Here is a 72,089-nt window from a genome sequence, read left to right as displayed (position 1 = left end):
TTCAAGACCTCCGCCCTGACATGCTGTCAATGAACTTCTGGGCCACATCCTGACTGATGACAGCCCATTCCTGCATATTTAATGCTTGGATTTTGTCTGAATTTGTGGGTTTTTGTTTGTCCACTTGCCTCTTGAGGATTGACCACAAGTTCTCAATGGGATTAAGGTCTGGGGAGTTTCCTGGCCATGGACCCAAAATATAGATGTTTTGTTCCCCGAGCCACTTAGTTATCACTTTTGCCTTATGGCAAGATGCTCCATCATGCTGGAAAAGGCATTGTTCGTCACCAAACTGTTCCTTGATGGTTGGGAGAAGTTGCTCTCGGAGAATGTGTTGGTACCATTCTTTATTCATAGCTGTGTTCTTAGGCAAAATTGTGAGTGAGCCCACTCAATTGGCTGAGAAGCAACCCCACACATGAATGGTCTCAGGATGCTTTACTGTTGGCATGAAACAGGACTGATGGTAGCGCTCACCTTGTCTTCTCCGGGTAAGCTTTTTTCTGGATGCCCCAAACAATCGGAAAGGGGATTCATCAGAGAAAATTACTTTACCCCAGTCCTCAGCAGTCTAATCCCTGTACCCTTTGCAGAATATCAGTCTGTCCCTGATGTTTTTCCTGGAGAGAAGTGGCTTCTTTGCTGCACTTCTTGACACCAGGCCATCCTCCAAATCAAAAGTCTTCGCCTCACTGTGCGTGCAGATGCACTCACACCTGCCTGCTGCCATCCCTGAGCAAGCTCTGTACTGGTGGTGTCCCGATCCCGCAGCTGAATCAACTTTAGGAGACAGTCCTGGCGCTTGCTGGACTTTCTTAGGTGCCATGAAACCTTCGACACAAAAATTGAACCGCTCTCCTTGAAGTTCTTGATGATCCGATAAATGGTTGATTTAGGTGCAATCTTACTGGCAGCAATATCATTGTCTGTGAAGCCCTTTTTGTGCAAAGCAATGATGATGGCACATGTTTCCTTGCAGGTAACCATAGTTGACAGAGGAAGAACAATGATTCCAAGAACCACCTTCCTTTTGAAGCTTCCAGTCTGTTATTCGAACTCAATCAGCTTGACAGAGTGATCTCCAGCTTTGTCCTCGTCAACACACCACCTGTGTTAACGAGATAATTTTATGGCACGGCTGAAATGCAGTGGAAATGTTTTTTGGGGGATTCAGTTCATTTGCATGGCAAAGAGGGACTTTGCAATTAATTGCAATTCATCTGATCACTCTTCATAACATTCTGGAGTATATGCAAATTGCCATCATACAAACTGAGGCAGCAGACTTTGTGAAAATGTATATTTGTGTTATTCTCAAAACTTTTGGCCACGACTGTATGTAGATCTGCTGATAGCTAGCTATCGTTCTACTCAATTAATGAAATGTTTAGGCTACCAGTGATCACCATTTCAAAAAACCTTTCACCATACATGGATAAAACATTGGCCGTGTTCGAGAATATCAAAACCGAGATGTATACGTGGGTAAATTGTGACTGACTAATCTAAAAATAATAATGAATTGTTATTTTTGATGCAAGGTGATTTTTAGGTCAGTCAGTCGGCAGTCACCTGCACTGTCGGTGTCATGTTCTGACCTTAGTTCCTTTGTTTTGTCTTTGTTTTAGTATGGTCAGGGTGTGAGTTGGGGTGGGCAGTCTATGTTCTTTTTTCTATAATTTGGGATTTCTGTGTTTGGCCTGGTATGGTTCTCAATCAGAGGCAGCTGTCAATCGTTGTCCCTGATTGAGAACCATACTTAGGTAGCCTGGTTTTCACCTTTGAGTTGTGGGTGATTATTTTCTGTTTTGTGTCTGCACCAGACAGAACTGGTCCGGTTTCATTTCGTTCCCTTTGTTGTTTTATTCTTTAGTGTTCTAAGTTATAATAAATATCATGAACACTTACCACGCTGTGCATTGGTCCTCCGATCCTTCCTACTACTCCTCCTCGTCAGTCGGCTGCAATGTTGAACAAGCCTAGTGTCACGAAAACCTAACCGAAACTACATGCCCCACATTCTGGTCATGACAAGAGAAAAAAAAACTGTTGGGGGAGGGTCTCTAATGCACTGTTCAACCAATCCAGTAAATGTGGAGTTAAGAGGAAATGTTGCCCATAGAATGGAAAGAGGACTCATAATTGTATCTGTGCCATTAAGGCTTCTGTGACAGCCTCAATGGCGATGTCCATTCTATCACATTTTGAAGTAGTCACTTTTTCATGAAGTAGTCCCTTTTTCATGATTGGCCAATATACCATGGCAAGGGCTGTGTCCAGGCGCTCCACGTTGCGTTGTGCATAAGAACAGCCTTTACCCGTGGTATATTGGCCATATACCATACCTCCTTGGGCCTTATTGCTTAAGTATACCACTCAGCCAGTGGAGGCTCCTCGGAGAAGGAAGGGGGGGGACCATCCTCAGTGAATTTCATAAAAATATAAATTGTAAACCAGTTAAAAAGTTACACTTTTTAGATGAAACTATACTAAATATATTCATATCACTAAATAATTTAATAAAACAATGTTTTGCAAGGTCTACAGTAGCCTCAACAGCACTCTCTAGGGTAACACTATGGCGTAGCCAGAAGACACCAATGTAATGTTGAAGTAGCTGGCTCTTAGGCTCTAAGCCCATTATGGAGTGGTCACTTGCTGATGTGTTTGATACAGTGCAGGCAGTTGAGGGGAGTGTGGCTCATAATAATGTCTGGAATGGAGTCAATGGAATGGTATCAAACGAATGGTATCAAACACATGAACGTGTGTGATACCATTCTATTGACTCCATTCTGGACATTATTATGAGCCGTCCTCCCCTCACCTCCTACACTGGTTTGATACTCATGTCTTGCCACTGATCGTGGACTTCAGGAGACAGCAGAAGGAGCCTTCCCCCCCCCGTCCACATCGACGGGGCCACAGTGGAGAAGGTGAAAAGATTCAAGTTCATCGGCGTACCCATCACTGACAATCAAATGGTCCACCCAAACAGACAGGCTGAAGAAATGTAGCTTTGCACCTAAGACCCTCACAAACCTTTAGAGATGCACCAGAGAGCAACCTTTCGGCTGTATCACAGCCTGGTACTGCAACTGCTCCTTCCGCAACCGCATGGCTCTCCAAAGGGTGGTGCGGTCTGCCCAACGCAGAAGGCAAGGAAGATCGTCAATAACCTTAACCACCCGAGCCACGGCCCGTTCACGCCATTACCATCCAGAGGGCGAGGTCAGTACAGGTGCATCAAAGCTGGGACCTACAGACTGAAAAACAGCATCTATCTCAAGGCCATCAGACTGTTAAATAGTCACCACTAGCTGGCCCCCGCTCAGTACCCTGCTCTGAACTTTAGTCACTGTCACTAGCCGGCTACCACCCGGTTACTGTACCATGAACCTTAGAGGCTGGTCTATGTACATAGTCATTATGTTTACATACTGTTTTACCCACTTCATATGTGAGAGAGAGGGTGGAGAAGGGGGACGCGAGAAAGGAATGAAGAAAGGGAGAATGAGGGAGAAGATGAAGAGAAGGGAAGGGAGAAACGAGAGCAGAGACAGGGAAAGATTGCGAGAGAGGGGTCGAGAGAGAGGGGATAGGATGAGGGGGAAGAGAGAGAGAGCTGTAGGGAAATAGAGGAGGGAGGGAGAGGGAAAAGAGACTGGTGTACCTGGTTGAAAGAAGCGTAATTTGTCAGTCATCAAATTAGGTTATGAAAAGAGGAGTGAGAGGAGGATAAAAAAGGAAAGAATAGGAAGAGATGTATGAGGTAGTGTAATTATGAAAGCCCTTCTCTCTCCATCCCTCTCTCTCCATTACCCTTTCCCTCTCCCTCCTCACTCTCTCTCCCTTACCCTTTCCCTCTCTCTCGCCCTCCATATTTCTTTCTCTCCCTCCCTCATTCTCTCGTCCTCCCTCCCTCCCTCTTTCTCTCTCTCCTTTCACTGTTCTCCAGACATTTATGACACCATGCCAAGGTCTCAGACACATCTTATCTGAGTGCACGCACAAACACACAATTAAACGACTGCTACTACACAACACATTACAGTAAACAGCACTAACTTGTGTCGTGGTTCCACACCTCCATCTAGTGGTCACTCAGTGCTTTTACAGCACTGATAATGTAAATTGTGCAATAGTTCTGAATGCAGAAGCAGGTCAAGACCAATTTTATTAAAAGGAGCAAATTGTTTTTGGTACATATATATAATTTTTTAACTTTTAAATTAATTATATAATTATATACCCAATGAAAAATCAAACTTATAAATGCCTCATGAGCTTAGTTCAACTGTCGTACCCTAACCTAACATAGAAGGCCTAAAAGAAACAGGTCCTGACAAGAAGATTGGAGTGTTGCAATTCCAGAGTGAAACCAATTCAGAGAGCCAGCTCCCAGACTGCTATATCTTTCACCAGGGACTGGCCTCGCTCCAAAAGCAGAAGTCCTGTCACAGACTCTCTTCCTTTCCCCTGAAAACCGGATGCATCCGATTTTAGCCGACCTGCTGAGGGTGGTGCTACATACAAACACAAAACATTTAAACCTAAAATGCTAAGCTTGTTTTACTACATTGTTTGTAAAAAAAATATATATTATAAATCAGGATCAATGAATTAGCCAGATAACGTTGATAAGCAACTAGAAATAAGTATAGATTTTCTGGTTCATTAAGAAACCTACATTTTTGGTTGTTTAGTCAATAAGACCACGCAATGTCATGCTTATCTTTCTAAAAATATATATTTTGCCAAGTGACGAATTTGCCAAATCCTGAATTCTAGTATAAACGCCTGATTGCCCCTTTAACGAACAAAGTACCAACAGGCAAATTACTGAACAAAAATATAAACGCAACATGTAAAGTGTTGGTCCCATGTTTCATGAGCTGAAATAAAATATTCCAGAAATTGTCCATACGCAAAAAAAAGCTTATTTCTCTCAAATGTTGTGCACAGGGCTCTACCGACTCTAGGAGAATGTTTGTCGAAGTTATGTGATTCAAAGCAAAACATATTTCATTTGAATTGTAATGGAAAACCAGATAAAGTTAATCAGGTATATTGATATAACTAATATGAGTTTGGAGGGCTAAGACTATTAATTGTGACTGGGGTGCAGTATTGAGTAGCTTGGATGAATAAGGTGCCCAGAGTAAACTGCCTGCAACTCAGGCCCAGTTGCTAATATATGCATATTATTAGTATATTTGGATGGAAACCACTCTGAAGTTTCTAAAACTGTTTGAATGATGTCTGTGAGTATAACAAAACTCATATGGCAGGCAAAAACCAGAGAAAAAATCCAACCAGGAAGTGGGAAATCTGAGGTTTGTAGTTTTTCAAGTCATTGCCTATCGAATATACAGTGTCTATGGGGTCATATTGCACTTCCCAAGGCTTCCACTAGATGTCAACAGTCGTTAGAACCTTGTTTGATGCTTCTACTGTGAAGCAGTGGGGAATAAGAGCTGAATGAGTCAGGGCTCTGGCAGTGTGCCATGAGCTGATCACACTCACTCACGTGAGAGCGACCTGCATTCCATTGCATGTCTACAGACAAAGGAATTCTCCAGTTGAAATATTATTGAAGATTTATGATAAAAACATCCTAAAGATTGATTCTATACTTTGTTTGACATGTTTCTTCAAACTGTAATATGACTTTTCGTCTGAAATTTCACCTGGACTTGCCCGCGCCTCGTGAGTTTGGATTGTGTACTAAACATGCAAACAAAAAGGAGGTATTTGGACATAAATTATTCACTTTATCGAACAAATCAAACATTTATTGTGGAACTGGGATTCCTGGGACTGCATTCTGATGAAGATCATCAAAGGTAAGGGAATATTTATAATGCTATTTCTGACTTCTGTTGACTCCACAACAGAAGCGGATATCTGTATGGCTTGTTTTGTTGTCAGAGCGCTGTACTCAGATTATTGCATGGTGTGCTTTTTCGGTAAAGCTTTTTTGAAATCTGACACAGCGGTTGCATTAAGGAGAAGTTTATCTAAAGATCCATGCATAACACTTGTATTTTCATCAACATTTATGATGAGTATTTCTGTAAATTTATGTGGCGCTCTGCAAAATCACCGGATGTTTTGGAAGCAAAACATTACTGAACGTAACGTGCCAATGTAAACTGAGATTTGTGGATATAAATATGAACCTTATCGAACAAAACATACATGTATTGTGTAACATGAAGTCCTATGAGTGTCATCTGATGGAGATCATCAAAGGTTGGTGATTAATTGTATCTGTATTTCTGCTTTTTGTGACTCCTCTCTTTGGCTGGAAAAATGGCTGTTTTTCTGTGACTAGGTACTGACCTAACAATCGTTTGGTGTGCTTTCTTCGTAAAGCCTTTTTGAAATCAGACACTGTGGCTGGATTTACAACAAGTTTATCTTTATGGTGTAAATACTTGTGTGTTTAAGGAATTTTAATTATGGGATTTCTGTTGTTTAGAATTTGGAGCCCTGCAATTTCACTGGCTGTTGGCGAGGTGGGACGCTATCGTCCCACATATCACAGAGAGGTTAAATAAAAAGGCATTAAACCCCTCTCTTAAAGCTTCTTTATACTGAAACTATCTAAATCCGAACTAGTTTCCAAGTAGGCTCCTAAGAGAGTCTGTGTGCATGTCCAAATTTGACTTCTGGAATCCCTTTTGAAAAATGCACATGGGATTCAATGGGAGTTCATAGGACCCTCATGAACTGTCATAGAACACCCTATCTGAAGGAGATAGAGCTGCAATATTGGTTGGAGGAAGAGGCACCAAAAGGCAGGGGACTAAGGGAGAAAAAAAAAGTGTCGCAAAACTCAATATTTCTCCTCAGACGATGAAGAAGAGGTGAAGAAGCTGTCAATGAAAAAGGTGAAGCATGCAAGACTTCAACTCCCTCTATTTAAAGACAATACCACAGTTTTGTCACATGTTCCACTGGGCACACACTGGTTGAATCAACATTGTTTCAAAGAAATTACGTTGAACCAATGTGGAATAGATGTTGAATTGATGTCGGTGCCTAGTGGAATGGGTGCTTAATCACTTTTACCTTAAAATCAGTTAATTACTCAATGCTTTTTAAATAAGAAAATCATTATTCATGTTTTGCTGATTTTGAATAATAAACTACCATCAAAGTAAGAGCGATAAAGAACCCAAGATGGTATTATCCTTTGTATTATATTGTACATGTAAGATTGTATTAACATGTGACATTAGAAAGACACGCATTACAAGATTCAGCTTTTTCTTTCAGATATTGTCTGAAGCCAGGACAAAGGACAATAGGGAGATGCTGTCATCTCTGCCAAAGCATAACACAAGCAGTCTCTAAAATGATATCTCAAGATGCTGTGCAGTTTTGTTTGATTTTCAAAATTGTTTGTTTTTTTGTGTTTGATGCAAAGACACAAATGATCATTGATAATCCGACTGAAAATGTTGTTCTGTCTTCTTTTTCTCTCTCATCAAAGCAAGCACATCAGTTGGAAATGAAAAACCTGAGTAGCTGGTGTGTGCGGTCACCAAAATGCCAAAGGATTTAAAGAGAGAGGACTTTGTGAGTATAATCATTTAATTTGTTTGATCACATTTATTCAGAGAGTATGGCTCGTTTGTAAATTGGCAATATGTAACCTAAATGAAACCAATGGGAAAAAAATGCAACAATGCAACATTTCTTCCAGCGCTACATCATAGACGTCCTATTTCTAATATGATAGATCACTATAGATGTCATTAGTTTATGAAAAACAACAACAAGCTGTGATCTGTGTCTCTGGTTGATTTCTAAGTTGATCTAAGCTTTGGCGTTCAGGTGGCCAAGGAGAAGTTCCTGATCAACAACAAAAAACAAGACCTGATTGAGGTGCTCTTCACCAGGGAGGAGATGGTGTTGTTCTCTGTGTCGGGCAGGAAATCAAACATTGTTCAAGATTCTGTGACAAAGCCAGCTTTGTTACGCAACAAAGTGCTCGCTCTTGTTGGTATGACTCTAATGAGCTATGCTTAAAATTGTTACATCATTTTTTTTCCAATTTTGATGTAGATCTTCCTTATGATGTTGCTTTCGCAACACTCTCATTAACATCTCCTAACCATGTGTATGTGACAACTAACATTTGATTTGTTTTGATTTATGAATGTAAGCGCGTGCAGGTATATTAGTCAAATGATGTACAGTACGTCATGATTCATATTTGTGTTTTATACTTTTTAGCTCATGTCCAGAGATGTTTTGAAGGGGTGGACAAGACCTCAATGAGGACTGCCAGTCATGGTCTACAAGCTACAGGACATCGTCACCCAACTGAAGCCAAAAGCAGAATAAAATAAATGAAAACAACCTATTAATAAATCATGTTTTTTTTGTGCTAGATGAAAGCTAGGTATTCAAATCAAATCAAATCAAATTTTATTTGTCACATACACATGGTTAGCAGATGTTAATGCGAGTGTAGCGAAATGCTTGTGCTTCTAGTTCCGACAATGCAGTAATAACCAACAAGTAATCTAACTAACAATTCCAAAACTAATTTCTTATACACAGTGTAAGGGGATAAATAATATGTACATAAAGATATGAATGAGTGATGGTGCAGAGCAGCATAGGCAAGATACAGTAGATGGTATCGAGTACAGTATATACATATGAGATGAGTATGTAAACAAAGTGGTATAGTTAAAGTGGCTAGTGATACATGTATTACATAAGGATGCAGTAGATTATATAGAGTACAGTATATACGTATACATATGAGATGAATAATGTAGGGTATTCATTTCTAATCCTTTGGCCATGTTGAATAAATCCCATGAAATACACACACAAAAATCCAATAAATAACCAATGGTAATAGTATAGCAACCCCATCCAATGAATAACCCATTAACATCCAATGGGAATATGAGATAATCCTATGAAACCCCAATGACAATCTTGTTAATTGAGAGTCCCATTACAATCTAAAGTTTTAAGTTTTCTGGGGGGGGGGGGGGTCCAATCCAATCCAATGGGATAGTTCCAATGAGAATCCTATGGCATTTTCCCTTTGGGAATCCAATGATAATTTTTATAGGGGATCCAGCACGTCCAGTCTGCAACTAGCCATGGAGGTTTAGAAGACAGCAGTGCGCTTGCAAGTCAGGAATTGAGGAAGTACCGCCAAAGGTTTACAGCTAGTAATGTCGCACTAGCCATTGATTTATGAGCTAGTAGCTACTAAAACAGTGGTTGTCAAACCTCTCCTTGGGGTCCAGAACTAGCACACCTGATTCAACTTGTCAACTAATCATCAAGCCCTCGATTAGGTGAATCAGGTGTGCTAGTTCAGGGCTTAAACAAAATGGTGAGATGTCTGGGGGTCCCCTACTGTAGGTGAAGCTATATATAGTACAGTTCGATTGTATATAATAGAATTTACGTCCTAATTGTTGAATATTTCAACTGAGTCTGTGTGTACCAAAAAATTAACCTATTTATTCTGATACTGGGAAAGATGGGGAGGTCTCCCTTTATTATCCGTGGATATTTCAATTGCCATACTTGGCTGATGGTCATTGTGAAAAATCTGAATTTAATGATAGGAGACATGCAATGAAGTGGATTCATCATTGGCCGAATTATCAGTGATTTACATAGCACTAAAAATACTTGGATAAGAGTAGTTTCAGACGAGAGCCATTTCCTTCCCCAAAGCGTACCCCTTTTGAGTCAATTATATCAATCAAGAAAAGCATTAGTTTTATATTTTATGGTGCAGTCATTTAAGAGGGATCTATATAAATGTTACCCTTTAAACATGGTCATGATGTATTTGATAGACTAGACATTCTGTCATCACGGCATATTACACTGAACAGAAATATAAATACAACATGTAAAATGTCGGTCCCAGGGCCGCATTAATGCAGGAGCTTACTGGGCCTGAAGCCCCTGGGCCCAGGCCCATGGGGGGCCCAAAAGGAAGGGAAAAAAGAGAAAAATAACATACTGAATAAAAATGTTGGACGTTACTGCCAAATGATCTAAAACCACTTCGGAGGCAGCTTATGGTAGAGAAATTAACATTCAATTCTCTGCCAACAACTCTGGTGGATATTCCTGCAGTCAGCATGCCAATTGCACACTCTTGACATGTTTGGCATGGTGTTATGTGACAAAACTGCACATTTTAGAGTGGCTTTTTACTGTCCCCAGCACATGGAGCACCTGTGCAATGATCGTGCTCTTTCGTCAGCTTCTTGATATGCCGCACCTGTCAGGTGGATGGATTATCTTGCCAAAGGAGAAATGTTCACTAACAGGGATGTAAACAAATTTGTGCACACAATTAGAGAAAAATAAGCTTTTTGTGCATATGGAACATTTCGGGGATCTTTTATCTCAGCTCATGAAACACTTTTACATGTTGCCTTTATATTTTTGTTCAGTGTAATAAAATAAAATAAATGTAAAAAAAAAATGCTAAATTAATTAAATATATAGGGTATATATTATATATACAGTATATCCGTATATGTAGTATATATTTTGTCTTTTTTTTTTTACTCAGGAGCTTACTCAGGAGCTGCTCTCAGTCTGCTGTTGCCGGCTGCCACTTTGCTAATCATCAGATGGGGGGAGGAGGTAGGGGGCCCATGTGGGTAACTGGGGGGCCCTGTCTTGATTGGGGAACTGATTCATAAAAATAAAAACTGCATAATAAATCAATTCTGTTAGTCAGGGGCTAGGCCCAAGCCTGTAGGTGAGCTCTTGAGGCAAAATGTTAAATAAATAACATGTTTTATTCATTATAATTATTTATCCAACAATAGGAGCCCGCTTCCAATGTTCAAAATACACCAGAGAACATAATTTAGCCCAAGAAGATCAATAGTTTATAAAAACATAACTGTGGATTCAGTTTTATCGCAAGAGCATACAGGTATCTGCCAAAATAAAGGAAACACCAACATAACATGTATTAAAAGAGTGTTTGGCCACCATGAGCTGCCAGAACAGCTTCAGTATGCCTACCAGTATGCCTACAGATGGGAAGGCTGCAGTTTAGGCAGCATGCTTGTCAAATATACAGCGTGTTGCATTGTGGTCAAAGACATATAATCAATAGAAGGGTTTTGTAACCTCTTGCCCTGTCAACTTGACTGTTAAACTCATGGGTGCAATAGCATTGGATGCTAGCCCTGACTTGAATAGGAACTGACATCTATGGATTATATTTCTATGGTTGGTTGCAGCTGTTGGTTTGCCTTATGGGATTTCAGAATACAATTGGGGGATAGAACGTACAGTTTGGAAAGCAAATGCCTACTGCTAAAAAGAGAAGACTAATCTGTCTGTAGAACCAATAGAAGGAAAAAAATTCACAACAAGTCCCAATTTTTAGCTAACAGCAGCACTGTTTTTCAAAGTAGCTCATCTTGAGATAGACTACTGCCACGACGAGAGCATCAGCCATCACCATGAGTAGGCATTGGCTTCATCTTCATCATTAGGTGAGTCAATGTGCAACTGGAAATTGTGTTTAGTAGCCTCCTGTAGCCTATGATATACTGTATATATATGTTCTCCTAATATTGTACAATCTGAGTCCCAGGCCTTATGATTTCTTAATCTGGCCCTGGTTGGTCCCATGTTTCATGAGCTAAACAAAAAGCTTATTTCTCTCAAATGTTGTGCACAAATTTGTTTAGTTAACATTTCTCCTCTGCGAGATAATCCAATCCACCTGACAGGTGTGGCATGTCAAGAAGCTAATTAAACAGCATGATCATTACAGAGGAGCACCTTGTGCTGGGCACAGTAAAAGGCCACTCTAAAAATTGCAGTTTTGATCATCTGAGACCAGCCACCCGGACAGCTGATGAAACGGTGGGTTTGCACAACCAAAGAATTTCTGCACAAACTGTCAGAAACCGTCTCAGGAAAGCTCATCTGCATGCTCGTCATCCTCACCAGGGTCTTGACCAGTTCAGTGTTGTAACCGACTTCAGTGGGAAAATACTCAACTTCGATGGCCACTCGCATGCTGGAGAAGTGTGCCCTTCACGGATTAATCCCGGTTTCAACTGTACCGGGCAGATGGTAAACAGTGTGTACAGCATTGTGTGGGCGAGTGGTTTGTTGATGTCAACGTTGTGAACAGAGTGCCCCATGAGGGTGGTTGGGGTTATGGTAATGACAGGCATAAGCTACAGGGAGATATGTATACTGTAGCTAAGAAAGTAATACTAAGTGTATGTTGTGTAGGAAGATGTTAGTAGCCCATGTGCCTCACCCTAATAATTTGGTCTATTTACCTCTCTTAATTTTGTCTACTGTTCTGACTGTTCTACTGTAGCCTATAACCTGTTTTAGAGAAATGTAATCATTGAATATTGTAAGAGCTTTCATTGTCTGCTTATATGCCCCCTTTATTTACCTTACGGTTCTAACTTGGTGTACAGGGAGAGCCCTGTAAGAACGGCCCATGTTCTGAATTCTGTCCCTGTACATTTCAAAAGTGCTGAACAAATAGATATATTAACTAACGTTACGTCCGTCCTAGCTCGCTCATTGTCTTAATCGAAATTACGGATGGCCTCTTATCCGCTTGTCGTCCCCTTATGCCATAGTTTGTACATCTCAATTGTCATTAGAAACTACTTTTGTTTTAGCAAGTCAGCCATATCAGCTATATTTTTTTTAAAGGGAGTAAACGAGGCTGAATGAACTGTTTCGCTGCCGGACAAGGCTCCGCTGATAGCCAGGTGTAGCAGTGGTAAGATGTTGGGACTTTATGTAGGCCCTAACAGTTTGTGAGCACAGTTTGTCGCCGTTATAGTGCAATTAATGTATTGTTTAGTGTTGTGATGTGCAGTGCAGTGGCTTTGCTGGCCTGCATTCCACCTTTTGTTTTTGCCCCACCAAGATTTACATGCTAAAATCGCCACTGGAAATGAGTCTTGAACGAACAAATGAATATAACGACACGTCCTGACCAAACATCCTCAGCATGAAGGTAAACCCAGGGACTTCTTTCAGTATCGGACAGAATGCTTCAGGAAACACTGCTTTGACAGTGGAAAAGTAGCTAAGTCAGCTAGCAAGGCACTGATGTCATTTTATAACAGAAGCAGAAAAGTATTTTATTTAACTAGGCAAGTCATTTAAGAACAAATTCTTAATTTCAACGACGGCCTAAGAACAGTGGGTTAACTGCCTTGTTCAGGGGCAGAACGACAGATTTGTACCTTGTCAGCTCGAGGATTCGATCTTGCAACTGTTACTAGTCCAACGCTCTAGCTAGTAGGCTACGCTGCCGCCCCAAAAATAAGGGAGTACTATCTCTTGTAGTTGATGTGAGTTTCTCTTCCAAACAATCCCGTGGCCTAGTACACAGCTAATAGCTAACGTTAACCAAAGCAAGTAAGCTAGCTAGCTAGCTACTGAGTGCAACCGTAAATTACAGTAAATACAGATGAAGATGAAAAATGATCAGGCTTACTGTACAACTTACTGTAGAAATTATTGTTGAAAACAAATCTAGATTGAAACTGTTGCTGTTAAAATACAAGTAATAATTATTATTCTGAACTTGAATAAATTGATAGAAGCGAGATGCTTTTTGAGGCAAACACACATAGTTCTGGGTTGCTCATCATCTACAGCAGGAAGCAGTCACCTGCCTGACTGAGAAAGCAGTAGATGTTCTGATCCAGTTTGGCACCACATACTTATGCGAGTCAGGGTTCTCAACTCTGGCATACTTAAAAAACAAGTACAGAAACAGACTCCATGCTGAGCATGACCTCTGTGTTGCACTGTCAAAACCTGAGCCCAGAATAGTTATTCCAGTTCAGAATAAACACATATTCATTGTATTTTAACAGCAACAGTTCTAATTTAGACTTTTTTTTCAACAATACTTTCTACAGTACAGTAGGCCTAATCATTTCTCATCTGTTCTGTTTCTTAGGGTTGCACTATCAAAAACTGAGCCTGTGTGTGTTTTCTGTTCTAAATCTGTGTGATGTGATCAATCAGTTTATTCCAGTTCAGAATAAAAATGATGTATTGTATTTTAACAGAAACAGTTCCCACCTAGACAGATATGTAGGAGTGGTTTTAATGGGAAAAACAAACACGAAAAGCTATTTATATAGGTATTTCATTTCATTGTTATTTGTTCTTATCTATATTGCTTTTGTTTTAGGCATAAGGGAGATTACATGTACCAATATTTACGCATAGTTGCATATTTTCATAAACTTGGGTCCCAGGGAAACACAACACTTGTAATTTGGGTCTCAGGATGAAAAAGTTTAAGAACCCCCAGTGTAGAGAATCATTTTACCATCGAAACCGCTGTGAAATATATTTTCCATAAGCAAAAATATTGACAAAAAAACTCAATTTGAGAACGGGAAGCATAGAAATAATGCAGATAGAACAGATCTACCACTTCTTAGACTTGCTTTAAATGAGAATGACAGATTGTATGTGCATTTGGTTGGGTTGCCCAAAAAGTTCCATATTGCACTGTTTTAGTAGCATAATCCTACATCTCTAACCTGTTTTTAATTCTTTACTTTGGACCTTAATTCATTTGGACCAGGCAACATGTCATCAGATGTAAACTGAAAAGGTCAGTCGCCTCATTTATCAAGGCAAGGTGGGGCCTGGAGGAAATAGTAGTAAATTACATTTTTTTGTGTGTCTAATATCACCATGAATTTTAAGGAAATGTTGCACTTCCATCATACTATAGCTCCAGTTTGAGATACAGTAGTCTATATGACAGTCTTAACCTTGGTTTTGCTCTGGTATTTCCAGGTCATTTTATCCACTGTAGGTAGAGTTTATATTTGTGATGCTACTTTTAATAAAAGGAACTGCTCAACCTTTTCATATCGGTCTGAATAATTGATGATCATTTGTTTTATTGCCATTAGGCTGCAGAGGGCAGCAGTGAGCTGAAGAGTTTCTTCTCGAGAGGCTCTGCTGAACTGAAGAGTGAAATGGGGAGACACAGAGAGCTTGGTGAGTGGGGATTTAACCACTTAGTATAACCATACTGTATATGGCATGATGACAAGGGCAATTCAAAAAGCTGTAGTGGAACTAAGTCAAGTTATATGCTCAAAAAGCAATAGTTCCAAGAAGCATTTCGCTACACCCGCCATAACATCTGCTAAATATGTGAATGTGACCAATAAAATTAGATTTTGATTTGAATGTACAGATGTAGGATCTTAATTTGACCTATATTGTCACAGCAAAATGTAAACGTTTGGTCAAAGGGTGGCGACTAGCGGTATTTTAGCTGTTCCCATAGATTTCCAATCATTCAGCCAATAACTATTCATTTAAAAGCGCATCTTGGCAGAAATATATATATACTGTATACTGATCAAAATTATAAAACGCAACTTGTAACAATTTCAAATATGTCACTGAGTGACAGTTCATATGTGTAAATCAGTCAATTGAAATGCATTTATTAGTCTCTCCTCTATGGATTTCACATGACTGGGAATACAGATATGCATCTGTTGGTTACAGATACCTAAAAAACAATGGTCCTCAGTATCTCATCAAGGTATTTTTGTGCATTGAAATTGCCATCGAGGAAATTCAATTGTGTTCGTGGTCAGTAGCTCATGCCTGCCCATACCATAACCCCACCTCCACCATGGGGCACTCTGTTCACAATGTTGACATCAACAAATCGCTCAGCCACAAGATGCCACACACATGGTCTGTGGTTGTGAGGCCGGTTGGATGTACTGCCAAATTCTCAAAAACAACGTTGGAGGAAGCTTATGGTAGAGAAATAAACATTCAATTCTCTGGCAACAGCTCTGGTGGGCATCCCTGCAGTCAGAATGCCAAATGCACGCTCCCGCAAAACTTGAGTTATCTGTGGCATAATGTTGTGTGACAAAACTGCACCTTTTAGAGTTTGATTTTATTGTCGCCAGCACAAGATGCACCTGTGTAATGATCATGCTATCAGCTTCTTGATATGCCACACCTGTCAGGTGGATGGATTGTCTTGGAAAAGGATAAATGCTCACTAACGGAGATGTAAACAAATTTATGCACAGCATTTTAGAGAAATAAGCTTTTTGTGCGTATGGTACATTTCTGGAAACTTTTATTTCAGCTCATGAAACAGGGGACCAACACTTTACATGTTGTGTTTATATTTTTGTTCAATGTACAGTACCAGTCAAATGTTTGGACACACCTACTCATTCCAGGGTATTTCTTTATTTTTACTATTTTCTACATTGTGGATTAATAGTGAAGACATCAAAACTATGAAATAACACATATGGAATCATGTTGTAACCAAAAAAGTGTTAATCAAATCAAAATATTTTTTACATTTGAGATTGCCTTGATGACAGCTTTGCCTATTCTTGGCATTCTCTCAATCAACTTCATGAGGTAGTCACCTGGAATGCATTTCAATTAACATGTGTTCCTTGTTAAAAGTGAATTTGTGGAATTTCTTTCCTTCTTAATGCGTCTGAGACAGTCAGTTTTGACAAGGTAGGGGTGGTATACAGAAGATAGCCCTATTTAGTAAAATACCAAGTCCATATAATGGCAAGAACATATAAGCAAAGAGAAATGACAGTCCATCATTCCTTTAAGACATGAAGGTCAGTCAATGCAGAACATTTCAAGAACTTTGAGAGTTTCTTCCAGTTCAGTCGCAAAAACCATCAAGCGCTATGATGAAACTGGCTCTCATGAGGACCGTCACAGAAAAATAATACCCAGAGTACCTTGCTGCAGAGGATAAGTTAATGAGAGTTAACTGCACCTCAGATTACAGCCCAAATAAAAGCTTCACAGAGTTCAAATAACAGACACATCTCAACATCAACTGTTCAGAGGTGACAGTGTTAATCAGGCCTTCATGGTTGAATTGCTGCAAAGAAACCACTACTAAAGAACACCAATAAGAAGAAGAGACTTGCCAAGAAACACAAGCAATGGACAATAGACCGGTGAAAATCTGTCCTTTGGTCTAATGTGTCCAAATTTGAGACTTTTGGTTCCAACCGCCGTGTCTTTGTGAGACGCAGAGTAGATGAACGGATGATCTCCATATGTGTGGTTCCCACCGTGAAGCATGGAGGAGGAGTGATGGTGTGGGGGTGCTTTGCTGGTGACACTGTAGTGATAAGCCATCCCATTTGGTAAGCGCTTAGTTGGACTATAGTTTGTTTTTCAACAGGGCAATGACCCAACACACTTCCAGGCTGTGTAAGGGCTATTTGACCAAGACGGAGGGTGATGGAGTGCTGCATCAGTGACCTGGCCTCCACAATCACCCGACCTCAACCCAATTGAGATGGTTTGGGATGAATTGTAATGCAGAGTGAAGGAAAAGCAGCCAACGGTGCTCAGCATATGTGGGAACTCCTTCAAGACTGTTGGAAAAGCATTCCAGGTGAAGCAGGTTGAGAGAATGCCAAGAGTGTACAAAGCTGTCATCAAGGCAGTGTGGATTTGTTAAACATTTTTTGGGGTACTACATGATTCCATATGTGTTGTTTCATAGTTTTGATGTCTTCACTATTATTCTACAATGTAGCGGAAACACTGATACTGTTTATATAACCGTGTGTGTGTGTGATGGGGAGGGGGGGGGGTTAGGGAATTTATGTAAATCACGAAGCTCATCTGCATTTTCTCAGCAACAAAAGAGTGATCAAATTAAGATCCCACATCTGTACATGGCAAATGTTTAGTTTAGTTTTTAAACTGGATTGAGCTACTTACGTTTCATGAGTAGTTAGTCGGGGCCAGGGGTTAGTTAGGGCGAATAAATGGTTGTAAAATATTTGATTTCACCTCACTTTCTATTTGTCAGTGTGCTTGTTGTTGTGCAAATTTGTTATGAAATTTGGAACATGTATTTTCAGCATCCAAAGCAGAGTCCTGTCTCAGAGTGGATGATGCTGGCCAGAGTTGTTTGCAAGGTAATTGGTACTATAATTGTGCAATGAACTTATAGTGTTTAGGGGAAACAATACTTTATTGACACAATTATATTGTCTCAGAATATTTTCTTCAAAGTGTGTTCGGGGGGGGGGGTGTTAACAGCTTTAATTAACATTTTATGATCAGATAATATTCTCTGAGGAAGGACACTAGGGCCAAAACATTAGCAGCATTTCAAATAAAAAATGATGTGTGTTGACGCCTCTCCTTTTGACCAATCAGATAACAACACCTATAACACTAATAGTTGCATTGTCTCTAATGTTCTTGTCCATGACATTCAGATCAGTTACGTCCTTTACTGAATTGGTTCAAATTAGATTGTTATTATGATGGTGACCTGATTCCATAAATGAGGGGACAGTGATTTTTGGGGGGAATTCCACTGACTGATGACAGGGGTGTGATGGTTTCGAATGCAGTCAACTGGACAGGCTGAGGGTTCCAAGACATGATCTACTGGGCCTTGATCTGATCTATTACTTTGCTCTGTATTCATTTAATCCCAATATGTGTTTCTTTTTCCAATAAAAAAGAATCTTTGGAGAAAAACAACATTTTGTTTTCGTAACACAATCAAGTCATTTGCTGTTTGTCATTGTTGATTTCCCAGGCAGATAATTCATTTGGTTATTAGGCACACATTATGCCTCCAGAAAAGCTATGATTTGTGGAAAATGAATAGGGGGATTGTCAGGGAAGTCGGGCTTGTTTTCCGATAAGGTCATTAGAAATGGTTTTAATTATTAACAGTGAAGAAGTCTAACATACACTGTATACACAAAAGTATGTGGACACCCCTTCAAATGAGTGAATTGGGCTATTTCAGCCACATTCATTGCTGACAGGTGTATAAAATCAAGCACACAGCCATGCAACCTCCATAGATACAAACATTGGAAGTAGAATGGACTTACTAAAGAGCTCAGTGACTTTCAACGTGGCACTGTTATAGGATGCCACCTTTCCAACAAGTCAGTTCGTCAAATGTCTGTCCTGCTAGAGCTGCTCCGGTCAACTGTAAGTGCTGTTATTGTGAACTGGAAACGTCTAGGAGCAACAACGGCGAAGTGGTAGGCCACACAAGCTCACAGACCGAGACCGCCGAGTGCTGAAGCACGTAGAGTGTAAAAATCGCCTGTCCTTGGTTGCATCACTCACTACCGAGTTCCAAACTGCTTCTGGAACCAACATCTGCACAAGAAGTGTTCGTCGGGAGCTTCATGAAATGGGTTTCCATGGCTGAGCAGCCACACACAAGCCTAATATCACCATGCTCAATGCCAAGCGCCGGCTGCAGTGGTGTACTCTGGAGCAGTGGAAACGGGTTCTCTGGCAGTCAGATGGATGAATCTGAGTTTGGTGGATCCCAGGAGAACGCTACCTGCCCCAATGCATAGTGCCAACTGTAAAGTTTGGTGGAGGATGAATACAGTTTGGGCTGTTTTTCATGGTTCGGGCTACACCCCTTAGCTCCAGTGAAGGAAAATCTTTACGCTACAGCATACAATGACATTCTAGACAATTCTGTGCTTCCCACTTTGTGGCAACAGTTTGGGGAAGGCCCTTTCCTGTTTCAGCATGACAATGCCCCCGTGCACAAAGCCAGGTCCATATAGAAATGGTTTGTCGAGATCTGTGTGGAAGAACTCGACCGGCCTGCACATAGCTCTGACCTTAAACCCATCGAACACTTTTCGGATGAATTGGAACGCGAGCCAGGCCTAATCGCCCAACATCAGTTCCCGACCTCACTAATGCTCGTGGCTGAATGGAAGCAAGTCCCCGCAGCAATGTTCCAACATCTAGTGGAAAGCCTTCCTAGGAGAGTGGAGGCTGTAATAGCAGGGGGGGGCAACTCCATAACAATGCCCATGATTTTGGAATGAGATGTTCGACAAGCAGGCGTCCACATACTTATGGTCATGTAGTGTGTGTTGCTTTGTCAAATGTGAAACAATAAATATATCATATGGTGGAGCATGACGTTTATTGTTTGTGCATAAACCCCCTTATAAACAACAAAGTTTACAACGTCAATGTCGATAGCTCAGGGAGGAGAATCGCCCCTCTGTTGCCTTGAGACACACATTTAAAATAAACAAGCTGTTATTCAAGTCAGAGGAGTGCTTGCACATATCTGTGCTGTGGAGGGAGCATGAAATCCAGACAGATGATGGTGATCGTGTCATGGAGCCTGACGGAGGCATGGTTCTGCTGCCCAGTGTAAAATGTTTGTTTAGACTTGACGCTTGTGGCATTCAGGCGCTGGGTTCACGTGCTAAATGCATGGAGAGGTGTAAGAAGCTGTGTTGAAAAGGGTAACTGCTTTGTCATGCTGACTGCGTTCTTCTGGACCTGCATCACATCTATAGCTATTTTTATTTATTTAGCAGATGTGACTGACAACTCAGTTATGACCAGTAGGCTACATTTAAGAGTGCACTCAAGCGCTTTATATTTAGTCAACTGGGCAAAACTGGTTGAATCAACGTTGTTTCCACATAATTACAACAACAAGAATCTACGCGATGACGTTGAATCAACATGGACAACCGATTGGATTTGCAAAAAGTCATCAACGTAAGGGCCTTTCGTCTTTTTATCACCCAACTATTAACCTAAGTCCAATTTTGTTTGTTTGTTGTTGATTTCACATTGAATTCATGTTAGTTGACAAACTCAACCAAATGTAAATCAAATATAGGCGTTGATCTGACGTCTGTGTCCAGTGGGAGAGATGGCTGTTGAAGATGGCAACTGCTGTGACAGATTGTTAACTTGAGAGCCCCTCACGAACATCCTTTCTTGGGTTACTGAAGGTTTGCGTATTTGTTTTTCAGGAAGAGATGGGTAAAACACAGTACTTATAGCAGTAGTATTAGCCTGGCAAGCCACTGATCCTGTAAGCTTACATGAATGTTTTCTGCATGGATATCCACGCGGCGAACATTCATGTACGCTTGCGGGATCAGCGGCTTGCCAGGCTAGGTGAGTAAGTCAATGTGACGTAATGTCAGCTTTCCCCGAGGACCTCGCCAGAATGATTGATCTCCTCTAATTACCTGTCAGCCTTTCATGTCGTCAGTTAGTCCACAATGAATACAATGGCATACAAATCTGATTTGGTGAACCGATTATTCCGCCTGCACTTTCCAGGAAAAGCTGTTGGGCTACTATAAAGCAAACAACAAGTTCCAGTGAAGAAGACCCATTCGGGTCAAAACGATGCAGGTCCGTTAACTCTCGGACTAATTCACATAACCGAGGGTCATATTGGAGCTAGGAAATGCCCACTGAGTTCAGTAAGCCTTACAAGCCGATCGACAATCGAGACATGGATTGTGCCATTCAGAGGGTGAATTGGCAAGACAAAAGTGCTTTTGAATGGGGTATGGTAGTAGGTGCCCGGGCGCACCAGCTAACTTGACACAACTATGGGAAGCATTGAAGTCAACATAGGCTAGCATCCCTATGGAACGCTTTTGACACCTTGTAGAGTCCATGCCCTGATGAATTGAGGCTGTTCTGAGGGTAAAAGGCGGTGCAACTCAATATTAGGAATAAGGAAATGTTTGATATACTCAGTGTATATCTACAGTGTGACAGAGGACCCTAGCCAGCCCTGGAGAGGAAGAGTCACCTCAGTGTTACCTGAGCCGTGTGGAGATGACACAAGCTCTTCTTAGATCTAGACTGTAAAACCCTGACACTGTCTAAGTGGCCAAGCGAAGCCTCAAGCAGCTCAGTGCCAGGGCAGGACATACATACTGCCAAGGCAGCCGGGTCAATCGAAAAGGATATTTTAGCATTGACGGCCAAAACCTCTGAAGCCACTTCACTTCCCCCATTTCGTCCTTCCTCCTTCCCTCTTTAGTTACAGACAGTAGCAAGCAGCACCCTTTTTTTAATCTTCTTTCTTCAAAGTGCCCCGGGCCCGTGGTGTTGAGAAGCGCTTAACGGCCATTCTTTTTAAAAGGTTAAAGAAAGTTTGGTAAGCATTCTGGAGAAGTCATTCAGGCTTTGTCCAGTCTTTTACAAATACACCAGGAGGAAGGACACCTGCCTGTACTGTATGTGCTGATAGCTACAGAATTGAAAAGAGAAGGCCATAATCATTGTGAGATAAGTTCCCTTCAGCAGAAGGTATTGATTATTTGTGTGTGGTTAGATTTGGAAAATTCAATTAAAGGAGTTGTGCAAAGGATGAATAAATTCTCCCCCTCCAACCCATACAGAGACTTTGTTATGTTCTAAATCGATGTTGCACTTCACAATATATTTTCTTAGGAGGATAAAAAAATAAATAACATTTAAACAGTTCTGCTTACGACAGAAACACATTTTAGTTTCTCAGAAACATTTAGTCACTCACGGGCAACCCACCAACGTGTGGACATCTTCTGGGCAGTAACCGATTTTTACTGTCATTTTCCCATAAGAAAACCCTATATAATATGAATTTTCAGATGACAAAATGAGGAGAAAGGGGACGGCTCAGCAGTATAAAAATTGATCAGGCCATAGATGGGTCCATGTTGAGGAAGATTTGTATGTCAGCAGTAATGGGGTGTATTAAAGAAAGGATTCCTTAAATGTAATAAAAGCGATGAGATGGGCTGGTGTTTCCAGGGCCAGGGATAAGGCCCAGGCTTCACCACTATCTGCCACATCAATCCTCTCTCCTCCTCCTCAGACCCATGCCACCTGTTTGGGAGGAGTTTTATGCTTTTTGATTAAAAAAAGGCTGCAAAAAGGAGCAGAGCTGTATATTATTTTAGTGAAACTTACGCCTGCTTGCAGAGCTGCAACCTTTAGTTCGATCATCCCCAGAGGCTTCAGGCTACGCACTCCTTCAGAGATGATTTCTGACAGACTGTGTCGTTGTATTTTCCAGTTCTCCAGTGAAGGAGAACTATGATTTTACTTTATTGTCAATCAATTAGGTGAGTATTTAAAAACAAAAAAATTAAGATATTTATCTCACTGCTAAATCAAACCACTTGGGCCCTCAGATTTGTCCGTTTGGGATGTGAGTTGCAGTGTCAGTTGTAATTTTCCTCTGAAAGGGGTAACTGTACTTCATCACTAAATGTGAAGTAGTATCTAATAACATTTTGTTCTCTACGGGTATTGTCTGGCATCTCCTCTGATTTGATGAAATCCATAATGGCCTCATTAAAGTAAGTTATTATAGAGCCTACAACTTTATCTCAATGTGGGGATATTACTGTGTGACAGAGAGCAGGGTTACGCTCATGTTTTCCTCTCTGATATCCTCCTGTAGGTTACCGACGGCAACTGGAATAGCTACTCTCTCCTCTTCCTCGGAGATGGCCGGTTGATGAATATAGAACCCAAGCTGTCAGTTGTGAGGCGGAGAGACATCTCGGAGGTTGCCTGTCAGTCATTGGGGGAACGTGTCAGAAAGTGAAAAGGCAGCGTTAAGACGTCAGACACATTTACATTGAGCCCTGTCTGCTGGCGAAAGCCTCTCCCTCACCAGTGACAAATGTTGATTCTACAATAACGGCCGCGAAAATCTTTTTCTTTCAGCGAGCGAACCCCCTCGTCCTATTAGACCTGATGCTGTGTGAAATCCACCCTCACCATTTCCTCTAGCTACCTGAAAAGTAAAGAAACAGGAGGAGAGGCTACAATATTCATGTACGTGTACACACACTCAGCCCCACACTTCAGTCTCTGGCTCTTTATTTGTCTGTGCCTGGGAAGGCCGAGGCCTCTTGCAGCCCAAGCGACCTAAGCAACAGCTGGTGTGCACAGACACATTTCCTATTTCTGCCCAAGGTGGATCATATAACTCTCACTTTATCACCCTTGGAGGCCATGTGAAGGACAAAATGAGCACGCCCATAAACAAAACTAATGTTTTCATACTGGCCCTCTGGAGGTGGTAGAAGGGGCCCTTGGCGAGCCAACACCCCCCCCCCCCACCCCTCCACCACCACCACTCCCGCTAATCCAACCCACCTCCGGCTTGGCTCCTACCCGTATCAATTTAGACCTCGACCCCACTAACCCTTTCCTCCTCGAGGGTTCCACTTTCCTTCGGTCTCACCCCCCGTCTCCAGCCCACTACCCATCATGACACAGGCCACTTAGGCCAGCACTATGGTGATACTTTGAATGTGGTGCCTGAATTTATGAATTTATACAATTTTCTATATGTAATTTCTAGTCATAAATACAATAGGCCTAGTATGCATTTATGAAAATGACAGCTTTTTGGTAACGGCCATAGACGTTTGTACTTGTTTTTTTTAAACTCCGCATCTTCATCTGTTGTCCCCTTCCTCCCAGTCCTTCCACAGTAGTACTTCTAAAGGCACAGGTCTCTGGATATCTCGCCCTTCCCTCTCCTATCTCGAGTGTCATTGGCTGCAGGGCCAGCGGCTGCAGATACACAGCATAGCAGCCGGCCCTCAGTGACCCGATAACATTTATCGTTGTAATGGATTTTTTTTTATGCCTGTCATTAACTCACAGGCAGAGAGGGAAAAAGATTGCTTGTACCATTTTTTTCTGTGGTATTTCGACTTTATGACATTATGTTCAGATATGTAATCTTCCATCATCCTAGTTTTAGGGCCTGTCTGACCTGTCACTGCTTTCTGTGTTTAAATGCATAGCCCTTTGTGTGCTGTGTGGACTCTCCTTGTATCTAGCTATTGTAATGAATATTTTATGAAGCTAAATTAAAATGGTTGAAAGACATGGTTTGGCTAATTATTGTCTGGCTACGACACAGTGCAACACTATTACCGCCAGTGATTTAGCGAGCTGAAGACTTGGAGAAGGTGGACACTTTACGAGGGGCTTATTTGAAACTGCTTCTGATGGCTCTAATATATGTGCTGGCAATACGGCTGTAAAAATCGAGGTTCATCGAAAAGTCATATCTGAGGTGATTTTATTTTTCAAGAAAAATACAATTTGTACAAAATAATTGTAATGATGGAACAAACATTTGGAAATATTGAAAAACAATTCAAGTTAAAAAACAAACATAAAAAATGTAAGTTTGATGTACATAATTAGGCATTGACAAAACACCAACCATTCATGTTGACAGGAGGGTTATCCCTAGAATAAAGATTATAGACTAGTAGCATTTCTCCATGAGTCCTATTGGTCCTTGGTGGTCAGTGACTGAGGCACTGTGCATAGTTTGCTTTTCAGTAAGTTTTCTTTCTACCGGGTAGCGACTACTCTGATTCTTACTCCCAGGTGGAGGCGGCTCGGCAATCTGGACAAGGTTGAAGTAGAAGAGGAGGCCCAGGAAGTGGTGGAAAAGAACACTGACACCAGGAGGGGAAACAAATCAGGCAGACTGGCCAGAGGGGCCAGCGCCATGCTCATAAAGCACAAACCAGCCATGGCCACGATGGAGATGTAGAACTGCAGGCGAGATTGAGAGAGAGAGAGAGAGAGAGATTTTTCAGGTCTATAGTTTTCTAAGGGAGTTAAGCCGTCACAGTTAGACCACGAGCCAAGGCCCTCTCATAGCCCAGTCAAATCAGAAACTGAATTTGACATGCCATTCAAATTGATAATGTTTTAATGACATTTTACATGAATAGATTTTAGATTAATTAAGGGCTGGATTCTATCAGATCCGCGAAAGCCGATACCAGCATAGCAGGTTTTTTTTTGGTAGTGTTGGAGGTGGAACTGGGTTAGAGCGGTCAAATCTACAAGTGGCACCCTGCATTATACCTAAAGCAGACATCGCAATTGGCTGCACGGAGTAAGTAGCATGAAGAGAAATCTCCATTCCAGTTCGAACACTGGAAGGTGAGACGTAATCTACAACTCCAATATGGCTGGTAGACATCCTCATTACTTCATTTAATGATTTTCAATTTAAAATATTTCTGTATAGCCTACACTTTCTCGTTCTGAACTGCTAACGTGAGTGGGATGGGTGTGGCTTAGTCATAATAACTATGCAAAGTAGACAAGATCAAAAATAAAATGAAGAGGCATTGCATGACGATCCCGCATCACAAGACACTCCCTCATCACAAGCTGACATTTATGTTGCCTCGGCCAGTGCGTCCCGAACAGAAAGGCAAACAGTGTTGGTAGCAGGATCAACATGAACATGTCTATTTGGGACCTACGGGCCCAGGGATCAGTGAGGGTAGGTTGCGTAAGCGCCTCCGTATGAGACCAACCCTATTAAACCCTAGCCCCAACGCCGGGCCTCCTTATTTATGCCTCTTGTGTAAATAAATATATCTAGGCAAAACTTGTGTTAATGACTCTATAAAAAGACACCACTTCCTTCTCATGATCTCCCACACCGCACAGCACCGCCCAGTAGCGGTGTCACTGGCTACGTCCCAATCCCAAATGGCACCCTTTTCCCTATACAGTGCACTACTTTTTTTTTTTTTAAACCAGAGCCCTATGGGGCCTGGTCAAAAGTAGTGCACTATAGGGAATAGGGTGACATTTGGGATGCACCCCATTTCTGTCGCTAAGGGAGGGGAGGGTGCAGCTGTAGAGCTGGGCAGGGCCAGGAAGCCATGTCAGACGCCTGTATCTTAAATAAGTGATAAATAATACTTGGGGCCTGGCAGTGGCTTTCATCCCAGGCAGCTTACACAGCTTACAGTCCGTGGCACATTATATTTATTTATACAGTTGCAGAGATATGCGTCTTCTCACGTTGATGCAATTCAGGCTATGAAATTACTGTAGCTAGGTTTCCATCCAATAGGTGACAGATTTTCATGCAAATGTTTTAAAAAATCTGCATAAAGAAAATATGCGCATTTCCCACCAGTGGTGTTTCCACCAAACAAAAACGTGTTGCGGATAAAAAAAATCAGTGCGTGATGACGTAGTGCACACAACATGTACTGTTTCACTTCATTTTTCATGTATGGAAAAAAACTATGTAAAGTTCAATGTGTTTCCATTGTACCAAAACATTGTTAAATAGTTAAATAGCAAATGTGTCTACACTGGTCTTGGCATGTGCATTCTAGCCAACAGCTCGCTGATACTGTGCGGTTAGGCTCGTCTACATGATGAGATTATTATGGATAAGAGACAGAATATTTTTATTTGTCAAACGGCAGTCAAGCATCGATCATCATGTCACCAGAATAAGACCCTCGATATTTATTGGTTTATACGTTCACCACCCTGTGAAGTTCAGCGTAACTTATTTCATCCGTAGCCTAATAAACTGCATGCTTTCCCCCGAGTCATAGTGGGAGGACGACACACCATATTATGCAGTGGACAACAGCTCATAATAATGTCCGGAACGGAGCAAAAATGGAAAGGCATCAAACACCTGGAAACCATGTGTTGGAAGTTTTTGATGCCATTCCACTGATTCCGCTCCAGTCATTACGAGCCCGTTCTCCCCAATGAAGGTGCCACCAACCTCCTGTGATATCATCGCGTGACTCCAAGTTCACTTCGATATGAACGGTTATTATATTAATATTTGCGCATAAAGACGTTTCCACCGCCATTTAGCACATCATTTATTTTATCGACACAAAAAGACCCCAACAATCTGTCGTGATTGTTTTGTTTTATACGGTATGACTCTACATAAAAACTGTGGATGGAAACGTGGTTAGTGACAACAACCTTCTGAAATTACTATGAAATTCCTGTGACAAAAACCTCCAGCTCATCTTCCCACCGGGTGGCTGTGAACATTTAAAAAAAAACTTATCTGAAGTAACTTGAGTAAGGTAAAGAAAATATTGGGCAACCCCTGCCCTACCCACTACTAGAACAGACAACATTGCAACTATCTGCCTGGTAAAGAACGCAATCTGTGTTGTCTTTGCAATCGGATAAATGTTTCGCTATGAATGGATGAATGAATACTTTAGTATTTCCTTCTATCACGGAGAGACATAGAGGTGGTGTAACGTGAAAGGGTATATGTTTACACCACTAGGCTACGCTTACCTTCCACTTGGTGACCCTTCCGAGGTCCATGCTGGGCATACAGATGGGGCGGTGGTAGGGCCCCAGATGCAGCTCGTCTTCTGAGCAATGCTCCAAGGGTGGAAAAGCAGGTATACGCTGACAAACAGGAAGGCCAGGGAGGTGACCACGTACGGCACCAACAGACCATCCTTCAGTAACAATGGCAGCATACTACGGAGGAAAGATAGAGGGGGAGGGAGCGGGGGAGCACAAGAACAATGTAGTCTCTCAGAAACACATATCTCCATCCAATAAACTCTGACTATGCCACATAAAGACGTGTGTTTACAATTCAGACAGCCGTAGTAGGCCCTTCTTAAATCCAACAAAACCCCATCTATTCATTGGCAAAATAAATACACATCACATTTCTTTTTTAAATACATACTTCGCCAGTTCAACAAAGCCAGTACATTCAGACGCTCTTACAATAACTGTGCTTAAGAAACCATTTGACTAAATTATGCAATTATGTCTTCAATTTACCCAAACAAAAGATGTATGTCTCCATCAATGGGTAGAGTGGAGATGCACAATGCGGGCCCTGTCAGTTAGACTGTACTAGAGTTGATACACAGAATGACTTGCTGTCCCTATACAAGACATGCTTAGAGGAGAGGTATGCTGGCAATGCAGTGTAATCCACAGACATCCCTATACTAAACCACACACACAGCAATTAGTACTGCTGGAAGAAGTTAACGACAGCTGGTGAAAGTTAGTCCGTTTTGCTTCCTCTCCAACTGTTCCCTTCATACCGACTTCATTTGAATCTTTACGTGACTCTTCCGGGAATAAAACCGTCCATAGAACATCAACACAAACATTCATCTGACAAAGCATCCTATACTTTCCCAGGATTTGTCCAACAGCGATTTTAGGAGTTTACATTCAATGGACAGGATTGTACTTTTTTTTGAATAGTCTCTCCTATGACCTTTAACCTGGTCTGTTGGTCTGCTATTATTGGCCAGTATACTTTCTCCATCAGTGGTTCCCCCGACTGTAGCTTCTTACGTGAACAGGGAGGCCTGTAAAAAACAGATGCCTGGCAGAGGGAGGTCATTCAGTAGTAGGCATACTTGGTCTAGGGGAAGACAAAAAGAATTGGAGGAGAAAAGTTTAAACACCCCTAAATTATACACACTTCATTGAACAATAAACACCCTACGGGCCCTGGTCAAAAGTAGTGCACTACATAGGGATTAGGGTGCCCATATGGACGCAGCCCATCCCTCCCCGATTGTATAACCACAGTGGTACTCTTTGCGTATCCAGTTACACTCCTTCCTATAGCCCCGAGAATTGATCAACCACAAACAGAGCCCTCCTCTGCTCCACATCCCAGCGTTCCTCCCTAAAGCCATGGACATTGCATTACTGATTGATCCGGGGACAGACAGGTGGGAGATAGAACTCAATCGTTAACGCAGCAACAGATCAGCAAAATCTGAAACCAAATCCCACTGTGCAGTAAAACCTAGATAACCTAGCGCTTACAGTTGCCTGTTTCTTTTTATATACTGCACTGCGGTTGGTGAGGTAAATGATTAGCAACCGCATGCAGGCAGGAAGGCACACACACACACATACACACACACGCATGTGAGCACGCACACCCCTACTCCCCTCTACTCACAAGGCAGGCAGGATGATTGATTTTTTCGTGAACTTGGAAGGAGAAGAGGAAGAATGCCAGAGAGGAATTTACCTCAAATGGAATCAAACATCAGAAAACAAGACTCACTTACCAAGGGGAGTTTGAACTGCCATAGAGTAGGGTTCACCAATAGTTTGATTGACATAGGTAGGATAGCCAGGAGAATGGTGGCCAAACTGAAAAGAAAACAATAACAGAGAAGAATGAAGTAATCATCATCATCATTCATAGAAACAATGCTATGATAAATCCGACCAAATAGTGAATGGCCCAGCCCAGAAACCTAAACCTCATGGTGAAACCGAACTGTGCGGCTGCTGGCTCGTTTTAACCCCAGCACGGTCCACCCATAAGACCACCAGCTATGTGGGAAATGTATCAAATACTGGCCCGCTTAGGGCACCCCAGCATTAGTTTAACCCTTCAATTGTCACTCACTGGGGATAGACAGAGGAAGGGATGGGTGAGAGGGGAGGGGACCAGAGGGGTACCTCCACTCCGGCTGAAGGGGTAGGGATAGGGTAAGGTAGGGCAGCTCCTGGGGAGAAGGGGCAACAGGGCCCCCAACATGGGGCAAGAGGAGTGCTTAGAGGGGTAATCGATGGGTGGGCTATGGAAGTGGGCTGGAGGGTCAGGGTGATTTAGAGTACAGTTCACAGATCATTTTCTGGGGTTGTTGAGAACTATTTAGTGGTATTCCACAACCATAAACCATCAACTGTAACAGTAAGGTGACCAGTGATACCAGGCCATTGAAAGATGTATACCCTTCCTCCCCTCACAACATTATAGTTATTATAATATTCACCCATGACCAACAATATCTAGTGTTTTCATTTCTGTTAAATACGCTGCAGTCACAGAACTCCCAGTTAATCCCTGGTCTTAACAGTCTGGCAGGAACTTGTCCATCCTGTTCAGAGTGCACACCCCTAAATATAGCCCCACGAGTTATTCAAGCACACGCCACCATGACGATGAGAGAAGGGTTCTATGACTGACTGTAGCCTCTCCTCATTCATGTGGACCTTAGGGGAGAATAATCTTTGACTGGCACAGGAAAGTTAGCAGTATCTTGCTTTCCCCACCCCCAAACAGAAATGGTTCAAATAGTTTATTGTGGATTTCCAAATCTGAAATCTCATCAGCAAATTGCCAACAGTTGTCAGAGGGCCGATAAAAGCCCATAGCAGCTGGTAGTGCTCAGTATTCAGAAGCTGCTCTCGCATATTATTACAAGGGATAATCTTCATTTCACTCTGCTATAACACAGAGGCTCTCGTGTGAGGCTTCTCAGAGAGAGAGAGAGAGAGAGAGAGAGAGAGAAGGGACAGAAAGAAAGATAATGAAATGGAGTGAGAGAGAGAACGATAAAGAGATGGAGAGGGGGATTACCCGAGGTAGAGCTGGGTATCAGTGGACAGGATGGTCTTGATCTTTATCAGGCCGTTCAAGCTGCACCCATGTGTTGGCCACTTGATCCTGTCAACACACACACACACACACACCTTTAAATACGAAAATAGCTCACTTCCTATACTGATATACTTTTTATTTTTAATGAAGTGTTGATAATCCATGTGAATCAAATACAATGTGTTACAAAACTCATCACAAGCCAAGGGTTTCAAATGTAGAAACTCACATATATGGTATTGCAGTATGCAATGTTTTGAAGAGAAGCAAACAAGTGGTGTTCCTCCAAGTAAAAATGGCCCAACTGAAAGTGCAATAAAAATCCCTTCTGTGCATTCCACAATGTATTGACACAGGAGCGCTTCGGGAAGCATTACCAGCCTCATAAATCGCCCTTGCCAGGGTCCAGGGAATGGGATGTCACTAGAAGCAATGCACTTATTTGTACACTTGGGGACAGAGGGTTAAATGTTCAAAAGATAATCACATTACAACAACTTCCGCATACTTCGGCACATTCACATTCAGACCACCCCATAGAAGACCACTGTAGTGTCACAGTGTCCACCCACCACACCCACCTAAGGCAGATGGAGTTAGGACCGTTGTGATTTAAGTGCCCTAGAAGTTGTTCTGGGATCAGATATTAAGGCCCCCTGCTGTTTCTGTGATATGAAACAATGTAGAAATGCAATGCATAGATCAGTGTAACCCAGGGTTTCCCAAACCTGGTCCTCTAGTATCCCAACAGCACACATTTTTATTGTAACCCTGGACAAGCACACCTGATTCAACCTGACAAGTAATCATCAAGCCCTCGATGAGCTGAATGAGGTGTGTTTGTCCAGGACTACAACCAAAGTGTTAACTGTTGTGGGTACTGGAGGACCAGGGTTAGGAAACACTGGTCTAACCATGTCTTGCGATAGTGTGGTCCCTTCTATAGTGTGAATTTCTAAGAAGTCCTTTGGGCCTTCCTACAGCTGCTCAGAGCACAGCTGTGTGTGTGGAGGTTACGGACAGGCCCAGTCAGCAGGCAGGCCGTCCTGCCGACATCTAGGCCTCATCTCTGCTTGAACACCCCCCCTCCTATAGCCTCGCCAAATAAGTACCCTACCGGAATGTCCCCCCAATGCCGCCTGGGCTGAGTTCAACACATGAACCATGGGGTTCGGCAGCAAATGTGGGTTAGTGCCGTTGGTGGCGCTCCTCACCTATAAGCCTCTGTGGAATGTCACAGGCTGTAGCATTTGGTGCCATTTTTGTGAAGCAGGAAAACTGAGATGGCCAGAGTGCTGTTTGATGGGTAAACTTACAACTTATCCTCCCGCCCCTCCCCTCCCCTCCTCACCCCCGATCCCCTCCTCCTCACCCTCCCACCACTTCTCGCCATGTCCGCTTTTCTAGGCCCGGCTTCCGCTTACACAATTTCACAATTAGTTCAGAGGCTTCACCTGGAGCCTCTGGCACCGTGGCCCGTAGGGCTACGGATTCGCTCACACCCTGTGTATTATGTTTGTATCGTTTCATAAACAAACAACTGCCATGCATACTGCCATCCTGACCAGCCTCACAGAATTTTCAATTACTTCTCACTTCACCGCACCTTGGGTGCCACCTCCGGGAATGGGTAGGTCTACAGGACACGGCGGGCATAGGGGAGGTTTCAAAAAGCTCAGCCGCGAGCCTTGGCCTCAGCTGCCGACCCCCTCTACACCCCCGACCCCCTCATCCTCCTCCCCCATAACAGTGTTACTTTACCTCAGCACCTCGATCATGACACGCTTTCAACGGTGCCGCGGAAGTGTTTGCGATGCTACTCTCACTAATGTCCCCTGTGTGATCCATCATTGTCCGTTCGTCTTTAATTTCCTCCCCCCTCCCTCGTTCTTTCTCCCTTCTCTTCCAGTGTGGCCTCGCTGTATGTACATACACACGTGTAAGTTCACTTATCAAGGACGCAGCGGTTTGTCTGACAACATTTTGCACAACGAATGGATGAACTCTGACACGGATAGCATTGGACCCTGGCACCACATCACATCACATGGCTAAAACATGGCCCCACAATGATGTGCTGAAATGACCCTGGCAGTAAATTAGCTAGATTTATCTGTATCCCCCCCACCTAGTCCCCCGACCATTCAACATCGTATTCCTCTGTTTTCTACGATCCTGCATGGGATCCATTTCCAATTGGCTAAGCACAGAGGAATTGAGTGTGTGTGTGTGTGTGTGTGTGTGTGTGTGTGTGTGTGTGTGTGTGTGTGTGTGTGTGTGTGTGTGTGTGTGTGTGTGTGTGTGTGTGTGTGTGTGTGTGTGTGTGTGTGTGTGTGTGTGTGTGTGTGTGTGTGTGTGTGTGTGTGTGTGTGTGTGTGTGTGTGTGTGTGTGTGTGTGTGTGTGTGTGTGTGTGTGTGTGCGCGCGAGAGAGAGAGAGGGCATGTAGGCTGTGGTTTAAAGAACAGGGGGCACAGCGCACCACTCCTGTCTATAAGGGGCAGCACTGTGTTAACTACCTTAGCCCCCTCGTCTTTCTACCACCAACTGATTTCAACTTGACAGATATTGTGGTCCCTCAGGTAAAAAACGCAGTTATCACTGTAGATCACGACGGTCTCTTAAACGATGGGTAGGCATCCTCTACATCCTAAATCAGGGCTATTCATACAGGGGTGGAGCAGCAGAGGTACTGCAGGGCCTCCTCAAATGTTTTTTATTTTTTATTGAATATCACTAGCGACAACAGAATAAATCGATTTTGAATTACATACCTACAGAAGAAAACAGGAAAATATTTTATTTCTAATGATGCCAACTTAATAGCTAATTACACTTGAGTAATCTGACATAGGCTTTGAAAAAGCACCCGGGCTTCACTAGTCGTGGCAAGTGCTGTTGCTTTCTCGACCAAAACATGGCTAACCTTTATTTAACCAGCCTAGCGGCTGCTGTTAGCAAACTATGTGTTTGGCATTAAATTACCCGTCTAATAGGCATTGTTAGAGACTACACTTCGTCTTCCGATTATAGAACTGTGGGGATGTCAAAATAATGAAAAGCTATCCACCAAATATAGTCATATTAAAATGTTGATTACTTCTTCCCATTATCATTCACCTGATGATAATACAAGATGTTAAAAAGTGTTTTGCTAACATATGATGGGGGGGTCCCTATGTTACCAGTTTGCCTGGGAAGGGGCAGTGTTGTAAATTAACTGAGTAAAAATACTTTGTAGTACCACTTAAGTCATTTTGGGAGGTAAGTCGTTTTTTGGGGTACTTTATTATTTATATATTTTTTACAACTTTTACGGCACTAACACACTCCTTCAGAAAATATGCACTTTTTACACCCATACATTTTCCCTGACACTCAAAAGTACTTGTGGTCCAATTCACACACTTATCAAAAGAAAGTGTGGTCATCACTACTGCCCCTGATCTGGCGGACTCAAAAAACTGAAATGCTTCTTTTGTAAATTATGTCTGAGCGTTGAAGTGTGCCCCTGGCTATTTGTAAAAAAAAAAAAAAAAGAAGAAGAAAATCGTGCTGTCTGGTTTGCCTAATAAAAGGAATTTGAAATTATTTATAACATTTACTTTTACTTTTGATACTTAAGTATATTTAAAAACCAAATTAAAAAACATTTTACTCAAGTAGTATATTACTGGGGGACTTTCACTTTTACTTGAGTCAAGTTCTATTAAGGTATCTTTACTTTTACTCAAACATGACATTTGGGTACTTTTCCCGCCACTGGGTGGGGTTCCCTAGGCAACAAAAGTCTGAAAACTAATGTCTTACATCCACCTTTATGTCAAAAGCCTGGGCTGTGGATGAAGAACCTGGTTTGGTCACCATAACATCGGTTGTTCACCATAACATCCTAGAACAGGGATCTAGACTCAGCCGTGGGACGATTTTGGTTGGAGAACCGGAACATAATTATAATTATATGAGCACTGCAAATTGCCCAAAAATAGATTGTACTTGAAGATAACAATCATTTGATACCTTGATTACATTGAGACGTGATCATGTCTCTTGATTTATTTGTGGGAATACATGGTGAACAGACTTCCTAAATTAAACACACATTTAGCTGAAATCCTGGTGAATTTAGTAAAAAAAATGTAAACTAAAACTTTGGGGGGGGCAAAAAACATAATTTACTGTTGTCGACCCATTCTAGAAACTTTAGGTGACTCACATCGCAGGATATTAGGGAAAGAACTTGACCCTGTGTGGTTCTGTTGGTAGAGCATGATGCTTGCAACGCCAGGGTTGTGGGTTCGATTCCCACGGGGGAACCAGTACGAAAATGTATGCACTCACTACTGTAAGTCGCTCTGGATAGGAGCGTCTCCTTAATTATGTAAAACGTTAACTTGAGAGTATGACTAATTGGCTTGAACACTGAAAAATGTTGGGGTCACTATCAATTACACAGTATGTACCTCGAAGAGGCCCCACTCCACAGGAAAGAGGCAGTACAGGGCCTGGCTGGGGTCAGACAGGAATGGCGGCCAGCAAACGTCACCAGGACTGTTACAGCGATCTTTACTAGCAGGAACAACCTCGGTAGAAGGTGGGTGAGAAGACAAATGATAAAGTACACCGAACCTTGAAATGGAACCCTTATCTACTGCACCAGAGTCAGATGAACTTGTGGATATCATTTGTATTACTCTGTGTCCAGTATGAAGGAAGTCAGAGGTAGTTTCGCAAGCCAATGCTAACTAGCGTTACTGCAATGACTGGAAGTCTATGGGTATCTGCTAGGTCATTGCGCTAGAGATAGTTAGCAACTTCCTTCAAACTGTATGCAGACACATAAAAATGGTATCCACTAGTTCATCTGACTGAGGAAAATCCCGAAGTATCACTTTTAAACGGTCAAATACCCAAAACATAAACTCACTCGGGCACTGTCTGTACATTAACTCTAAATTAAATCCATGTTTATTTGTCACATGCGCCGAATACAACAGGCGTCGGTAGACCTTACCATGAAATCCTTACAAGCCCTTAACCATTACGCACTATAAATGCACTTGTAAAGCAGTAAAACATTCAAATTAATATTTTCAACAGTATGCATGGGCTGAATCTCAGCTCTCTCTGTTGTTCTCTCTCACATGTTCCTCTGAGAATTAAGATTGATGTAGCGGACTCCAAAAGGACAACAGCTGTGTACCATGACTGTCCGTGCATCCCAAGTTAGTCAATGTATGTTGTGAAGACCATGCATCAGCTAAAAGTATTTCACAGTAGGTCAGCTGTAGTAGTTGTGTGGTGGTAAAGTTGCACACACAGGAATAGCTGAGGAGCTTGGGCATGGCGATAGTGTCATCTGGACATATCTTCCCCTACCCATCTAATCCAGCTATCCATTTGCTACCAGATGCCCTTGGTACATTGTTACTAGATAAACAAATGTGAGGACACTAGTAACAGTCATCCAACCGGATTGCCTCGCCTCAATAACTCCGCTACTCTGTTTGGGAGAGTGGCAGAGTGGACATAGTATAGGCTACTTCATGGGGCCATGTTTTGTCCACTGGCTACAGGAAGTTGTTGATTCAGAGTATTTCTTTAAAAATAATAATTCTGACTGTGATTCAGAGTCAATGAAAATAATCTGATCTTTGATGCTTTTTTTCCCCATCAGAGTTGATGGTAAACTGATTGTCTGATTGATTCATTTTATACAGTGAAATCATACATTCTCTGCTGGCTCTCACACAACATCTTCCCACACACACAAACCCCCTTAGCCAGGACTGTAAGTCTAAGTCAGCTAACTCACCCTCGGCCTGCCAGGCCCTGCTTGAAACACTTGCCCAGTAAGTAGCAGAAGAAGGGCAGGGAGTGGTAGAGCTCCATCTGTTTGTAGTTGAGGGGCCAGGACGAAGGCCGGAGAGCCTAGCATGTCCCAGCCCAGACCCAAACCCACCACACCCCATAGGGCCAGCCCCAGGCTTACACTGTTGTATTTGACGCCAGGTTAAAGAATATAGACATGACGACACGGTTAACCCTGAAAACACGTGGACATTGGTCTATATGGATAGGGCCAAATTGAAATGTTTCCAACAGAAGAAACTATAAAAAGCATACGCATGACCATGGTAGTAATTGAAACAGAACACTTTGGAGATTATGGAGAAAGGATCAGTCCAAAGGGGAAGACACAACAGTTCACCTGACACAAGACTGAATCCAAACATTATACACGGTTGATTGTTTGTGCATTTGACATTTACTGTACTTTACACAGCATTTGTCAATAGCGAAATCGGAAAATACTCCAGATACATTCAGAAACATGGTAAAAAATATTATTTGAAATGTTGGAGTGGGTGCAAGATAAGAAGGGGAAAAAACAATGACAAGGGTTTGAATGACAAGTCTAAGTGGTGTTTCCAAGTGGCCACACACCTCTCCAAAGTGTGCCCAGTACCTAAGTCCTTTCAATGCACTTTTATGACTCAATGAAAGAGCCTTCAACTATCAGATGCTTTTTTGAGCTCACCTCGCTTTGACATTGAGGAACTAAAGGAAGAACACTTGTCGTGTTTTTGGTCTGGAACACTGCCCTGTGTCCCCAACATCCCAAAATAAATCACAATCTTTTGACCGCTTATCCTATTGCCGACATGCTATAAAATACAATCGTACAGCGTTAGGCTTTCCAAAGGCACATCAAACAAACAGATTGTAATTTTGGTGCGCATAGAATGGAGTCACGAGTGCATTCAAGTGCGTGCTTGGCGGCTCATTTTCCTCACAATACGACAAACACAACTCATTGTGTTCAGGACAACCCAGGGTATAACACATGTCATCCTTATAACTGTAGATCCATCACAGTGATGATAAAACATTGATCATTTAAATGACATGAGTTTTCAAATATGGGACTGTTAACATTTGGGCTCAGGGGTGTGTGGTTTGCTTGTATGACGTCAAAGCAGTATTTATTATTCTCCTCGACGTCTGCAGCAATTCCCTCATTCAGACAAAATAAAATGTGCAAGAGTAGCCCGATTAGAGGGAGGAATGGGGGGCATTTTCTTGTCGTGAGCGTTGCTCAAGTTTATAGCGGTTGTCAGTCAAAACCCCTACAGAACTATGAAGTGGAGAACCTGACCTCTGATGTCATGTACTGTACACCGTGTTGCTGTACAGCCACTGCGTTATCAATGACTACATTTTCAACCCGTATATGGGATGACAGGGGCTGTGAGTGGAAAGGGCTACAGCTCATAGAGTTTCTAACGCTGGTCAGTCAGAATCTGTAGCGCAGTGACAGAGACAGCTTTGGTTTTTTAAAAGATAACTGGAAATGCCCGAGGTCGATGAGAATAAGGCCTGGATAGAGCAGGATACAGGACTGTGCAGACCGAGTATCTTCATTTTTCTAGTTCTACAGTATCTTTGTTTTTCTAGTAATGTTTTATTTACAAGCAAACAGAGGACATGTACATGACAGAATTCTGCCTTACCTTCTCTTGTTTGATCCTTCACTGAGGTATATAAAAAAAGAAGAAGTAAAGCACAACAGCAGGAACATATATCAGCAGATCTGCAACAGGAACTGAGAAAAGATACATATATTATTCAGTCCCCAAAAAGATGAATAAAAAGTGAATCATCCTATTCATTGTCTTCCGACAGGTGGCGTCTTCCAACAGCTCTTCGATGCTCGTCCCTCAACCGACAGTTAATGCCGAGGGAGTGGTAATGCTATCTGATGTAAGACATTGCTTCCTCTTGTGATAAATGAATGACATACCGTACAATCAGTGTATATATTCTCAAACAGGATAGGAATGTGCAGAAAGAAAGCAAATTCTTCATATCGAGCCATGAAATGAGTCCCTTTTGCGTTCCTTTGATATTTTTTTGTAGAAATAATGCTTTGTTTGTATTTTAAAAGCCTGATATACAATGCGCTCCAACTGTATTGGGACAGTGACACATTTTCGGTTGGTTTTGTCTCTGAGCTCCAGAACTTTGGATTTGAAATGATACAATGACTATGAGGTTAAAGTACAGACTGTCAGTTTTAATTTGAGGGTATTTTCATCCATAACGGGTGAAACGTTTAAAAATGACATCCCTTTCGTACATAATCCACCCATTTTAGAGGACCAAAGTATTGGGACAAATTCACTTACATGTGAATTAAAGTAGTAAAATGTTTAGTATTTGGTCCCATATTCCTAGCACGTAATGATTAAATCAAGCTTGTGACTCTAAAAACTTGTTGGATGCATTTGCTGTTTGTTTTGGTTGTGTTTCAGAGTATTTTATGCCCAATAGAAATGAATGCATGGTAAATAATTTCTAAACACTTCTACATAAATGTGGACGCTACCATGATTACGGATAGTCCAGAATGAATCGTTAATAATGAAGAGTGAGAAAGTTGCAGACTCACAAATAACATATTTGTGCATAATCATGGTAGCATCCATATTAATGCCTCTGAACAAGGCAGTTAACCCACTGTTCCTAGGCTGTCATTGAAAATAAGAATTTATTCTTAACTGACTTGCCTAGTTAAATAAAAGGTAAAAAATCTAATTAAAATTTGTTTTTTATGTAGAAGTGTTTAGAAACACATTCTATTCTTATTTACAATAAAAGTGACTCCAAAATGACACAATACATTATTTACCATTCATTTCTATTGGGCACAAAATAACCTGAAACACAACCAAAACAAACAGAAAATGCACCCAACAAGTTTGTAGAGTAACAATCTTGATGTAATTATTGCGTAATTAAGCTTTTGACTACTTTAATACACATAAGTGAATTTGTCCTAATACTTTTGGTCCCCTAAAATGTGGGGACTATGAACAAAAAGTGCTGTAATTTATAAACGGGTATCTCCGAGATGGATGAAAATACCCTCAAATGAAAGCTGACCGTCTGCACTTTAACCTCATAGTCATTGTATCATTTCAAATCCAAAGTGCTGGAGTACAGAGCCAAAACAACAGAACATGTTTCACTGTCCCAATACTTTTGGAGCTCACTATATTAAATGAAGAGTAAGGTTTGCTTAACTGCCAAAATGCAGCATTTTGACATGTCCCTCTGTGCACTCTAAGTGACTTCAAGGAAGATGATTTTAACCCACTTAACCCCAAAATATCCCCTAAGTTTTCACCACCATTGTAAAGCCATAGTTATTTTATTGCTTTGATAAAGTCATTTCTGAAGACTATTATTTATTTAATGTGATTAGTGACTCATTTTAAGGTGAAATAAAACACCTGTCCCCCATTTTATGGTCAACCCTGTTACGACAACTAAGCTCTCCTTTTAATATGATGAAACTATTCCCCTTTAAATATAAAATAAAAAAAAACATTGAACATCTAACAGTCTAATCATAGTGTAAAAGCAGGTGGGCTGTTTCTACTCTTTTTGGCCATTTTCTGGTATTTTGTGGTGGAAAACTGAGTGGGTCGAGCATAACACATCAACCCTGTTACCAATAGATAGACAGGCTAGAAATGTCTTAACAATTGCATTTTTTTGTTGTTGTGAAACTTGCATTCAATTGCCCCTCCCTGTTGCACACAAGCTTCCATTCCCCTGTCACAAGGGGATTTATGGCTGATTTTAAGATAAATCGTCAACCTTGTTGTAGTCAACCTGTTACTTTATTTGGCACATACTAAAACAAAATGTAACCTCTTGATATGGGAAAACATGTTTTTTAAATTCAATTGAACATGTGCCAGAATGTAATAATTTGGTGAAATACGTTCCCCCTCCCCCCCCCCCCCCCCACCAAGTTACACTACCCAAAAGGGACTCCTTTCATAGATGACCCAGTACACAAATAATCACCTATAGAACTTTTATGTAAAATGTATGGTAGATGATGATATTGAAAACCACACGGGGGGGGGTTAACAGCTGTTTGATACCTGTCCTTCAGTAGTCTTAGCTGTGGCTCTCGTAAACATCTTGTGGACTTAGCTTTCATAACCTTGAGACGTGTGCACTTCCACCCACTCTGGGTTTATCCGCTTGGCTCTGCAGGGAAGCACATACACATGGTGACATAGTGTTACAAATAACTTGTGTCTGTGTGTACAAACAGACTTAGACATGAGCACAGAGTATGCTATGTTAGGCTGTTAGGAGGGAGAGGGTCAGTCTAAACCCCAGCATTTCAAGTTGTTGAAGTACCTGGATAAAGAAATAATTGAGTTCCTTTGTTATTGCTAAAAACCCATACAAATGCAAGGCAATAGCATAGGCTATTGGACAGGTGCACCTAGACCAGCCTACCATTCATAAACAGGCGGATTATATGTCACTTCTTGCCAGTGCCGTTGAGTTTCGCCCCTTACATAGGTGGTTTGCCAGCCCCTGGAAATAAGATAAATGTGTAAATATGCTGCTAAATGATAATATCTACTAGCTAACTACAGCAATAATATGCAGAGGAAGAGAGCACAGTCATGCTGCTGAACAGTGGCAGCAAGCTGTCTCTCATATTTTTGTTCGTCTAATGGCCATAATAATTGCACCAAAATAAAATACCGGCTGCCTTTCACCACTCAAAATCAGCAATTTGATACGTTTACAATGCCACGCTAGCTAGCTAGCTATGTTTGAAACTGAGGGCTGTCAGTGAGCACTGCAGGTGCAGCATTAGCACAAATAAAGCTCGCTAGTCCACTTCCTACCTGAATACGAGTTCAAGGATTACAGCCCATCTCGCCGTAAAACCGAGCAAAACACAAAGGGATACAAGACTCCAGTTCTCCATGCCCGCGAGCATAAAATAGCTTTATTATCGGCAACGAAATGCTTTAATTTTCGGTGCATGTTGCAGATTCCTGCAGGATTGTTGTTTACACTTCATGGACACGTCAGAGCAGGCGCTGGGTGATGACGTACCTCTCTTCCTTTCTGTGCCTTTTGGATTAGAGATGGATGATGCTGAATGAGGTCGATATATAGAATAATCGATCCCCATCAAAAGTGGCATAAACCGACATGTTCACGCCATGTGTCAAATATGCACAGGTAAGAGGTGAAAAGGCAGAGGTAGTAAAGGATGTATCCATTTTGTTTGTTCATTTTTGATTTGGAGATTTATGGAACCAGTTTTCCACAAATGTCCTTTTAAAATGGCAGTGGTAGGCACACATGAGTTTGAACGCTTAGCAACCGTTTCCAGGTGTTGGTCCAAATGATAAACAAATGCCTAGTCTGAACATTAGACTGACTTACTTTCATACAAATGATTAGCCTGAAACGTCTGGGATGAGTGCTATGAAAGCCATGATTCTCTCTGGCGGATTGACATAAAGGAGAGAGGCTATAGACTAATCACAACAATATGTGACAACAATATGAGGTAATTTATGAATATCAAAATACTGTAGCAGATTATACTGTGTCACCAAGGTGCTTGTTGTCACCTTCAGTCCAGTTACTTTCTGCCAGAGGCACATCCTGTATGACCTTTCAATCCAGTGACATCTACATTACAACCATGTCTCTGTTTTCATTCTGAGGGGTAAGAAGGTATTGGATAAAACACATCACTTCTTTGTGGTTCACGCATCAATTATTTATAAATAATAATAACCTCGGACAACTGCTGATTTGCAATGACTTTCATTACAATGAGAAGCCTATAACTCATTGATGGCCATTAGTTATTAATACCCTGGTGTGCCAGCTTTACTTTGTCATTTATTGCTTAATCTCTGTGCCTTTTTAATATTCAGTAACTGCTGTATCTACATTTACTGTCTATGATCTGGCCTGGCTTGTCACCCCTGCTATAATTCTATATTGAAGGCTTTCCAGGTCTTGCCTGACCATGCACTGTGTCTGAACTGGCACTCTATTCCCTAATGCACTATATAGTGAATAGGGTGCCATTTCAAATGCAGACCCAGTCGTGGGTTATTCCTTTACCTATGTTTCAAATGTATATAATAGAGTAGGCAATGGTTGTGGAGAAGGAGATGAAGCAATGCAGCCTTGTTCTTTGCTTGCCAATGCTACTTGAGTCTATGTTTTTTTACTATACCTATGTTTTCTACCAATCCAATAGAGTGGGGAATGGATGTGGAGCAGGAGACGAAGGAACGGAAACAGCTTAAGCTGGGGTACTCTTATCATCATCACCATCATCAGGGTGACCAATGACTGAAGGTGCTGCTGCTGGACTCTAGTGGATGCTTGTCTGTTTGCCCTTAGGGGATGAAGGGATCAATTAAGTAATGAAGTAACTCTATCCAATAGGTGACACTTGTTGTTGCTACAACACAGTATTATGACAATAACAACATTGTAATGGCACAATGGCAGTGGTAGCTAAATGCAACAACCAGGTATGCAACCATATTAATAATAATAATATAATAATGATAATATGCAACCATTTTGTTTTGTTTGCACAGTTAATATAAGTATTGACCACTTGCCATAGATCGTAGGTAATTATTGAAATGTATTTGTAGATTTCATTACACACACACACACACATACACATTCCCAGTAAATTGCACTTTGGAAAAACTGAAATATCTTGGAAATGGATCAATAAAGTATTCTCATTTTTAAGAAAAAGTGGGAAATAGGCCTACAAAACAGAGATATTATTTTGAGAATGTCACCTGGAATATTAGCTATGTGTCACTTGGAAAATGGATCAATAAAGTATTCTTCGTTGTATAAAAATAGGCTATACAAAACGTAGCCTACATTCCCAACTGAAACACCTTTTATAGCTAATAAAGTAGGCAGTACAAAACAGAGTGATCATCATGGGAATCTGTCATTTGCAATATTAGAGGTCCGAGTTCCATATGAGAGAATTTATTTTATATGGTGAATCAATTTGTGTCAACCAGAGGCCAGTGTAAGGCCCTTATGTGCAACTATATGGGAAATGTGTTCCTTGTTTTCTCTGTTGTAGGCCTAGTACATGTCAAATACAAACATTTAGAACACATTTATACACAGACACAACTGTAAATAAACGTAAATAATAGGTGAGGCTATAATGTAATATTGCTATTAGTATTACTCAATCTTCACTCAAAATGCCTTGCTATATACTGTATACTCGGCTAAGCTTTAATTTACAGTCCAAATTTGATTTTATATAGATCTACTCTATTAATGCAAGACTCTTTTTATTTTATTTATGTCAAGTATACGAGAGAATCTCTGTGGTGTTCCATGCTGACTGTGCTGTCAGTATTGAGAGTGTGTTAAACCAGGAACAGGGAACCGCTTGTCCTCGCTATCCATACACCCCACCTGTGCAGGACGCGAGAGCAGGTGCATCTGCAAAGGTCAACGTCGTGTGTGATGGTGAGCCCCGCGCAATCTACTAAACGCAGCAACTTTCAACAGAGCTCTATAGGATTTGTAGGCCACCCGAAAACGGAAACGCGTCCAAACATTTGTGCGCAGGTGATCATTCTCCCGGTGTTGTAAGCCGTTTCGTTGGAGAAGACGTGGCAATGTCAGTATGAATATTAGCCTATTCATCATATTTGACATATAGTAGCTTACTATATACCCTATCTATACGGCAAAACCTTCAAACCTTCAAAATGGCTAAACCAGGCTTGTGGGGGATGCGTCATTTCCATCCAAGAACGTATTTGATCGAGACCTGTAATAAATATGAATGTTTACATACCAATTTGAAGTTTATTCATATAAACTAATATTTATACATATTATCGTTATTGTTGTCCACAAATAGGTTATGCTTGTTTTTTCGTCTTAATTCAAGTCAAAATAGTTTTATTATAGTAGCTTATTTTTCATATCGGCTCCGATTTGTTTTTCTAAGAAAGTATTATGGGAAAGACAATTATTTCATTGTGCACAATATGAAAATACTTACATATTGTGCACAACAATTCGTCAAAGCAACCTGAGACTGCAACAAGAATAAAAAAGTATATTAACTTTGTCCTGGTATTTAAGCTTACATTATGCAGCCAATTAATTTGAGGATTGTGATTGTCAAAACGAGTTGGCAGCCCCTGTCAGTCTGCTTAAGGAGCTCTGGTGGTCCACGGTTGCAATACCCATCGAAGGTTACTACTTGACGTCAGGTATATAAAAAGCATGGGATCTATTATAACCTTGCACTTGTTAAAGAGTCAACTATTTCCCACCAGCTGCCCCTAAAATAGACACACTATTAAATCCCGTTGAATCCAAACAATGTCACAGTGTCCCTATTCCAAGATAAATAACATCTACCAAATCCCTCCAGTATAGGAACCTACTTATTCTAACAGAACAGTAGCCCCTGATGAGAGTCACCCATATAATGCCCCAGGGCAGATATTTAGGACTTGCCTTATGTTTCTCTGTGTTTAAATTGCTTTGCACAAGAATACAGGTGTCAATAAACGCCACCTAGCGACGTTCACAAGTCATTGCTGTTACGCGGTCGTGTGTGTTATTTGTGTGTTACATTCTTAAGAGTGAACACAGACCAGGCAGATCCGAAAAAGACAGGGGCGGAATGGCTCCATCGAATAAAAGCCATATTCTTATCAAACTAAAGCCTACCGGTATTGCATGACAATATAGACTGTAGACCTATGTAGGCATAAGTGTTCTGAATTGCTGATGTTTTTGTTTAGCTAGAGATTAATTGTTATACTGCCTGCTTAATTAAAATGTATTACTCTTACTTAAGACATAATAGAGAACATGGTAATAATTATGATACACATACCCCACATTGCGTCAGTCAGAGTTTTTTGGAAAATAACCAGCTTGCCAATTAAACATAAACATTTGAATGAACAACCGTCGGTTGATACGAGTTCGTTTATTAATGCACAATTTTCAATTAGACATTACAGCCTAATATACCATCAACAATCGCCTATCGAAGTGATTGTAGGCCTTACAAATCTCCCCTCACAACGAAGTCCCAACGTCTACATTTTACTACAGTATTTTTCCTCGAAAGCCAGTAGACCTGGGCTTATATGGCATCATATTAGATATACGTCTTCTAAGAGAAGCCTCTGCATCGCTACGTCCTGTAAATCATCGGTGGTATGTGATATCAAATCGGAGCAATGCGCATAACAATGTAGTCTCATCTGAATGAATAAGTAGTCAGTCGTGGAATGGGCGCCCCGTTATCCAGTGTCATTGAGAAGCACTGCCTCAGCAGCTTCTTCAGACTGAAAGTGAATTCAAGTAGATAGCCCTTTCTCTGTTCACATGAGTACCCCCCCCCCCCCAACCCTTGTGTACTGCACCGGCCACACACACCATCCACCATTTGCTGTTTCTGTAAAACTGATTAGCTAGACACAACTGTGAAACTAAGTGTTACTTTTATATTAGCGACATGCAAACATGTTTATATCTTCTGAGTTTTTCTTGTAATAGGACACCTTAATGTCTCGACATCTGCACTGCATAAGCTTTCTCATTATGAAATCCAGTTTCATTTTCAAGTTAATAATGTCAGTGAAAACATTAGAAACAACTTATTTGATAATATAGTATTTTACTATTTTGAGACACCAAAATCATTTGCATACCGGCTCTCATGCTTCTATGTTTGTTTCAAGTTTTACCTTTATATAACTAGGGAAGTCAGTTTTAAGAAGAAATTCTTATTTTCAATGACGGCCGAGAAATAGTGAGTTTTCTACCTTGTCACCTCGGGGATTCGATCTTGCAAAATTTCCGTTACTAGCCCAACGCTCTAACTACTAGGCTACCTTCCGCACCAGGTAGTGACAAGTAGGCAGAATGTTGAATCGAGCGTTCTGTGGCCTTATAATTTCAAGACATCAGAGTAGCCTAATTTCTGATTTGTGTTTAGGCCTATATTCTATTCCTGTTCAAATATATTTAATTGTTTTCACATCTGTAAATAAGCCATCATAAGGCACTAGCACAAATAGGCTATAATGATATAGTTATTGTCATGGGAAATTAAAAGATGATATTATAATAACAAGCCACAAACTACTTTTAAAGACAGTTGAATTTAGGCCGAACTGTAAATTGATGTTGATAATGAAGGGATATTAAATTAAAGATTTCCTCATTTTTAATATCAATAGGCATATTTTATATCGATATTACATTTTAACTTTAGGAAATTACCTGTGTTTTACGTTACTAATTTATTACTTGCTCGCGGTAATAAACACGTCACGACCCTCTCACCTAATTATCATAAGCATGGCAGTAGAAATATTGAATGGATAGAGGCCTACCTTAATTATTGGCCTTAAATTAAATGCACCGGTTTGCAATCTGTTTTAATTGTTAAGTATGTTTACATTTTTATCTAGGCTATTTGTTTACAAATCCATACTGATAGTTTATCATATCCAAGTCTACTTTCAGATTATTTCCAACTATTAAAATGGTTTCAATTAGAGACGTTTCAATAGTAATTATCACACAGCAGATCTATATCATATACTTCAAAAACTACATAAAGAAAATGAATACTGCTAATGCTTATTTTTTTGTGGATTTATTAACAAATGAATCCATTTTACAACACAATAGAGCTACATAGAATACATATATTTGAATTTATAAACAGACTATTTGTCCAGACTTAGAATAAGAACATGTTGTATCTTGTATGAAAAAATCAAAGCAAAATAGTTGATCATTTTGAACTAACAGTGAGCTCCCATACAAAAGAAAATAGAAAATAATATCAGGAACACTCGTATAACTACAACTGTTGTACAGTTCAAACACCAAAGAGAAAATAGGTAAAAGGTCAAACAAGTCAAATTCTTTATTTTTTTACAAATATGTACAAATATTACCTGTACAAAAAGCATTCCTTTTCTCTCTTTTTTTTGTTGTTTTTACATGGCTACAGACTGGCGGACGTCAGAGTCCAGTGCTGCTTATATCGTGCTGTATACAGTCCCTCCAAGTCTCTAGAAAAATGTAAGTATTTTATTGAGAAGGCCATTTGGACACTGCTGACGTTACTGAGGGTAAAAACTGTCCCGACATGATATTAGATGGCATGCTAAGAATTGGTGCAATAGCTGCTGTTGTCCTGGTTAGGCCATGTGCGCTCAACAACGCAGACTGAACAGTCACCGGAGGCCGCATGAAAGTCTGTGCACTCGAGGACGTGGATACCCCGATGATGTTTTCTATACTGAAAGACGGTCTACTGGAGGGCTCGGACTTGATCATAGACGCTGTGCTAAGGCTGTTAAGCTGCATCTGAAGACTGGGGCTGAGCTGGGAGTTGAAGGCTTTTCTGTTCAGCTCAGCGGAGGACAAAAGAGGGACAGTCGGGGGGAGCATGGGACCTACCGGGTGCATGTAAGGGTACATCCCCGCTGGATGGGTGTAGGCTGGGTGAATTCCATAGTGACGTCCGTAAGGATTCCCAATACTGTAAGCCCCAAAACTTTGCATCATGAGGGCTGTCTGGTCCCTGAGAATATCTGGCTGGTGCCTCTTGAAACGTTTCCTCCTCCGGAGGAAGCTGCCGTTGTCAAACATATCTTCCGATTGTGGGTCCAGGGTCCAGTAGTTGCCTTTGCCAGGGTTGCCCGGCTCCCGGGGGATTTTCACGAAACAGTCGTTCAGCGACAGGTTGTGGCGAATGGAGTTCTGCCAGGCTGGAAACTTCTCCCGGTAATACGGGAACCGGCTACTGATAAACTCGCAGATCCCGCTGAGTGTGAGTTTCTTCTGTGGGCTCTGGAGTATGGACATGGTGATGAGCGCGATGTAGGAGTAGGGTGGCTTCACCAGGCTGTTTTTTGGCTTGCTGCTTATGGAACCCGACGCGCTTTCCGTGCCGTCTGCTTTGGTCTCTCCCTCCCCGGCGCTCTCGCAGGGACTCCCGGACCTCTCCTTCACTTCTATCTCCTCCACCTCCTCGGAGCGGTCGTGCATGCCCCCCTGGCTGTCGCAGTCGCTGTCCCGCTCCATTCCCTCATCGCATTCGCCGACCACGTCGATATCCACATCCTCGGCAGTGAGCACTGTCTGACCGGACATGTCGTTGGCACTGTTGCCACCAGACAGGGTCATCACAACTTACTTTACCGAGAAACAACCAGGGATCTAGGTGCGTGGGTGCGCACGCGGCACGTAGCGGTTAGATCAGATGTCGCCGGATTCTAAATGCAGGTCGGACCGGCCTGCCAGAGAAACTTAAACGTCTGAAAATATTTATCCAGTCTACTAGGCTACGAAGCGTCTTCTTCTTTAGGGTTTGGTGTGGGTGCGCTTCACACCACGATGTCCTTCAACCGCTATTTCATAGTAAGAGTGATTTTTGAGTGCGAAGTTTAGATGACAAGTGCTTTTAAAGCCAATGTTAAGGACTGTCTGAAAGATTACTTTTTCAGTTTAAGATATACTATCGGTCCTGCCACGTGATTGGGTGACGTCAGACGTCCCCCTGCTAAGCCATGCAAACTGAAGTTGTTTCATGGATTTGTCAACAAAGGGACAACAGTAATGCTGCTTTCCACTTTCTGGCTGTGTTCGTCCGTCATAGACAATTTAACCGTAGCTGGGGGAAGAAAAAAATAAAATTGGCCTGCGTGATTGAAAAATCTGATGCGCATTAACTCGGGGCTGCGCAAAATCCAAATCTTAATTTTGCTTAAAACAAATTGCTTGTGTTGAAAGCTGCTGAATGAAAACGTCGACAGCTAAGTTAATTTAATCTCTTCTAGTTATTGTTGTGTATGCATTGAATATAATAACGTTATTTAATTGGGAAATAGGCTATAGGCTAGTCTATAATGTTTGCTTGCTCAGTACTCACATTACTTTATGCATAATTATTACTTTAGGCATAAGACTCATTTGGTAAAATACATACTTATTTTACTGTCTATAAGAAAAACTATTATAGGCCTACTAAAAATATAAAGTTTCACTTTCACGCTGGATTTTGCAAATAGAACCAGATAATGTGTTGGCAAATATTCAGTCGATTAATTCAGTGGATTTGTCAAAGGTGAGAAGGGTAATTAGGAAACAACATTGGAAAAAAATAAATAAAGAATTGTTAGCCGATTTGCCAGAGGTGTTAAGACCTAATCATTGTAAGTGTTGTCATATGAATAAGTAGGAAATACGGGACCGGGTGAACGCAAAAGTTTCATTCACAACCATGAAGATGCGCCATATGTGTGGGCTGTTCTCATGAAAGAAGATAGAAACCAATAGAGAAGTTTCCCGCGTCTTATGAGAAAATGTTGCCCTATGTCATTGTAACGAGCGGATGGGGCTGATCAGGAGAAGTATGTGTTATTACCATTCATGTTCTGATAATAGCGCGCAAACAGCCTGATGATGGTCGGACAAAAAGCACTGTTTATCTATTCAAAAGAGGAATGGTCCATTGCTCATTTATTAGGTCTGCCGTTGCATGGTTTGTTTAGAATACATTTAAAAGGAGAATCTTCCTATCTTACATGTTCTATGTGCACAAGCAATATAAAGTCCTATTGATTCGGTCTGAAACCCACCTCCTGCCTTAATGAAAATATATTTAATTGACAACAGAATCAATTATTCTTACCACCCCTCCATTAGAACTAACAAAAATGTGTAAATTACTTTACGATGGGAACGGAGTAGCAGTTAACCATGACAAGGTCTATTTCGCTCAGTTCAAAGCCCCTGGTCTGGCCTCCATTGAAAATCTAAACAGCAATTGATGTTGCAACTCCCTCAGACAGCACATAGCCCTAATACTTTGATTATTTGCGTATAAAACACTATTATGTAGACAACATCATCTTTATTTAGGTCTGAAAATGAAACTATTATTAATACTCAATTTGGCCTATTGTTAATAATAATATACCTAATTATTATTTGAATGTTATAATTTTGCAATATTATTACAATATTATAACCATTATATTTATAGGCTATATTTGACATTGTTATCGAGAAACCGTCCAAATTATTTTATTTCAAACAATATGCTCTTATAGGCTATACGTAAATCGAAAATAGACCTTTACCAAGGCATAAAGGAAACCTATTCTACAATTTGAGGATCTAATATTAGGCTACATAATTTCTGGCATCATTAGATTCCTCATTCCCGAGCCTGTATTTTGTTATCGAGGGTTTGGATGATATTTAATCTGAAAACAGGCGCCTCGCTGCCGCGACCTCCGTCTTCTCTCTATCCTTTAATTCTCCCTGGCATTCTCCCTGGCACGTGGGGCTCGTGCCTAGTGCTGCACCTATGACGCGGCTGCTCCTTTTGTTGAATAAAAGTCGTATTAATTCAATCATATCGTTAATAATTGTGTCATAGAGAAAAGGGACAAGGCCCTCCGATTAGACATGCATTCAGCTAATCTTTTGCTCTTGCAAGCATCCGGTGACCTGTGTGATGTGTAGTCTATCAATACTGGGCTATTTAGCAGATGAAATCACAACACACCAACTCCTTTCTATAGCCTATCTAGCTACCAATGACACCACACAACTATTTGTGTAACATGTTTGTTTCCCTTTTCACAAGGTAGTTTTTATGTTTATATCATATTGCTGTTGTTTTGTTTTTTTGGGGGGGGATTTTTTTTATTTGTGCATTATTGACTAGATTTGGGCGTCTTAGAAACATTTAGAGACAGGTCTAGGCTATCCTAAAAGGCTCATTTTTTAAAAATCCGACGTGCAGCATGTTGTGAAAGACGGGCAGCGTAAATGGGTTATTACGATATTACACCAAAAACGGGTTCCAACCCCTCCTCGCTGTGATCTTTCGAAGCCTCATAAATCCGCTTTTATACATTCGCAGTTTAATAATAACATGTAGCCTACATTTAAAGCACATGCACGGCTTAGCCCGACAAAACCTTTTTAGAATAATAAGCTAACTCTCTCACTATGAACCATTAAAGGACGCAGCAGCGATAGCAGATAGTTGACAGACCGTATACAGTCGCCGCGTCGCTGCGTTGCAATGTGATTACCAAGCAAGGTCAGAAACAAATGCCACCCTATACGGCAAAACCGTATAGAATTTCTGCCTAATTAAATTGCTTAAATAAAAAAGATAAGGTTGAAATTGAAAGGTGTGGCAGAGAGAGAGGGAGAGAGCGAGAGAGCGAGAGAATGTGTGCTCTGAAGAAAAATAAATTCCTAGAATGGAAACGGGAAGGGGTGTAGAAGGCTGCACTTGAAGCAAGAACGGCGCGTAATAGTTACGCACGGCTACATATTTAATTACGCACAGCCATATATTCCCGCACTGTACTTGTATACGCCATAATGCTCCATTATTTTCACTATTAATTAATATCATACACAATTAAAACATCCTAAACATCGAATAATGTGTTATTGTCTGCAGAGGAAAAATAATCAGAAGACTCGGCGCGTTCTTGGTGAACTGTGCATAATCGCTTTAGTGGTGGCTGCAGAATCAAAGGATGCTCTCTCCTCTGTTTAAACCCTTCCCTTCCAGGAAAACGTGGAGCTGGAGCTGCCGCAGATTAAGGGCTATGGCTCCTGGTATTAGCCTGATGCTTGTGAGTCTGTTTGGCGTTCACCACGTTTCGTTTCAGCGTTTCAGACTGTATTTTGAGATTTATTTTATCCAAGGTTGAGATTATTGGAACCAATCTAATCAAGATGGTTTTATACATCAATCTGACGTGAAAATGTTGGTTTGGCCCAACGACTCGTTTCAAAATATTTCCAGTTGGTGTTCTGGTTGATATAGCAGTTGTATTGTCGATAATGTTCATTTAACGATATGTGCAACTTGACTAGGCCACTGATCTTATTTTTTTTTAAATGGTCCATTTTGATAATAACATGAAGGGCCTTTTGTCAGAGTGTGATACAACAAGGATGTAGGCGTTCAATGGGTACACAAAAGGTGTAGGAAATAACCATTTTTATAATGAGGAAGATAGACAGGAAAAATGCGAAGTTAGAATTTGTTCAAGTGTGCAAAGAGCTGCTCCTGAAAAACAGATTTTTGAAAGGCAACTGATTTAATTAATTATCGGAGAGCAGTTGGGGGCAGCAAGCGAGTAAAACGGTATGATAAATTAATGCCATTGTTAGCGGTCTTTTAATTACGGCTATTATGTTAATGATTTTACATCACTGCCGAATGATCAGCTCGTCACGTGCCATTCTCTAGAAAACTGTTCTTTTCATCTAGGAAAAAGTAAAAGGAAGGTGCCATGGGAGGTGTCATGTTATAGGCTACTTGAGTGAAGAAAAAAAACTTTTAATTTAAACGCAATCTCAAATTAGATTTTTCACGGTAGACACGGCGATTCCCTCAAGGCTATAAACTACCCACCAGAAGGCAGGATCTCAGCCGTTCCTTTTGGGGGGAATTCGCCATTTCACCCCGTTGAAGAATCCACTCTATCAAGCTGCAACTTTCTGTCAAACAATATGATGTAGCCCATTTTTAACCGTCCCTTTTGTAGAATCATCGCAGAGCCTCGCACCGTCATAACAATGCATTAAAGTGGCTAAAACAGAGAATGTGTGTCGCGCTCTGCAGATGCGCCGGAATGATTACGACAAAATTGCTTTGGTAGGCCTATACAAAATACAAAATGACAGGATGATACTGTTAAAAGCCAAGAGGAAGAGGAAACTGTAATATCACGGCCTGTAAACTGGTCTATGGCTGATTTATCGAATGGACACCTGAGTTAGAACACCTTAAATGTAGAGCTGGCAGCACAATGATGGATATGAAAGGGATTTGCTATGGACACATGATCAATTGATCACGATAATATCACACATTACAAGATGATTCTAGGCCTTCACTTTCGATGCATGAATTTGCTTCATATTGCTCTTCTTCCATACCTTTTGATAGATAATGTCCTCCTGGTCCCTAAAATAACAATTTTAAGTTGCATCATATTTTCAGTTATTTAGTCAATATTGTCTGAAATTTAAGTTCATTTCACTCAATTTGTGTGCATTGAAATAGGATATTTGAGTGTCGTTTTTCGTTTTATCCTCAACATTTGACAAATCCATTGACAGATTTTTGTAAACGAAATATACAAATGTACAAAAAATTAGGAGCACCTTCCTAATATTGAGTTGCACCCCCTGTTGTCCTCAGAACAGCATCAATTCATCGGTGCGTGGACTCTGCAAGGTATCGAAAGCGTTCCCCAGGGATAATGCCCCGTCTTCACTCCAATCCTTCCCACAGTTGTGTCATGTTGGCTGGATATCCTTTTGGGTGGTGGACCATACTTGATTCACACGAGAATCTAATGAGCGTGAAAAACCCAGCAGCGTTGAAGTTCTTGACACAAACCATACCACTTTCAAAGGCACTTAAATCTTTTGTATTGCCCATTCACCCTCTGAATGGCACACACACACACACACACACACACACACACACACACACACACACACACACACACACACACACACACACACACACACACACACACACACACACACACACACACACACAATCCATGTCTCAATTGTCTCGAGGCATAAAATCCTATATTTTGTCTCCTCCCCTTCATCTACACTGACTGAAGTGGATTTAACAGGTGACATTAATAAGGGATCACAGCTTTCACCTGGACTCACCTGGTCAATCTGTCATTGAAATCAGGTGTTCCTAATGTTTTGTACACTCAGTGTACTCAAGGTTATTGTTATTCATTTTTGACTTCATTGCTGGGTAATCATTATTTTATTTTTATTTACCCAGCAGTGGGTAATTTCTTACTCTCTTGCTGGGTTATATTTTTTCTACCTTTCTATTACAGAACCTGATAATTTGTAAAAGTACAAATACTTCTAGCAATAACAATGTTGCAACGTTAATACACAGTCTTGAAGAAATTCATAATAACATATGGGCAATTATGACAAATTGTAGGTAAAACACAAAAATTTACATTTTCAGTTATTAATTTCCAGCTACAAACTGAAGTCATGCAAAAGATAAACAACAAATAAGGGACACACAAATAAGCAAACCATTTAGAAGCACAATTCATCATTTAAATCACAGTAGCCCTGCCATTTAAAGCTGAGGAATGGGGCTGAAGAAAAGTAAACACTTTCATTTATGTAAAGCAACAAAGAAAACATAATGTCTTCTGCTCCAGAGCCTGCCCATTCATGATGGTGAATGCCAGGGAGTAGTAGCGATTGTCCCCGGGAGTCAGAATGAATGATTGGGGTTAGAGGTCTTCACCGGTACACCCAAACCCGAATACCCGAAAACCGACCTGGGACCCGAGCCGGTCTGGGTCCAAAATTAAAACCTGTCCCTCAGGGGTGGATCAGGTCCTGTTTGATTGTCATGGGGTCATGGGTCTATTTAACTACAGCTGATAAACCAGAGTGGACCCCAATGGCCCCGACCATGGCTCTGCATAGCCTATATCATATTTATTTTACACTAATAAGGTGAATTTATTAACTTATAGAATACCTATCCAACATATAAAGACCTAGTAGTTAACCAGAAGAGCATATTGGCTCATAAAGATAATTCTTTAGTCACTCGGTTCCCATCGGGTCTGGTCTAGACCAGGAACTGTTAGGGTACAGGTCGGGTCTAGTTCAGGTTGGCCTCGGGTCCGTTCTGGTCTAGGTACACCTTTTTGGACCTGATAAAACCTCTAGTTCTGGTCTCTAATTTTTCTGGTCGCCTGGTGGAGATATTCAGCCATGTTGGTTTCAAACCAGCGATTAGAGAATATGATTACAACATGTTGAACAATAATCAAGACACAACACTTTTTGCGCAAGCCTGCGCGCACGCACACACGAATTGTGGCCTTTCCCATTGCTCAGGGCCTCTTTTCCCAGTTGCACTGTAACTTAAGCATTATGAGAATCGTACCAGGTGCATCGTTATTTACAAGCCAACTTTGTTTCACAAACAAGCAAGTAGAGTGAACATTCGCTAGGTTCGTCGTTATACCACGTGTCGATATTTATAGGATCAAAAGAAAAGCAGCGCTGCTCTCAGATCAGCTGTCTTCATTCAAATCTTACCTAGAATTATTCCACAATAAGTCTACTGTCGACGGATAAGCTCCTAGAGAGATATTAGGCCTACCACCTATGGCTACAAATAGGTTATTGAGGCTGATTATTACGCCTACCAAATAATAACGCACCAAATCACAGATTGGGCACATCATTGCGCACATTTGATCAGACATCATGAAACACATTGAGGCAAAAAATTACAGACAGTAGCCTGGTTACGCAATACAACTCAATTGATTGAACATGACATTGACTTCAATATGATTGAAATAGCCTATGTACTAGCCTATGTACTGGGGTTCTGCACTTTGGCAGCCCTAGGTGTGGTCTGGATCACTCATAGATGTGCAAAGGTTTATAAGAGCCATGCACGTTACTAACGAAGACTCCGGGAAACACTTCGGCTACTGAAGATACATCAGAAGAAGATTCGGTAACACGTTACTTGACATTCAGCGTCTGTCGTGACATATATTGCATTACTTTATGGCTGGTTATGACAGCTACATAAGTAAAATATCACACAACCTACCAGGTAGTTATTTTATAGCTGGTTATGACACCTACATAAGAGCGCCAAAACCAACATAACCTACCACACAAGGCAAAACATTCCATTACACTATAGTCTAAAGGTGTCAAAAATATGTTTATGTTATATATACAGTACCAGTCAACATTTTGGACACACCTACTTATTCCAGGGTTTTTCTTTATTTGTACTATTTTCGATTTTTGCAGAATAATAGTGAATACATCAAAACTACGAAATAACACATGGAATCATGTAATAACCAGAAAAAGTGTTTAAACATTAAAATATATTTTAGATTATTCAAAGTAGCCACCCTTTGCCTTGATGACAGCTTTGCACATTCTTGGCATTCTCTCAACCAGCTTCATCAGGTAGTCACCCGGAATGCATTTAAATTAAAAGGTGTGCCTTGTTAAAAGTTAATTTGTGGAATTTATTTCATTTTTGAGCCAATCAGTTGTGTTGTGACAAGGTAAGGGTGGTATACAGATGATAGCCCTATTTGGTAAAAGGCCGAGTCTATATTATGGCAAGAACAGCTCAAATAAGCAAAGCGAAATGACAGTCCATTAATTTAAGACATGAAGGTCAGTCAATGTAGAACATTTCAAGAACTTTGAGAGTTTCTTCAAGTGCAGTCGCAAACGGCATCAAGTGCTATCATTTAACTGGCTCTCATGAGGACCGCCACAGGAAAGGAAGACCAAGAGTGATCTCTGCTGCAGAGGATAAATTCATTAGAGTTACCAACCTCAGAAATTGCAGCCCAAATAAATGCTTCACAGAGTTCAAGTAACAGACACATCTCAACATTACTGTTCAGAGGAGACTGCAAGAATCATGCCTTTATCAGCCTTTATGGTCGTATTGCTGCCAAGAAACTACAACTAAAGGACAACAATAAGAAAAAGAGACTTGCATGGGCCAAGAAACACAAGCAATGGACATTAGACTGGTGAAAATCTGCCCTTAGGTTTGGTGAGTCCAAATGTGAGATTTTTGATTACAACTGCCATGTCTTTGTAAGAGGCAAAGTAGGTGAACGGATGATCTCTGCATGTATGGTTCCAACCGTGAAGCATGGAGGAGGTGTGAGCCAGTTAAATGATAGCACTTGATGGTGTTTGCGACTGCACTTGAAGAAGCTTTCAAAGTTCTTGAAATGTTCCGCATTGACTGACTTTCATGTCTTAAAGTAATGATGGACTGTCGTTTCTCTTTGCTTATTTGAGCAGTTCTTGCCATAATATGGACTTGGTCTTTTACCAAATAGGGCTATCTTCTGTATACCCAGGTGTCCCACACAAGTAGCCCAAATGTACCCAAGTGGCCAAATTGGTGAAGTTATACATTTTGAATGGAATAACTATATACAAAATACCAAAATGGTAATCTAACACCCCCCCCAAAAAAAAAAAACAGAATTGAGAAAAAGACATGAAGAAAAAACATATACATTTAAAAAAATAACACTTTCAATGTTTGGAAGACCCTCAGTCGTCTACACAATAGTATGCTGCTGATGCCAGGTGCCATAGCACATCCATGCCTGCAGAAATACATTTGGGCAGATGAACACCACTTGTGGCAGGAGCTGGATGAACCAGCTTCAGTGGGGGATGGACACCTTGGCACTGTGGGCTCCCATTCGGAGTCAGTGTCACTGTGAAAGAAAATGTTCAGTTAGAATAATTTCACATATGAGCCCTGTATCAACAGGTATAATAAACATATATATATAGAGTACAGGGAACATAAGGTTGAATATATTATTATAGACCTGCAAGATGTCTCATTTATATTATGACAGACCAGCTAGATCTACTGTCTTTATTATATTACAAGAGACCAGCTGTATCTACTGTCTCCATTTCACTTTGGCCATTGTTGTGGGCCTGCCCTCCCCCAACAGCCTCAAATAGGCTATTTCATTTCACAAATAATATTTTATATTATTAATTTCAAACAATGGCATTAGCATGAGAAGAGCTTACCAGTCCAAAACGATGTCCTCTCCGTTCAAAAAATATTCCCCCATTTGGGAATTGCTAAATGAATCGTCCTCGATCAATTTCTTCTAAAATTGTGTGTACATCTGTATATCTAGACTAAGATTTAGCTTTCCCTGACTTCTTCGCCATACTGATTGATATATAAACAGCTGAATATGCGCTTTACCAAAACAATGCTGTGCGCAACATGTTTTACTCCTTCCGGTATGAAACTTCAATGGCGAATGACCCTCTTTACGCCGGAGTTTACGACATGGGTTGGTCTTCCAACACTTAAACATTACATATTGCCGTTTACCTCAGCTCATTGGCTATCTACACAGCTAGATTTCAAGACGACCAATCAACGAAACAGCGGGCAAATCATTGGTGCACAATGATGTCATTACTTGTTGTCTTCAAAATCGGTTTCTTTCAGTCAATACGTCCCCCGAAATGACCCATCAGGTTTGGTTGTGTTACAAACAAAACAGTTGATTGCAATGAAACCAAACATGACTGGAAAAGTCACGTTCTGTGTATGTATTTACCTCGAGTGTGTCGTCGAAAATGGAATGAGACAGAATTCACGACACAAGCGGTTCACAAAATGTTTCGTGTTAGGCTATAAAAATGGATTTTATCAAACAATTCATTGTGTAACAATGAGCATTGGGATTGCAAACAGAGGAAGATCGTCAAAGGTAAACGATTTATTTTATTGCAGTTTGTGATTTTGTTATGCCTGTGATGATTGAAATAGTTTTTTTTCATGGGGCTCTATCCACAGATAATCGCATCATATTCTTTCACAGTAAATCCTTTTTTAAATCTGACAACGCAGTTGGAGTAGCAGGATTCTAGGCTTTCGAAACATGTGAGACAATTGTATTTTCATGAATGTTTAATATGACTATTTATGTAGCGATCACCGTATGTTGTCGAATTTCATCCCGCTACCGGGTTCCGTGCGCAGAGAGGTTAACAAGGCAAACCTGTTAACTGAAAATTATTCCAGATGACTGCCTCATGAAGCTTGTGGAGAAAATGCCAAGGGCGTGCAAAGCTCTTATCAAAGCAAAGTGCGGCTACTTTGAAGAATCTCAAACATAAAGTGTTTGAATATAACACATTTTTTTGGTTAGTACATGATTCCATATGTGTTATTTCATAGTTTTGAAGTCTTCACTATTATTCTACCATGTAGAAAATAGTAAAAATAAAGGAAACCCTGGAATGAGTAGTTGTCCAAACTTTTGACTGGTATTGTATAGATACAGTGCATTTGGAAAGTATCCAGACCCCTTTGACAAAGCAAAAAGTTAAAAAAAATGTTTGCAAATGTATAAAAAATAAACTGAAATAGTATATTTACATACATATTCAGACCCTTTACTCAGTGCTTTGTTGAAGCACCTTTGCGCAGCGAATTCAGCCTCAAGTCTTCTTGGGTATGACGCTACAAGCTTGGCACACCTATATTTGGGGAGATTCTCCCATTCTTCTCTGCAGATCTTCTCAAGCTCTGTTAGGTTGGATGGGGAAGATCACTGTACAGCTATTTTTTTTTTAGGTCTCTCCAGAGATGTTAGATCAGGTTCAAGTCCTTGCTTTGGCTGGGCCACTCAAGGACATTCAGAGACTTGTCCCAAAGCCACTTCTGCATTGTCTTGGCTGTGTTCTTAGAGTCATTGTTCTGTTGAAAGGCGAACCTTCGCCCACCGTCTGAGGTGTGGAGCCCTCTGGAGCAGGTTTTCATCAAGGATCTTTCTGTACTTTGCTACATTCATCTTTCCATTGATCCTGACTAGTCTCACAGTCCCTGCCTCTGAAAAACATCCCAAAGCATGATGCTGCCACAACCATGCTTCACCATAGGGGGAGTGTGCAAGGTTTCCTCCAGACGTGATGCTTGGCATTCAGGCGAAAGAGTTCAATCTTGGTTACATGGCAAACTCCATGCGGGCTGTCATGTCCCTTTTACTGAGGAGTGGCTTCTGTCTGGCCACTCTACCATAAAGGCCTAATTGGTGGAGTTCTGCAGAGATTCTCGCATCTCCACAGAGGAACTCTGGACCTCTATCAGAGTGACAATCGGCTTCTTGGTCAACTCCTCTGACCAAGGCCCTTCTCCCCTGATTGCTAAGTTTGGCCTTGCGGCCAGCTTTAGGAAGAGTCTTGGCGGTTCCAAACTTTTTCCATTTAAGAATGATGGAGGTCACTGTATTCTTGGGGACCTTCAATGCTTCAGAAATGTTTTGATACCCTTCCCCAGATCTGTGCCTCGACACAATCCTGTCTCAGAGCTCTACGGTCCATTCCTTTGACCTCACGGCTTGGTTTTTGCTCTGACATGCACTGTCAACTGTGGGACCTTATATAGACAGGTGTGTGCCTTTCCAGATCATGTCAAATCAATTGAATTTACCACAGGTGGACTCCAATCAAGTTGTAGAAACATCTCAATGATGATCAATGGAAACAGGATGCACCTGAGCTCATTTTTCGAGTCTCATAGCAAATGTTCGGAATACTTATGTAAATCAGGTATTTCTGTTTTTTATTTTTAATACATTTGGAAACATTTCTAAAAACCTGTTTTCAATTTGTCATTATGTGTAGACTGATGAGGAACATTTTTTATTTAATCCATTTTAGGATAAGGCTGTAACGTAACAAAATGTGGAAAAAGGGAAGGGGTCTGAATACATTGTATATATTTAATTGACCTTAATATATGATCATTGTAATTGCGCACACATTAATGTCAGACATGTACCTACTCCGATGCTCTGTTGCTGATGACTGGGATGAATGCAGGAGCAGATTTCCGGACCAGGACAAGACACCCCATTTTTGACAGATGACTGATATATGGGCATGTACGTGATAGGCCTATCTGACTTATATGATTATGACATTTATAATGCTTCTTGACAGTGTCTTAAAATGTATTTTCTTAGTCCAAGTAAAGTGAAACAGGATGGTAATAATGCTTCATGACAGTGTCGTAAAGTGTATTTTCTACAAGTTATTTAAAATATGATGAAAAAACATGACTAAAGAATTTATTAAAACATCAAAGGATTTAAGAAACAAACTTTTAAACAATAGGAAACCTCTTGGCAGGGACAAAACTAATTTGAATAAATGTGGGTTTTGACACTTACATAGGTGTGATAACCAGCCATGAAATAACGCAATATATGTTGCAACAGTTGTAAATATATGGGTCATGAAAATGTTATGACCATATTATGAGAAGTTATGTCAGCTGTTATGACATATTATGACATGGTTATGAATATGTCATAACGTGTTATGTCAAGTAAAGTGTTGCCGAAGATTGTAATGACATTCTTAACGCTATTTTAAGAAAACCTTCCATAAAAAACACTAGAAAACGTTGGTAGCATTCAGAGAACATCTAAGAATGTTATTTTAAAACTTATACATTCCGTTCTCAGCAACAAAACTCTCTCTATCCTCTATCTTGTTAAGTGTGTTCAGGTGTGTTGGCCGCGCCCACTAATTGACCCCAACTGATCTTAATGAGTGCTTGTTTCTTTTGAAATGGTGTCTGTTTGAATAGACTAAAATGAACAGCTTTGTATGTGTAAAAAAATAAAATGGCATGCTAGCTTAATCTTGGTGGTTTAGTGGATTAATTCCAGCAAGATTATAGGGTCAAATCTCACTGATGACATGTCACAATAAAAAATAAAATAAAGTGTTTGCATGAGTAATGCCTAAGGAAATTAATTTCCATGTGTCCTATCTGTGCTTGGAGTTTAAAAAAAAGTTAACCCCAAATAAGCTAGCAGTGTTAATACAACCTCTCAGTGAGGGAAAGTTAAGGTATTGAAAACACCTCAAAATAAAACCCTCATTTCCGTTCTCACAGCATTAATAAAACCTTACAGGAAAACTTTAAAGGAGCCAGAGTAAAACGTTCTCAGAACCTCACTGCAGGGGGGTTTGAACAGACCCACTGCTGTTGGAGATCACACTTACTGACTCAAGGTAGTTTGGGGAATGGGTAGGGGAACTGGACAATAATAATGATGATACTAATAAGGATGTTTCCACTACCTCTATGCACTGGCGACCCGCCATTCAGGACAGATGGGACAGAGCCCCACCTGTTTTAAGCCCAACATGTTTTGAATGTTAACTTGGCATTAATACGAGTCACATCAGTTTGCAAACAATCTCTTTTTTGCATTCTTGAGTAAGGCAGCTCCAAAATGCAGGTGTTTCAGCCTAGTTCAGTGCTTTCTGTGGTGGTGGGGCAGCGAGCAGAAAATACAGAGCGTAGGGGTTGACAATCTCTAGTTGCGCCGTGAATGGCTCAGTGTTCTGTCACTCATGGGGACACTACGTTACTGCAAAATCTACAGGGAGAGCTAGATAGTTCAAATCCCCTTGGGTGCTGCCATAGATTTACATTAGAAGTGCCCATCCATGAAGGCTCAAGGTAATTGGCCACAGATAAAATGGCATCAAATCATGTTATATCTACCGTAGCTTTGATTGGACTGATGTCAACATCATACTTTCAAAATCTCAGCTAGCAAGCTAGACAAGCAGTAATCGTATTTCATGTCGACAATCTACTGGCAAATCCTTTTCAATCCTTGTCATGTGAAGAGAAATGATAGATAAAACGTTATTTGTGCTCATCAGCCATTGTATAGAAACATAACAACAAGTTGGAAATCACAAATTCAACAATGCGTGGTTTGGAAGGAATCAGTGGCTAACTTTAAGCATTGCAAAGCAATCACTATTTTTGCAAAGCAATCACTATTTTGCTTCCCCTGGTATTCGGTGGAGAGGGTTGTGGTTCAAGTCTGGGTTTAAGGGTCTCTTTTCGAAGCTTAAAATGATAAACATTCTGCCGCGTTCAAAACAACTGGAAACTCGGAAATCTCAGACTTCAGTGAGACAACTGGGAACTCTGAAAAAATTGAGCTCCGACTGGGAAAATATACTTTGAACAGTCATCCAACTCTGAATTCCAAGTCGGGAACTCGGGCCTCTTTCCAGAGCTCCGACCTGAAGATCACGTCATGGTTCGACCTTGTTTTTTACAGAGTTCCCACTTGTCTTGAAAGCACCATAAATCCAGAGAAAGCCAGACTTTGATGACAAAGTTTGATGACAAAATGTACCCACAAGAAGGACAGAAGTACCACCTTCCTGTTCAAGAGATCAAATTATTTTCAATAAATAAATAAATAAATAAAATAAAAATATATCAACCCCAAACATTTTTTGGGGGGGCTTGCCTGTTTTACATGTTATTTTGCCATTAATACGTGTCACATACACAAACAGGCAGCTCCAAAATGTAGGTGTTTCATCCGAGCTCAGTGCTTTCTGTGGTGGTTGGGCAGGCCAGCAGAAAATAGGAGCATTGCACCGTGATTGGTTCAGTATTCTGTCACTCATGGGGACACTATGTCACTCACCTTTAGAAAGGGTAGACATCAAGAATGTGAGCCCTTTGGGTGCTGCCATAGAGTTACATTAGAAGTTCCCTTCCAATAAGGCTCAAGGTCATTGGCCACAGATTAAATGACATCAAATCACATTATATCCACAGTAGCTTTTATTGGACTGATGTCAACATCTATCTTTCAAAATCTTAGCTAGCAGTCATCATCATAAACCAAGTAAACAATCTACTGGCAAATTATTTTTAATCCTTGTCATATGACAAGAGAAATAATGAAGATAAATTATAGATAAAATGTATTGGTGCTCATCGGCCATTGGACATTAACATAACACAACAAGCTGGAAATCGTGACAGTGGCTAACCGCAAGCATTGCAACTGGGAAGTCAGACTGGGAAAATATCTTTGAATGGTCATCCAACTCGGAATTGTAAATCTTTTGCTTTGATGACATACTTTGCCAATGAAGGCCCGCTGCTCAAAACAAGGTGAGTCCAAAAATGTCTTATATGCTGCTGCATAAATAATGCAATATGCAAAAGAGATATGGTCAGCCATATCATTTATGTTTTAAAAAAAGGCAGTAAACAAGGCTGAATTAATTGTTTTGCTGCCAGACAAGGCTCCGCTGATAGCTAGGTGTAGTGGTGGTAAGGATTCACTCCATTGTTCTGAAAATAAAGCTCTGCTGTTGAGACAGATTCATGTGGACCCTAACAGTTTGTGGGCACTGCTTGTCGCCTTTATGGAATCCATACATTTTTAAATATTTTTTTGCCCCACCAAGATTTACATGCTAAAATCGCCACTGCCAGAGCGATACAGTGGGGAGAACAAGTATTTGATAATACTGCCGATTTTGCAGGTTTTCCTACTTACAAAGCATGTAGAGGTCTGTACTTTTTATCATAGGTACACTTCAACTGCGAGAGACGGAATTTAAAACAAAAATCCAGAAAATCACATTGTATGATTTTTAAGTAATTAATATGCATGACATAAGTATTTGATACATCAGAAAAGCAGAACTTAATATTTGGTACAGAAACCTTTGTTTGCAATTACAGAGATCATATGTTTCCTGTAGTTCTTGACCAGGTTTGCACACACTGCAGCAGGGATTTTGGCCCACTCCTCCATACAAACCTTCTCCAGATCCTTCAGGTTTCGGGGCTGTCGCTGGGCAATACGGACTTTCAGCTCCCTCCCAAAATTTTCTATTGGTTTAAGGTCTGGTGACTGGCTAGGCCACTCCAGGACCTTGAGATGCTTCTTACGGAGCCACTCCTTAGTTGCCCTGGCTGTGTGTTTCGGTTCGTTGTCATGCTGGAAGACCCAGCCACAACCCATCTTCAATGCTCTTACTGAAGGAAGGAGGTTGTTGGCCAAGATCTCGCGATACATGGCCCCATCAATCCTCCCCTCAATACGGTGAGTCGTCCTGTCCCCTTTGCAGAAAAGCATCCCCAAAGAATGATGTTTCCACCTCCATGCTTCACAGTTGGGATGGTGTTCTTGGGGTTGTACCACAGATGGCTTTGGTCACTTTTCACATTGTAACTTAGCCTACCGTTCTATTTTTTGTTGTTGTCCTTTTTCTCCCCAACTTCGTGGTTTACAGTCTTATCTCATTGCTGCATCCTCCGAAACACAACCCAACCAAGCCATACTGCTTCTTGACACAATGCCCATTAACCCTGCACTGTGCCCGGCCCGTCACAGGAGTCGCTAGTGCGCGATGGGACAAGGACATCCCTGCCAACCAAACCCTCCCCTAAACCGAACAACGCTGGGCCAATTGTGCGCCGCCCCATGGGTCTCCCGCGACAGCCTGGACTCAAACCCAGAATCCCTAGTGGTCCAGCTAGCACTGCGATGCAGTGCCTTAGACCACTGCACCACTCGGGAGCCCCCTAAGCCTACTGTTCTGACTTGGTGGTCCACATGTAGCCTATAGCCTATTTTAGAGAAATGTCATCAAGTATTGTAAGAGCTTTCATTGTCTGCTTATATGCCCCTTTTATTTATCCTACGGTTCTGACTTAGTGTACAGGGGGAATACTGTAAGAACGGTCCATGTTCTGAATTATGTCACTGTAGATTTCAAAAGTGCTGAACAAATAGATATATTAACTACGTCAGTCTTAGCTCTCTCATTAATATCTTGAAAGATATTACGGATGGCCTCTTATCCGCCCATCGTTCACTTATGTCATAGTTTGTACATCTCAACTGTCAGTAGAAACCACATTTGTTTAAGCCAGTCAGCCATATCAGCTATGTTTTTTTAACGGCAGTAAATTAGGCTGAATTAATTGTTTCGCTGCCAGACAAGGCTCTGCTGATAGCCAGGTGTAGCGGTAGTAAGGATTCACTCCATGGTGCTGAAAATAAAGCTCTGCTGTTGGGACAGCTTTATGTAGGCCCTAACAGTTTGTGGGCACAGTTTATCACCTTTATAGTGCAATTAATGTATTGTTTAGTGTTGTGTTGTGGCTTTGCTGGCATTCATGTAAAAAAAAGAATGTTGAGTTTGCCCCACCAAGATTTACATGCTAAAATCGCCACTGCATCTATGAAGAATTACTGTACTGTAAATTTACGCTCACATTTATTTATATATACAGTGGGGCAAAAAAGTATTTAGTCAGCCACCAATTGTGCAAGTTCCCCCACTTAAAAAGATGAGAGAGGCCTGTAATTTTCATCATAGGTACACTTCAACTATGACAGACAAACTTTGAAAAAAAGTCCAGAAAATCACATTGTAGGATTTTTTATGAATTTATTTGCAAATTATGGTGGAAAATAAGTATCTGGTCAATAACAAAAGCTCATCTCAATACTTTGTTATATACCCTTTGTTGGCAATGACAGAGGTCAAACGTTTTCTGTAAGTCTTCACAAAGTTTTCACACACTGTGGCTGGTATTTTGGCCCATTCCTCCATGCAGATCTCCCTCTAGAGCAGTGATGTTTTGGGGCTGTTGCTGGGCAACACGGACTTTCAACTCCCTCCAAAGATTTTCTATGGGGTTGAGATCTGGAGACTGGCTAGGCCACTCCAGGACCTTGAAATGCTTCTTACGAAGCCACTCCTTCGTTGCCCGGGCGGTGTATTTGGGATCATTGTCATGCTGAAAGACCCAGCCACGTTTCATCTTCAATGCCCTTGCTGATGGTAGGCTTTGTTACTTTGGTCCCAGCTCTCTGCAGGTCATTCACTAGGTCCCCCCCCGTGTGGTTCTGGGATTTTTGCTTACCGTTCTTGTGATCATTTTGACCCCACGGGGTGAGATCCTGCGTGGAGCCCCAGATGGAGGGAGATTATCAGTGGTCTTGTATGTCTTCCATTTCCTAATAATTGCTCCCACAGTTGATTTCTTCAGACCAAGCTGCTTACCTATTGCAGATTCAGTCTTCCCAGCCTGGTGCAGGTCTACAATTTTGTTTCTGGTGTCCTTTGACAGCTCTTTGGTCTTGGCCATAGTGGAGTTTGTAGTGTGACTGTTTGAGGTTGTAGACAGGTGTCTTTTATACTGATAAGTTCAAACAGGTGCCATTAATACAGGTAACGAGTGGAGGACAGAAGAGCCTCTTAAAGAAGAAGTTACAGGTCTGTGAGAGCCAGAAATCTTGCGTCTTTGTAGGTGACCAAATACTTATTTTCCACCATAATTTGCTACAATGTGATTTTCTGTATTTTTTTTCCTCATTTTGTCTGTCATAGTCGAAGTGTATCTATGATGAAAATTACAGGCCTCTCTCATCTTTTTAAGTGGGAGAAATTGCACAATTGGTGGCTGACTAAATACTTTTTTGCCCCACTGTATATATATATTTTTGTATTTGTAATTTTTTTTTTAAACAAAAGATAAGAACCTCCCTACAACTTAAAATTAAACTCTCCCAGAGACATAAAAAAAATGTATCAAGGTTTTAGGGGACAGTCAAAATTCATAAACTTTTGAGAGACTACTTTCATTTCAATATGTCCTACCTGCACTTGGTACACTAGTGGTGGGAGAAGCACTCTCATGTCACATTTAGTAGGCTATCTGGGGCTAATATCTGGTGGACAAAGACACAATGTTTAAGTGGAAAGTCAAAATGGATAGCCTAAACTTGGATGCACAATTGAGACGCAGGTTAGCGTTTTTCGTCATGAATCTCTTTCTGGAGGCTGCTCTGCAGACTGGCCACTAGCTGGCATAACCATAGTCAAAATCTGATTTTAAATCTTACCTTAACCACACTATTAACCCTAACCTTAAAATATGACAAAAAAAAGAAAAAAATCAAATTTTTGTTTTCATGAATTTGTACAATATAGCCAATTCTGACTTTGCAGCTGGCCTATCTAAGGGGGGCATCACTCAGTTCTGCCTCATTTAACATTTACATTTAAGTCATTTAGCAGACGCTCTTATCCAGAGCGACTTACAAATCGGTGAATTCACCTTCTGACATCCAGTGGAACAGCCACTTTACAATAGTGCATCTAAATCATTAAGGGGGAGGGGGGTGAGAAGGATTACTTATCCTATCCTAGGTATTCCTTGAAGAGGTGGGGTTTCAGGTGTCTCCGGAAGGTGGTGATTGACTCCGCTGTCCTGGCGTCGTGAGGGAGTTTGTTCCACCATTGGGGGGCCAGAGCAGCGAACAGTTTTGACTGGGCTGAGCGGGAACTGTACTTCCTCAGTGGTAGGGAGGCGAGCAGGCCAGAGGTGGATGAACGCAGTGCCCTTGTTTGGGTGTAGGGCCTGATCAGAGCCTGGAGGTACTGCGGTGCCGTTCCCCTCACAGCTCCGTAGGCAAGCACCATGGTCTTGTAGCGGATGCGAGCTTCAACTGGAAGCCAGTGGAGAGAGCGGAGGAGCGGGGTGACGTGAGAGAACTTGGGAAGGTTGAACACCAGACGGGCTGCGGCGTTCTGGATGAGTTGTAGGGGTTTGATGGCACAGGCAGGGAGCCCAGCCAACAGCGAGTTGCAGTAATCCAGACGGGAGATGACAAGTGCCTGGATTAGGACCTGCGCCGCTTCCTGTGTGAGGCAGGGGCGTACTCTGCGGATATTGTAGAGCATGAACCTACAGGAACGGGCCACCGCCTTGATGTTAGTTGAGAACGACAGGGTGTTGTCCAGGATCACGCCAAGGTTCTTAGCGCTCTGGGAGGAGGAAACAATGGAGTTGTCAACCATGATGGCGAGATCATGGAACGGGCAGTCCTTCCCCGGGAGGAAGAGCAGCTCCGTCTTGCCGAGGTTCAGCTTGAGGTGGTGATCCGTCATCCACACTGATATGTCTGCCAGACATGCAGAGATGCGATTCGCCACCTGGTCATCAGAAGGGGGAAAGGAGAAGATTAATTGTGTGTCGTCTGCATAGCAATGATAGGAGAGACCATGTGAGGTTATGACAGAGCCAAGTGACTTGGTGTATAGCGAGAATAGGAGAGGGCCTAGAACAGAGCCCTGGGGGACACCAGTGGTGAGAGCGCGTGGCGAGGAGACAGATTCTCGCCACGCCACCTGGTAGGAGCGACCTGTCAGGTAGGACGCAATCCAAGCGTGGGCCGCGCCGGAGAGATGCCCAACTCGGAGAGGGTGGAGAGGAGGATCTGATGGTTCACAGTGTCGAAGGCAGCCGATAGGTCTAGAAGGATGAGAGCAGAGGAGAGAGAGTTAGCTTTAGCAGTGCGGAGCGCCTCCGTGATACAGAGAAGAGCAGTCTCAGTTGAATGACTAGTCTTGAAACCTGACTGATTTGGATCAAGAAGGTCATTCTGAGAGAGATAGCGGGAGAGCTGGCCAAGGACGGCACGTTCAAGAGTTTTGGAGAGAAAAGAAAGAAGGGATACTGGTCTGTAGTTGTTGACATCGGAGGGATCGAGTGTAGGTTTTTTCAGAAGGGGTGCAACTCTCGCTCTCTTGAAGACGGAAGGGACGTAGCCAGCGGTCAGGGATGAGTTGATGAGCGAGGTGAGGTAAGGGAGAAGGTCTCCGGAAATGGTCTGGAGAAGAGAGGAGGGGATAGGGTCAAGCGGGCAGGTTGTTGGGCGGCCGGCCGTCACAAGAAGCGAGATTTCATCTGGAGAGAGAGGGGAGAAAGAGGTCAGAGCACAGGGTAGGGCAGTGTGAGCAGAACCAGCGGTGTCGTTTGACTTAGCAAACGAGGATCGGATGTCGTCGACCTTCTTTTCAAAATGGTTGACGAAGTCATCTGCAGAGAGGGAGGAGGGGGGGTGAGGGGGAGGAGGATTCAGGAGGGAGGAGAAGGTGGCAAAGAGCTTCCTAGGGTTAGAGGCAGATGCTTGGAATTTAGAGTGGAAGAAAGTGGCTTTAGCAGCAGAGACAGAGGAGGAAAATGTAGAGAGGAGGGAGTGAAAGGATGCCAGGTCCGCAGGGAGGCGAGTTTTCCTCCATTTCCGCTCGGCTGCCCGGAGCATTGTTCTGTGAGCTCGCAGTGAGTCGTCGAGCCACGGAGCGGGAGGGGAGGACCGAGCCGGCCTGGAGGATAGGGGACATAGAGAGTCAAAGGATGCAGAAAGGGAAGAGAGGAGGGTTGAGGAGGCAGAATCAGGAGATAGGTTGGAGAAGGTATGAGCAGAGGGAAGAGATGATAGGATGGAAGAGGAGAGAGTAGCGGGGGAGAGAGAGCGAAGGTTGGGACGGCGCGATACCATCCGAGTAGGGGCAGTGTGGGAAGTGTTGGATGAAAGCGAGAGGGAAAAGGATACAAGGTAGTGGTCGGAGACTTGGAGGGGAGTTGCAATGAGGTTAGTGGAAGAACAGCATCTAGTAAAGATGAGGTCGAGCGTATTGCCTGCCTTGTGAGTAGGGGGGGAGGGTGAGAGGGTGAGGTCAAAAGAGGAGAGGAGTGGAAAGAAGGAGGCAGAGAGGAATGAGTCAAAGGTAGACGTGGGGAGGTTAAAGTCGCCCAGGACTGTGAGAGGTGAGCCGTCCTCAGGAAAGGAGCTTATCAAGGCATCAAGCTCATTGATGAACTCTCCGAGGGAACCTGGAAGGCGATAAATGATAAGGATGTTAAGCTTGAAAGGGCTGGTAACTGTGACAGCATGGAATTCAAAGGAGGCGATAGACAGATGGGTAAGGGGAGAAAGAGAGAATGACCACTTGGGAGAGATGAGGATCCCGGTGCCACCACCCCGCTGACCAGAAGCTCTCGGGGTGTGCGAGAACACGTGGGCGGACGAAGAGAGAGCAGTAGGAGTAGCAGTGTTGTCTGTGGTGATCCATGTTTCCGTCAGTGCCAAGAAGTCGAGGGACTGGAGGGAGGCATAGGCTGAGATGAACTCTGCCTTGTTGGCCGCAGATCGGCAGTTCCAGAGGCTACCGGAGACCTGGAACTCCACGTGGGTCGTGCGCGCTGGGACCACCAGATTAGGGTGGCCGCGGCCACGCGGTGTGGAGCGTTTGTATGGTCTGTGCAGAGAGGAGAGAACAGGGATAGATAGACACATAGTTGACAGGCTACAGAAGAGGCTACGCTAATGCAAAGGAGATTGGAATGACAAGTGGACTACACTTATCGAATGTTCAGAACGTTAAGCTTACGTAGCAAGAATCTTATTGACTAAAATGATTGAAATGATACAGTACTGCTGGAGTAGGCTAGCTGGCAGTGGCTACGTTGTTGACACTACACTAATCAAGTTGTTCCGTCGAGTGTAATAGTTTCTACAGTGCTGCTATTCGGGGGCTAGCTGGCTAGCTAGCAGTGTTGATTACGTAACGTTACGTTAAAAGAACGACAATAGCTGGCTAGCTAACCTAGCCAGGTTAGCTAGCCAGCTAACCTGGCTAGCTAACCAGCTAACCAGCTATCATTGTCATGATCCTCCAGGATCATGACAATAAATGTCAACCTGAGACTCTCCTTTCATTTCAATATGTAGCTCACTAGTTACCTAA

The 72,089-nt window shown here is 41.6% G+C and overlaps 1 protein-coding gene and 1 pseudogene across 1 annotated transcript; both read right to left on the bottom strand.

Annotated features, from left to right (window-relative positions):
* Window positions 1-24,947: 24,947 nt before the first annotated feature.
* On the bottom strand, window positions 24,948-42,011 carry LOC135556174 (dolichyl pyrophosphate Man9GlcNAc2 alpha-1,3-glucosyltransferase-like; annotated as a pseudogene).
* Window positions 42,012-47,716: 5,705 nt separating this feature from the next.
* On the bottom strand, window positions 47,717-49,471 carry LOC135555082 (forkhead box protein D3-B-like). The gene has a single exon (XM_064987452.1). It carries the CDS (start codon window positions 49,188-49,190, stop codon window positions 48,090-48,092), a length of 1,101 nt encoding a protein of 366 aa, XP_064843524.1. The 5' UTR covers window positions 49,191-49,471; the 3' UTR covers window positions 47,717-48,089.
* Window positions 49,472-72,089: the final 22,618 nt, after the last annotated feature.

The sequence above is a fragment of the Oncorhynchus masou genome, chromosome 15 (genome assembly GCF_036934945.1).
Source record: "Oncorhynchus masou masou isolate Uvic2021 chromosome 15, UVic_Omas_1.1, whole genome shotgun sequence".
NCBI classification, from domain to species: Eukaryota; Metazoa; Chordata; class Actinopteri; order Salmoniformes; family Salmonidae; genus Oncorhynchus; species Oncorhynchus masou.
Note: the sequence above shows the minus strand (reverse complement) of the source record. Positions and strands in the feature narration are given on the sequence as shown.

Bases quoted from the DNA above. Each gene is read 5' to 3' on its own strand.
- LOC135555082 (XM_064987452.1), bottom strand. From the start codon at position 49,190: ATGACCCTGTCTGGTGGCAACAGTGCCAACGACATGTCCGGTCAGACA.